Genomic DNA, 72,089 nt, shown 5'->3' with positions numbered 1-72,089 from the left:
ATGCAAAACACCTGTTTATTGTATTAATGTGTTGCCATTTGGTGTTGTATGACCAACCAAGAGTTGGGGCTTTATAGAGGTTTTAGGTTTCATTTCTGCTTTTGATTATGGTTGGTTGAATTTCAGAGGACGCTCTGCTGCTATGTGTTATTGAGTTTTCAATCAAGTCGTCTTCTCCACTCGTGAAGGTAAATTTCTTGTTCATTTTCTGGTTGACTGTTTTGTTTTCTTTCCTTTTGGTCCTTATTTCACCCTCTTTAGACCTTCTTATAAGACCAAGTGTGATATGTTAATAATGTTCCCTTTCGCATCACCTTGGCGGAACGCTAGGGGCCATTGCTGGTCCTAAGAATTCAGGTGTCCTGTTGCCTCTCTGAGACTTTAACGAAATAGATAATGAGCTAAGTTATAAAATTTAAAAGTGGTTTTTGAATGGGCCTAACATATCTTGTTTTATATTGGTTTTTCAATTTTTTTATATTAAATATCGGATTTTTTTTTAAATGTGCACTTCGAAAAACACATGCCTTGGCTGGTGGTCCTTCCCGCTCACCCCTAGACCCCAGGCCTCCCATGACCGTTATGGTTGTTAAAGAGGGGCGCCAAGCCATGGCGGGCGTGAAAGAGAAAAAGTGTTGGGGCCGTTAAACATCAACCAATCACACACCTTTTTTATTTTTGTAATTTTTAGTTAAACTATTAGACTGCGGGGAGTGGAGGGGCTTGGGTTGGGGGCATTGCTCGACACGTGGCGATGGTGGGATCCACAAGTTTATGGTGAACAATGAGTGGTGTGGCGTGGCGTGGCTTAGCTTGGCGTGGCCAGCCATGTGATTTTTTTTTAATTAAAGTAGTCAACCAGCCAATTAAAGCAAGCCAAGTCACCATGCCCCCCGCCAGGCTGAATACCCACGCCAAAGGGGCAACACCACGCCCAAGCCCAAGCCCAACCCGAAGTGAAGCAGCTGGCGTTGAAGGGCTTTCCCCGCCCAACCAACACCCCCACTCCCCGTAGTCTTATAGGCTTGTGAATGAGTGTTTTTGTTAAAGCCCTTTTGTGTACATAACATGACACTGTTTTTTGCAATTTTTAGTTAAACGCTACACTTGGACCACTTGGTCTTCTAAGTAGGATGGTACTGGTTTTCTTTCTTTCTTTTTTCTTTTTTTTTTTTGTTCTAAAGGAGTTTAAAGGGTTATAAACGTTTTAAACATATTGATAGGTTGTTACAAGTGGGTTGAACATGTTGAGAGGCTGTAACAAATTGGTTAGACAGGTTGAAGTGTTGATCTTAAAAAAATGTATTTTTATATATAGAGTATATTTAGACAAACTGAGGTTAAACACATTACACATCAACTGAATTCCATATGTTTATCAAAGTTGTTAAGGCCGGAGGGTGTGGGGACGCCACCCCCGCCAACTCATCATCTATAGCGCCCCGGGGCGCTATACCTTCACACCCTCGGATTTAAAGGGGGGGGGGGGGGCGCTACAGGAGGGGCTCCATCTGTTGTGAATGATAATCAAAGAAGATCAAAAGAACTGAATTTTATTGATTTAATTCTTGCATACAAAACAGGAAAAACGAGTCTTTATTTATAGGCTTTACAAGAACGAAAAAAAAAACGAAAGACTTAAATATGGAGATGATGTTGAGGATCCATTATTTTTCTAAATTATTTTTTCTTCTTCTAACACTCCCCCTCAAGTTGAATTATGGGATTTCCAAAATTCAACTTGGCCATTTGGGTTTTGGCATCCGATTTGATTTGGGTTTTGGGGTTTTGGTTTTTGGGTTTTTGAGTTTTTGGTTTTGGGTTTTTGAAGTTTTGGGTTTTTGAGTTTTTGGGTTTTGGTTTTGGGTTTTTGAAGTTTTGGGTGCTCAGTGCCACGTCCATCCACCCTGACCTTCAGCCTCAGATGTGCCTTCACTTTGAACACTAATTATTTCTTTACAAGCATTACTGCCGCCATCCTTCTCATCGCTGTTGTTGCTAGTAGCACTATAATTGCCTATGGTAGTGGCAACCTTTACCCTCTTGATTAGGGTTCTTGGTTTTGTGATTGTCACTCCACCAGTCAGGAAAACCCACGATTTTAAAGCACTGCTCTTTGGTGTGTCCCCTCATATCACAGTGACTACATTTCAGTTTGGATTTGTCGATTCGGGATGATAATTTTCCAATGAAGTCTGACCGCCGCTGTCCCTTCGAGATTAACCCCTGTCCATCGATTTCAGTGGTTCCGCCAGCGACAAGCCCTGCTGCCACGCCGTACTGTGAAGTTTTAGAGATGGTACCAAGGATTCCTTGATGTGCCATCTCCTTCCTTATAGCCGCGTAGGCTTGTTGAGCCGAGGGAAGTGGATCCCACCGAAGGATTTCTCTTTTGACTGGGTCAACCTTCCTGTCAAGAGCATTTAGGAATTGGAATAATTTTTGTTCAGGCCTGATATTGTTATATGTTGCTATGTCAGCAGAGCAGGTCATTGAGTTCGGATCCCTTCGATCTATTTCTCCCCAAATGCCTTGTAACTTGATCAAGAAATCTTCTAGGGCCGAGCCGTTTTGCTTGAGTTCGTTTGCTTTGATGTGTAAATCGAAGGTTTGCAGTTTATCTTTCCCACTGCTATATGTAACCACCAATGCATCCCACAACGCCTTCGCAGTGGGAAACTCGGTGAGGTTACCGGCTAACCCTGGTTCAATGTTTTGTATGAGCCAGGAGAACACGACTAGATCGTCCTGTTCCCACTGCTCGTATTGTTCATCTGATGGGTTTGGTGGGGCAGGTTTTCCTGTAATATGGCTCAACAGGTTCTTAAATTTCCCCCCAATAGCAACTCGAATCATTCGAGCCCATAGAGCGTAATTTTGACTATTGATACTGATCTTCAAGCTATCGGATAAGGTTTGTTTTGGTGTTTGAGATTGGGTATTAAGGTTGATTCGAAGAAGATTCGCAAGTTGAATTGCGAGATTGTCATTGTTGGTACGGTTGTTTGAGCTATCGTCTCTGGACATGGCAGCTGTGTAAATACTAGACACTTGAAATTGCGTTCAAGATTTAACAATTACGCTAGACTAACGAAACCAGGCCCGTTCTCTTATCGGCGTATTTACTATATACACCTACGTATTTATTAAATACACCGTGCCACTTGAACTCGCGTTCAAGATTTAAGTCGCCCAAAAATAATAAATCCGCTCAGGGACCACCCATAAAAACAAATAAATACGCCAAGTAACTTTCTTCTTTTTTTTGGATCAAACCCTACTGTCGTTTTAGTCCGCCGCTATTAACCTTCTTCTTTGTTTTGCTTTATCTTTGTTCTTCTCACAACAACATCTAATCCACACTCTAATCGATCCTTCAAAACAAATACGCCAGGGGAGTGGTGCAGCGGATTTATTGTGGATCTTAGGGTTTTGGTGAAATTGGATGTGGGGCAGCAGTGGTGCAGCAGCGTTGCAAACGGCTGTTGACCGGAAAAACGATCAGGCTGCGGCAAAAAAATAGGGTTTTGTTTTTGGTGGGCTGCGGCAAAAAACGAATTGAAAGGTTTGTATGATACTTTGAGTGAAACAAGTTACAGAAGACACAGGAGATGATTCCGGCGAAAACGAACTAGCCGAAGTCGATCAGATCTGATTGAATAACCACAAACAGGTTGGTTTTGTTGTTTTGAATGATTCGGAACTGATTTTTTTTGGATCGAGTTTTCCGAAGTTTGATTTCGGAATGATTTGAAATTGAAAAAAAAATGAAGTTTGAATGATCGATTGGATCTGGGTTGAGGGATTGCAACGAAGATGTTGAGCGATTGGATGATTTTTTTGAGTTTGATTTTGTTGTTAGGTTCCTGAGGGTTTGAGATTGGATTTGGCTGGGATGAACAAACACACTAAGGATCAGAAACTCTGCTCTGATATCATGTTGTGAATGATAATCAAAGAAGATCAAAAGAACTGAATTTTATTGATTTAATTCTTGCATACAAAACAGGAAAAATGAGCCTTTATTTATAGGCTTTACAAGAACGAAAAAAAAAATATATGAAAGACTTAAATATGGAGATGATGTTGAAGATCTATTATTTTTCTAAATTATTTTTTCTTCTTCTAACACCATCCTGGTAACAACGAGAGGGAAAAGCTTTATCAGGTGGGGACCACTTGATTTAAACCAATGAATTTTATTTTTTAAATTTGTTTAATAGGGGGCTCCATCCACACCATGCAAATTAAAGGGGGCTCCATGGCTGAGGTGGATCCGAGGTGGCGCTGGTGCAACATCCCTTGGACTCCAGTTTCTAATGTAAGGGATCTGCTCAATTTATACAAAGCCGGCGATGTTTCAGGTCACAAAAGTAGTCTGTTAAAACTGATTTTTATAGCGTCATGTTGGGCGATATGGAAAACACTTAATGAGTTAATATTCTCAGGCAAGCGGGCATCAATCGATCGGATTTTCGGGGAAACACAGGCGATGTCATTTATGTGGATGAAGCACAAGGCGAAAGAACAAGGTTTAAGCTGGGCAAACTGGTGTCTTTTTAACTTTGTAACTTAACTTGCAAAATTTAGATGTTGTATATGATGTAATAGGTGCTCTACAACTTTGTGCTAGCACCTTGGTGCAATTTTGTATGTTCTTTTATGGTGATTGAATAAATTATTCTTGCCGTCCAAAATAAAAAAAAAAAATAAATTATTAACTTTAAAAAAAGAATAAACGAAAACATAGATATTATTATAAGGTAAAAAGATAATAATTTTAGCTCTAATCATATACTCTGACCCTGGGTTGGGGTCCAATCATATAATCTGACCCAATCACTGGGTTGGGGCTGGAGGGTTCGAGGAATCCAAAATCCCATGTTATCTACCATCCAATAACACTCGATGTTGTGTCCTATTTGAGTACAATAAGGTTGACTTTTGGGTGGTGCCACATCTTTGAAAACATTAAACTCCTCCTCCTTTGATTCCCAATTAAAATGACACCAGAAGTGTGAACGTCCAAATAAGTCTAAGCAAAATCTGATTTGGTATTCCTCTCCGGCATTCCGAGTAACATCTCCAAGATCATCATCTTTTGAGTAACAATGAAGTCTGAGATTATTTACGTGAGTTTGGATATGAACAACAACCTGAAATGTAATGCAATTATTGTCGCTATAGTTGCTAACAATATTCGCATAAGGTGTATCAAAAATATTAAGTAATAAGATAAAGAGAAACAATAGTTTCCCCATGAGACAATTCAATTTGCTTGAACTAAGCATTTGAATAAATTTGAGATTTGTTTTGTGTTATATAGGGTTTTTGATTCCTGCGTAATATGATTTGTTAAATATCGTATTACATCATATTAAGTTATATTCATTAATATTATTAAAGTTATTGTCAATGTATTATATCACATTGTGTTATGTTATGTAAAGGTGCGATGTATTATATCACATCGCATTATATTGCATCTTGTTACGTCAAAGATACATTGTATTATATCACATTATATAGATTACACCACATTTCATTATCATATTATGTTACGTACGTTGTGTGTAGGTACACAATGTGACATTATATTACATCACATCATGTATATGATATTATCTTTCGTAAAGATTATTTTAATCCTCAAATGAATAAACCAACTTGATAACTTGAATCCTTCTTGCAAGTACACCATCCTTGAGGTTTGTGTTTGGTTTCGCTTATTCTCTTCTAACTTGGGGAACATTTTAGAGCAAATGAGAAGGATGTTCATGATCCCTTCCCATATCATGGGGGAAGAGGCGTGCCCTAATGGGCATGACGTGGTAGCGTGATAACATCGCCGCGATGACCCCTATCATGGTAGTTATGGCTTGTGGCGTGGTGGGCTTCACATTGGTGATGAGATTATTTAAACGTTGGTAAACGGTCATATGACTGTTAATTGCTTGGAAAAAAATATTTTCCCTCTTTAAATAATCTAAACTTTAACCATTTTTCAAACACAAATCTTCATTACTATACAACACTCTATAACTTAAAAAAATACGTATGGATGGTTCAAGTATTTCGTTTCCACCCGACTCATCAAATTCGTCCAATTCTTCTGGTTCTATTCTTGATTTTTTTACAACGGTTGCCAAATTAGCAGAAGAACTTAAAGATAGAGATGACCAAACAAAAAAATGAGCTACTTATGTAGTTAACCTTTTCTATAACAAATTTTTCCAATCCAAACATATAAGGAAAATGAGCAGAACACAATCAAGATCAAAATGTCATTCACTCATATAAACAAGAATTTCACCATTGAAACAATTAGTCAATCACTCACACTTTAAGGGTGGAAGGTATGGTTGCGATGAGTTAGGGTGTTTGAGTTTTCTCTACCCAATAATCTCATGTCATGTCAACTCCCTCCTTTCACTCCTCATTTTCTACTCAAACACTGATAATGGTTTAAACACCCACTCAATTAAAAAAAAATTATTGGTTCTCTCTCTCCTCCATCGCTTTTTCTTCACCTTCGGTGAATACTCACCGCCCACACCCCTTTTCTCTTACTCCCCACTCACCAATCCACCACCAGCAATCGTTTCCCACTCGGCAACCCCCCTCCCCGATCCAGGGCCGGCTCAAAATTTTCTAAATTTTTCTAGGCCTAAAGCAGATAGCAAACTTGGGGTCCTTTTTGTAAACGAAAAAAATTGCTGTTGATCTTATTATTCATATATCATCTTTGTATACGCATAATTATAGATCATAAACCTCAATGTTAACAATCTCAAAGCCAAAATTACCAACATATAATATATTTTGTTAGAATTTGAGGCTCTAGGAAACTGGAGGCCTAAAGTTCTTGCTTTATTTTATTTCCATTGAGCCGGCCCTGCCCCGATCACACTCACCGCAACTAGGGCTGTAAACGAACCGAACGAACACGAACAAGGCTATGTTCGTGTTCGTTCGTTAAGGAAATTAACATGTTCGCGAACTGTTCACGAACGCATAGCTAACATAAGTATATGTTCGTGTTCGTTCCTTAAGGAAATTCACTTGTTCACGAACAGTTCGTGAACACCGGTCTCGAACACAAACGAACGCAAGCAAATAAAAATGAACGCAAACAAACATTTAACTTGAAAAAAAAAAATGAAAACATTGTTATCCTTAAACATTGGATATAAGTAGTTAAATACAACTATCAAATGATAAATCAAAACGCAAGAAGTCTACCACACCACCAAACGATGAATAAAATTTAACTAACTTAGACATAATTATCCTAAAAAATGTCTTAGAATGTCCAAATTTTAGCTAACTTAGAACAAAAGAGGGTTTCAAGTTTTCAATATGTTTAGATAAAATGTTTATTATTTATTATTTTTTAATATAATCAAATGAACATAATACCGAATGTTCACGAACTCAGTTAAACGAACGAGACCTGTGTTCGTGTTCGTTCGCTAAGCTAACCGAATAAAACTTTTTGTTCGTGTTCGTTCATTAAGCTAATCGAACGAACATAAACGAACTTCCCGCCGAACGGTTCACGAACTTCGCTGAACGTTCGGTTCGTTTACAGCCCTAACCGCAACCATACCCTCCACCCTAGAACACAAAAAATAAAAAGGAAAAATGACCACCCTTGAAACAAAATCCCCCAAGGACAAAACAGTAAAAAACCATTCATCAAACTCAACTAGCTTCAAGCGTTTTTAAATTCCCAATGTCTTCTCAGCTGCCAATACCATCAGATATATTTGACCTTTGTTCTGTCCATCCTCTGTTCTTCATACATTTCTTAATTCTACTTGCCTCATCATCTGTTTGTTTCCGATAATGGGATTAAATATTTCAGCATTTTGGTGCAGATGGAATAACTTTTAATAAGTTCACAATCGAAGGTTCCCTTTTGTGGTTAGGTATGAAATCGGCTCCAAATGGTATTCTTTTGCATCATGAATCTTGTCGGATCAGAGTTTTTAATGGGTTTCCTTTTGTTTTTTTTTTATTTCTGTATAATAATAAAGCAAAACACCTGTTTACAGCTAAACTATTTGTTTATTGTATTAATGTATTAATGTGTTGCCATTTGGTGTTGTATGTATGACCAACCAAGAGTTGGGGCTTTATATGCTTTTGAGGTTTTAGGTTTCATTTCTGCTTTTGATTATGGTTGGTTGAATTTCAGAGGACGCTCTGCTGCTATGTGTTATTGAGTTTCGAATCAAGTCGTCTTCTCCACTCGTGAAGGTAAATTTCTTGTTAATTTTCTGTTTGTAAGATGTTGGATTTCTTTCCTTTCCTTTTGGTCCTTATTTCACCCTCTTTAGACCTTCTTATAAGTGTTCCCTTTCGCATCACCTTGGTGGAAAGCTAGGCACTGTTGCGGGTCCTAAAAATTCAGGTGTCCTGTTTGATGCCTCTTGAGACTTTAACGAAATGGCTAAGTTATAAGATTTAAGAGTGGTTTTTAAATGAGTTTTTTTTAATGGGCCTAACATAACTTGTTTTATATTGGTTTTTCAATTTTTTTAAATTAAATATCGGATTTTTTTTTTTTAAATGTGCACTTCGGAAAACACATGCCTTGGCTAGCGGTCCTTCCCGCCCACCCCTAGACCCCATGCCTCCCATGACCGTTATGGTTGTTAAACAGGGGCGCCAAAGGGTGCCACAACGGCGCCAAGCCATGGCGGGCATGAATGAAAAAAGTAAAAAAGTGTTGGGGCCGTTAAACATCAACGAATCACACATCTTTTTTATTTTTGTAATTTTTAGCTAAACTATTATAGGCTTGTAAATGAGTGTTTTAGTTAAAGCCTTTATCATGACACTGCTTTTTGCATTTTTTAGTTAAACACTACACTTGGTCTTCTAAGTAGGATGTTACTGTTTTTTTTTTTTTTTTTTGTATCTAAAGGAGTTTTAAGGGTTATAAACGTTTTAAACATATTGATAGGTTGTTACAAGTGGGTTGAACATGTTGAGAGGCTGTAACAAATTGGTTAGACAGGTTGAAGTGTATTTAGAGTATATTTAGACAAACTGAGGTTAATTTTTATATTTAGAGTATATTTACACAATAACTACATGTTAAAAACTTTATAATAATAATAATATCTTAATTTTGTTCCATTTTAGCAACGTTCGAAAAGTCAGTACCGTGTTCTTTATCTTTATTCATCCGCATGTAGACAAGTTTTGCTTTTTCTGTAAAATATCAGGGGCTCTGCTGACGATGCACAGCAACCAAAATAATGGACTTCTTTTCACGTAAAATCTGGGTCACAATGGACCCACCTCATGTATCTTTTCTACCCATTTCGGTGTTAAATTATAAATGAATATATCCTCATTTATGTATCCAAAACCGGTGGGTCTCATCAGTTTCTTTACATCTTTTTTTTTTCCTATTAAATTTGGATTTGGTAAATGATATAGAATAAGTTTTTGAAGTTGTTATTAGAGCATTCACATCCATTTTACCATATTTACATCCTAAATTACACTAAAAAACACTACATTTTCTCTCTCATTTTCAATTAAATAATATTTTTATACCTTTATCATTACATTTTCTCTCTCCTTCACTCACAACCATTTTCAAAATATATTAAAAAATTATAGGGGGTGAACAGTGTCTCCCCAAATATACAGATGAACAGTAACATTTTCTCTCTCCTCCACTCACAACCACTTTTTATACTTTTTAGATTATAAAAACTCCACACACATTATTTGATGGAATGGATGTGAATCCTCTTAGGATGGCATTTTTTTTATAATAAACCTAATCCAACTATCTTTTTTAGTGCAACTACTTATAAATGTGTTTTAAAACCGAAATCAGCAAAATGTGAAAACTCTTTAGTTTGGTCATGGACCTATGTATAGACTATTTATGTTATTTATGTGTACTTTATTACTCTTGTGTACGGGTCTGATTTTTTTAACAAGTGGGTGGAGATATTATTAAACTTTATGATATTTTTTTATATTCTTTAGGGTGTGGTACACATTGGCAATTTGTCATCGCACTTCTTGAAAAAGATAATATGATTCAATGAATCATATATCTAAAGACTTTTCCTTGAGTTTTCACTTTTAAGGCATTCATGGAGTTTCTAAGGGAATTAATGATTATGACAATTCGTCAATAAACTAGAATTAAATATTCAAGAATACCAATTGTATTATGTTATGTTATTGGAATAAAGTTTTTTAATTAAACCTTCAAGGGTCTGGCACAGTGGTAAGCGTTTGAGTTCTTAAAATAGGGATTCTAGTCTCTAGGTTCGAATCTAACCATCTTTTTTTTACAAATGAGTGTTTTAGGGGGGACGGAGTCATTTCGGGGAGTGGATGCGGGGACTTGGGTTGCCGCACGGGGAACCATTGCCACCCCTTCGGTGACATCACTTCGGTGAATAGTGAGGGACTTGATCGGTGAGTATTCACCGACTGTTTGAAGAGGAGAGAGGTAGGAGGGTGAGGGAATTAATGGTGGGTCCCAACCCCTTCCAACCAATTGCAAATTTATCTTTAAAAAAAGAAATTGTTTACCACTTTCCATGTGTTTGACCATTGCCAGTGATTGAGTGCAAAATAAGGAGTAAAGTATGGACTTAACATGACTTAATATTATTGACTAGAAAATTGTTTAAACACTCCCCCTTGGTGACCACCTCCTCCACCCTTAGGAAAAAAAAAAAAAAAAAAAAGCGTCCACAAAGGAGTACTTTTAGGTGTATTAAATGGGTATTATGACGAATATGTGTCATCCAGATCTTAGACTCTGTTTTTTTGTTGATCTCCTTTCTCGTCAACTGTTCAACACTATCTTCAATAGATACAAATTTTTTTAAAACCCACTAAGACCCATCCTCGAAAGCACCTAAAAAAAATAACCCAATGTCAAAAACTTTTTTCTAAATACCCATTTTTTACAAAAAAGAAAAATCCAACTTTAATTAGTTTTCGACCATAAGACTATGGGGTATGGTGGGCTTGGGTTGGGGCATGGGTTGGGGCATTTGTTGACACGTGGAATGGGAAAAAAATGGAAAAAAAAACTCACGCCCATGGGGTATGGTGGGGCTTGAGTTGGGAGCTTGGGTTGGGGGTGGGGCTTGAGTTGGGAGCTTGGGTTGGGGGCATGAGTTGACACATAGCCATTGAGAGCCTGCCATGTCACCTTGCTAGCCCGCCCCACGCCCGGCTTCAAACCCACGGAAAAGGGGCCACGCCCAAACCCATGCCCACCCAGGGTGGTGGCTTGGGCGTTTTCAGCCCACCCACGCCCAAACCCCCGCCCCATACCCCGCAGTCTAACCTCTTGAAGACCACCTATCCAACACAAAAGTGTATCCAACCAGAACCCATTGGTTAGTACTTAATGTATTAGTTAGTTAGTAGGCTCTATAATAGTTGTTGAACAACAGCATCTCATTGTGCTGTAAAAAAATGTTTCTTAGAATTAAATCATACTCCGATCTGTTTGCATATTGTTTTCAGATAAGGTGTCTGAATGATGTGGACTTGTTGACCTAAACCAGGCGTTAAAGGAAAGTAACCTTGACCTCCTGTAACAAAAAGGCAAAACAGGAAATTTCATGAAAATACTGTTTATGATATTATATTATTTATCAAAGCATATTGCCTTCATATTTTTTAAAACCATACTCATCCTGCTTTCTTTCTTTCTTTCTTTCTTTCTTTCAGATGGATCCAATCAACCAATCTACCATGACACCAAGAAAGAGCAAATTAGCTCGAACATTCGCCAAAGTTCTACACATTCGAGCCGCAACCAACTTAGACAAACTTCAGAAAGCGAAAACATTCGAAAAACCAAATCAAGACAAACCGAACATCAACGAAAACATTCACTTCCATCAAGACATTGAGAAGCTTCAATACAGAGCAGCCATGGATGCATTGATCGCCAAACTTTTCGCCACAATATCGTCCGTAAAAGCAACTTACGCAGGGTTGCAGTATTCGCAATCTCCTTACGACCCTGAAGGAATCCAGTCAGCTGATCAGATAATTATATCTGAACTAAAACGGTTATCCGAGTTAAAACAATCTTATTTGAAGAAGAATCTTGACTACCCGTTGTCCGAAACCACCTTACTGTTGGCCGAGCTTCAAGAACAAAAGAATCTCGTGAAAACATACGACATTACGAAAAAGAAGCTCGTTGATCAGCGCCGATCAAAGGAGTCCGAGACCGCCTTGTTGAAACAGAAGCTGGAGGAAATGGAGAGGGAAAACAAGTTGATCGAACGAAGATTGAATTCTAGCGGTCCGTTGTCACGCCAGGAGAATCTCCAGTTCTCGAAACTAACACCAACCGATTTCGTAGCGTTCTTGAAGCACGCTACGAAATCGGTCAGAACTTTCGTGAAGTTAATGGTCACGGAAATGGAATTCGCCAATTGGGATATTCCATCCGCAGCCGCATCCATCCATCCGGACGCGGTCTACTGGAACGAAACACATATATGTTTCACTTTTGAGTCCTTCGTGTGTCGAGAGATGTTTAACGGGTTCGCTCACCCGAGTTTTTCAACTTCGGGTGAGCGAAAAACCGTTAAACGACAACAGTTGTTTTTTGATAGGTTCATGGAGCTAAAGTACCTAAGACCAAGAGAATACGTTACATGGAAGCCCACGTCATCATTTGCTAGGTTTTGTTATAACAAGTATTTACAACTTGTTCATCCCAAAATGGAAATGTCTCTTTTCGGGAATTTGAACCAACGGAACCTAGTTTCCGTTGGCAAATTTCCGGAAACGACATTTTTCGAGGCGTTTGCCGAGGTTGCGAAGCGAGTTTGGCTGTTGCATTGCCTCGCTTTCGCAACTGATCAAACCGGAGCATCGGTTTTTCAGGTGAAAAAGGGCGGTCGCTTCTCGGAGGTGTTTATGGAGAGTGTGAATGAAGAGGCGTTTTTGTCGCCGGAAAGTGACCGGACGGTGGAGTTCACGGTGGTACCCGGGTTCAAGTTGGGTAAGAGTGTGGTTCAGTGTCAAGTGTATGTTAGTTGATTGGACGGTGATGGGTTATTGGGCCCACTATGGTAGTGGGCCTGGTGGCGGTGCAGGTGGGCCTGGTGGTGATAAGGAAAGCGCGTAAAACAACTGGCATGTTTGGGATATGAGTCGTAACGTCATTATTTTTGAAGTTTTAAACAGAATCTTCTTCCCCAGTTTTGTTAATATAGGGGTAGGTGGTGGGGGTTGTGGTGTTATGGGGGGGGGGGGGGGGGGGGGGGCAAAATCTGTTTTATAATGGAGTAATGTTTCTAGACCAAGAAAAAGTTATTACATAAGTGGTTGTGACATATAGATATAATATGTAGTTTGCTTTGAGATCTCTATGTACTGAAGTATTATGTGATGACCGTTAAAAATATTATCATTAATATTAGAAAACGTGTTTGGTTAAGTGGTTGTTTGTTTCCCTCTTAACGAGGCTCTTAATGGTTCAAACTTCTTACTGGTTCAGTACATAATAAATTAGACTATTTGTTTCGCGAACAGATGTCTGAATGGTTTAGACATTTGCCTCTGAATGATTAAGCATTATACTGAGTCTGAATATTATACTGAGTCTGAATGGTAAATGGTTAATACCTGTAATCTGAATTGGTCTAACATTTGCCTCTGAACGGTTAATTATTATACTGGTTTTTAATGGTTCAGACCTATTACTGGTTCAGCACTTAATGGTTCAGACCTCTTACTGGTTCAACACTTAACCATTCAGATGCTGCCAAACGACCCCTTAGTTCCTTTGAAAGTCTTAACATGTTTAAAAGAAGGGTTATTGGATTTTATCACCCCCAACTATCGGCATTTCGCCGTTGCCACCCGCAACTAACACTTTAACACCCGGCACCCCCAACTTGACTTTTTGTTTGTGCTGGCACCACTCAGTTAAATCTCCACTAACTGGGTTTGTTTTTTATCCGACGTGGCACAAATTTGATGAGTTGGAGCTGATTACGTGGCGACGATGCGTCTTTAACCTTCATCTCCTTCTTTATAACACCAGACAAGTCCAAACAAACCCTAATTTCCATCCATACAAATGGCGAATTCTAAACAGGGGCGCCCATTGTTACTCCTTCATCTTCCTCTACACATTTCATAAACCCTAACCTCCCTCCATATAATCAAATCAACAGATATGAAACTCAAACCAGACGATCCTTTGCCACCACCACCACCGACGGAGGCTGCAACAACATCTAACCACCAATTGAAATCCGAAACGACGTCCTTCATGAGAATTATCCAAGAAGAAGAATGCAACTCATCCAGCAGTTCATCCATCGGCAACAACAGCGACGACGAAGACAACCACAACGACGACGGAGATGCTCAGAGTACGTACAGATATGATCCAAAAATCAGCACTGGATTTCTTGATCATGTTATTCAAGCCCTAGAAAAAGATCTGCCCATCACGTTACTTTCTCAATACTCCTTTCTTAACAGTTTGTTTCTGCTTGATTTGAATCGATCAATTGGTTGTTGATTTTGAATATGTGAAGGAGCTTTAAATGTTATCAGAAATTTGGGGAAAGTGTTTTAATTGATTATTTTAATGCATCTTAATGTAATTTGGTGAATTATTCTAATTAATTGCACACTAATTACCGATTATGAGGAAATTAGGGTTTGTTTTGGACTTGTCTGGTGTTATAAAGAAGGAGATGAAGGTTAAAGATACATCATCGCCACGTAATCAGCTCCAACTCATCAAATTTATGCCACGTCGGATAAAAAACACACCTAGTTAGTGAAGATTTAACTGGGTGGTGCGAACACAAACAAAAAGTCAAGTTAGGGGTGTCGGGTGTCATAGTATTAGTTGCGGATGACAACGGCCAAATGCCGATAATTGGCGGTGATAAAATCCAATAACCTTTAAGAGAAATATGTTTTCTAAAGCCTAAAAACTACCCAAATCAAACAATCTACACCCATCAGTGAGTGAGATTCCTTTGGCGACACCACGAAGTTTGAGCAAAATTCGAAATCTACCCAAGCAAAACTTGAAATATGAATAGCTCTGATGGTTGGATCGATTAGTGATAGTGGCCAACATTAATCGGAACTTGGAGGTATTAGAATAGTAATTAAGACTAAGAAGGCGCTCGACTGCTTGAAACGAAGGTGCTTTATTTTTTTTTAAGGAATACTTGATTTAAATAACCACAACTTTCACATTTTTTCTGATAACACTCTCAATTTACAAATCGTACGCCACTCCCATCTTATTTTCCTCTGTCACTCCAGAACTAATTGAACGCTAACCCAATTAGTTTTTGCTGATGTAGCATCTGTGTAGTGACGTGAGATTTTTAATGATGAGGCATCTGATGTGACACTTATTTAGTGATGTGGCATTTGACTTAACTTGACGTGGCATCCGATGTGGCACTTATTTAGTGATGTGGTATAATTCGTAAGTTGGGCGTGCTATAGACCAAATAGTGAAAATTGGGGTTGTTTAAATCCAATAACCCTTTTTGAATGAATTGAAACCCCGTGTTGGTTTGAACGTTCTCAGCCGAAAACTAAACAAGAACTTTCAACTTGGTGATTGGTGTGCGATTTATGAAGGGGGTTTGAGAGAGTTAAGATTAGAGTTGGGAAGGAAAGATGGAGAGAAGACAACCGGAAATTTAGACGGAGTTTTAGAGGAAACTTAGGTATTTTATGTTTTTTTATAACCATGAATTGCAAGTTTTGTCTTTTATCTTTATACCAAATTTTAGGCGGTTTCCCTTGTCTTTAAAATCGATAACTTATGTACTTAATGTTTCAAAATGTTGCACGTTATGAACTTTAGTCCTAACCTAGTTTATTTTTAAGTTAAATCAGATCACATAAGGGTAGTTTAGTCTTTTTACCAATTTATTTAAAAATATGTTAACAAATAAAATAAAAATATATTTAAATAATTAATATAATATAGGGTTAGGGTAAAATATAAACTCCTACGAGTTGTGAGAACTTAGAGAACTCGCTTTACAAAAGGTTTCCCCAAAGTTTTCTTTACCAAAAATTCTAAAAAAAAAAAAAATCAACACTTCAAAAAAAAAAAAAGTTTTTGTTGATTTATATCACCGTAAAAAACCCTTACAGAGGGTGTAAGTGTTGATTCATGCTAATGTCAAACGGTTTTTTTTTACAGCATCTTAAAAAGCTGAAAACACCGAATTTTTTTTTACAGCTGTGTTTGTAATATTTTAATCTACGTGTGGGCAAAATGGTGGCTAAACTCGCACGGAAAGTCAGATTTCTCTAAGTTCTCACAAGTCAAGAGGGTTTTCTCTTGATCTTGATCCTATATATATATAGTGTGAGGTTCATTGGGAAACACCAAAAAATGGGGATTTTGGTGCGGTTTTCTTTGTTTTCAGTTTGTTTTTGGTTAACGATTCACTTAATTTGGTTTTTGGTTGATTTTGGTGCGGTTTTCTTTCGCTTTTAGTTAACGATTCAGTTATTGCTCACCCATAGACATTGTTAATTATGTAATATATCATGTTTTAACTAAAACAATTATAGGAATACTATACTCAAATTAAAGGGATAAAAGGCTCGTTTTTATGGTGTATTTTAAAAAAAATATTAGCGTACCTAAAAGTTACGGTAGTTTAAAAAATGTGGGGTAGTTAATTTTTTTTGTAAGGGGGATAAAGTGTGAATACTAATTAATCCACTACTTGTGGCCTAGTAGTAGAGAGATTTGGGTTCTCCAATGAAGATCCAAGTTCAATCCTCACTTGTGTTAGTTTGGTGGATTAGGCAATGATAGACAGAGCTTAGCCTCATTGCAGAGGTGCTAGGGTCTATCCTAAGCCCACCCTGGTTTTCGTTCTACCGTGTGTTACGCTAGAGGGTTCTGCTCTTGTGGTAGCTCAAAGACCGTCAAGTGACAGGCGGCGGTATGGTTTCCCATGGAAACGCCCAAGCCAAACTCTGAAGTCAGTGTAGGCCCGTTTAAAAAAAACATAGACTGGTCGGAGTAGAGTAACATGACTCTCCAATTTGAAAAGTGCGATAGTCCAATACAAGAAAGTCGTTGTTCAAAAAGAATTAATTATGCATTATTCGGTTAAATACGAAAAAAAATGTTAGTTTTGGGTATCTTAAAATGACATTCAATCGATATATTACATGATAATTAAAAAAAAGGAAAAAAAAAAAAGAAAAGGTACGACAAGACGTTGTAACGTATCCATTTGCCATGTGCATTTTGGTTGGAGATTCTTTTATTGTTTTACGCTTTTGATTTTGATCAAGGTAGACACCCCCACATGGATAATCTGAAAACCCTGTATGTGTACCTACGGCCCGTATAAGGTTTATAAGTGTCGTATAGCATTATTTATATTGTCTGGCGATTGCTCTACACGAGTCATATAGATAGATTCAAACAAATAGTAATGATCTTTTTACACAAATCGACACCCCAAAATAGTGTTTTTCTTATAGAAAAATATAAATTTTTATTATTCTTAGTATAATTATCTATCAGCGAATTCATCTTTTTAATAATATTTGATTGTTTTCTAATAATATTTAATCTTTTTTGTTTTTTTAATAATAGTTATATTATATACTAGGTTATAACCCCGTATATTACACGAGTTGAATAAATATAACTTTATAAAAAAATTACATCTTTAAAAACGTGTACTGCATTGGTTAAATAAACACGTGTATTACACGGGTTGATTAAATATAATATAATTTTTTAACACATATGGTCGTCAAGATATGTTTTTGAACAAAAATGAACTTTGATATATTGTGACATTTTATTTTGTTTTTTATTTATTTATTGTTAGGTTAGAAACTTGTGTATTACACAAGTTAGCATTTTTACTTTATTTTTTATTTATTTATTAATAGGTTAGAAACTTAAGTATTACGCATGGTTAGGGGAAGGTTCTATGCAGAACACTAAATATTGCGAGAACACACAGAACAAAATGAATCACTCATTTTTTCAATCCTAAAAATCTAAAAAGTAAATGAAAATGTTAAAAATGTAAGATTTACTGTTTCTCACACTAGCATTTAAAACTGTTTTTGAAAATCTTCAGTTTTTAAATAACCTACACACATGTAGGCTATGTGTAGGCTAAATTACCTACATGTATATAGATAATGTGTAGGAAAAAATATATGATTTTTTTAGTATATATTATACACATATGAATGTAACAAACATAAAATTTATGAAATATGAACCTTAAATCCCATAATTTTGTGATTTAGAGTTGTTCTTTTTGTTCTCGCAATAATTAGTGTTCTGTAATGATCCTTATCCTGCATGGTTAAATCGATTAAATTTTTAATTAAATAGTTATTAATAAGCGGAAAAAGTAAAAGAAAACGTTAAAAGAAAAAAATGTTATTTTTTTAATTTTCATGTATGTATGATGTTATAGTTTTACTTTCATATTTGATTAGGTTACTATAGTAGTAGCAGAGGAATTAATAACAAATATTTTTTTTGCTCCTTTTGAACTACTTGTGATTGATTGGAAGATAACCCTAATATGATGTTATAGTTTTACTTTCATATTTGATTAGGTTAGTATAGTAGTAGCAGAGGAATTAACAACAAATATTTTTCTTGCTCCTTTTGAACTACTTGTGATTGATTAGAATTTGGAAATAATTTTTAACTGAGTCCGGTTCGTCATCAGTTTCATTACCAATCGGTTATTAGATAGTAAATAAAGATAAAGATTATAAACTTTTATATAAACAATTAAAACTATCTTTATCTTTATAAATAATAAAAACGTTAATATGTAGTTTTTAATTTTATTAATTAATATACGGTTATCATTTATCCTTATTATTATCATCAAAATCTTTTAATTTTAATAATTAATATATGGTTATCAGTTATCTTTATCAATCATCTGTGGGTCAGTATACCTTAAATGAAGATTTTCTTCTATTTATGTCACTAAACGACCAATGCAGATGAGATATGCCCTGTTTTGATCAGCCCATTAGAATAATCCTGCATTCCCGCTTCATTCTCTATCAAGAAGATGGACCTAAATTGCAGTCACATATTGAAAATAAGAAGAGGGATTTGACCCGCAATCACATAATGACCATTACAAAAATTACATTATGTCAGTAATACTCTTGAATAAAACCATTTAGACGACCTTATTCCTTATAGATACGCTTTGAGTGACTCTGACCCGTTTGACCCGTTAAATACATGGCTGATGAAAATGTGTGAGAAACCTCAATGTACCACATCTATAAAAATAAAAGTAGATAAATATTATTTTTTGAGCGAAAAAGAAAAACATGAAAAGAATGCATAAATGGGCCAAGTTACGTGAACATCGGTAACATCCCAAATCGCAAAAATATTAGCGAAAACCCTGACCTGTAAATTCTCATCAACCATTAACCGTCCATGATCATTCAAACAATGAACCATCTACTAATATTGTATCAGAATATTGGATTCTTTTCATAATCTGCAACTTCATCCACGAGTTCCACAACAGGGGGCCCTCTTCCAACTATTAATATTGTATCACAAGGATCTTTTCATAATATGCCAAAAAATATATATATATATTTTTAACTCTAAAAAGTTCATTCAGTGTAAATTCTAATGTAGTCAAGCATGGTAAAAATAAATATTCTTTTCAACCACAATAGAATACAACCCTGACTTTAGGTAAGCCTATGACTTGAGCATTATCAATTAAGAAGGTTGAAATCAGTATGTGATAAATATTACGTGTATAAATAAAATAAAATACAACCAAAGTGTTAGTGACAAAGTGGATATACAATTTAAAGATAGTCGAGTCCCTTTGAAGATGCATATCCTTCGAGTTGCCAAAACCTTTCCCTTAGTAAATTGAGTCCCCTCTACAGAAAAAAAACAACCAAATTCTAAGTGTTTAAATATATAATATAAACTTTAGTGTCGATACTATATAATATAAACTTTGGAGTCGATACTAAGCTTGTTGAGATATTCGTTGATTTATATGTATTACAAGTTAACATCATCTGATGCATTGCAACGGGATAGTTAAAAAAGTCTTTTGGATTTTGATGTTGCTTTATCCAATGCATCCACCATCACCACCGTGGTAAAGACAAAATTTACCATTAATTAGTTGCTTTTTTTTTCATTTTAGGGGTATTGGATTTTAATAAATCCCAAGTTTCACTAATTGGCCGGTAATAATCCCAACTTCAAAAATTGCCTACAACAGTCCCAACTTGTAAGATTTTGGCCACCAATGATCCTTGTCTAACTGGGTTACCCAGTTAGGTTTTTGAAGTTTTGAGCGGCGGAGAAGGTCACTAGAGGTTGGAGATGACAAGTGGTGGTCTCCTTTGGTGGTTTCAGGGGTAAAGAAGGTCGTCGGAATAAGCTGCAGGTCACCGGAGTTGCGTAGATGGTGGAAATTTTAAACTTTTGAGAAGCGGAGAAGATTACAGGAGGTCGGAGATGATTGGTGGTGGTGGTCTCGTTTGGTGGTTTCAGGGGTAAAACGGGTCGCCGGAATAAGTTGCAAGTCACCAGCCCAACAAGGTTATAACCCAGTTAGACAAGGATCATTGGTGGCCAAAATCTTACAAGTTGGGACTGTTGTAGGCAATTTTTGAAGTTGGGATTATTACCGGCCAATTAGTGAAACTTGGGATTTATTAAAATCCAATACCCCTTCATTTTATCACATTTAAGAACCCAAATCTTAATTCTTGTGAGCAAGTTTGTCAATGCATCTAGATACCTGATAAAAGATTAAAAAATAAGTAACACAAATGTGTTAAAAGGATGGTATATACACTAAACCCCACCAAACTTCATGTTCCAACCGAACAATTTCATAGCCCTCCTAGTCCCACCAAACTTATAATCTTTTCTAAAGGCTTGCTTATGAGTTTTGTTAGGTTGTCGCATCTTCAGCCTTTTAATCTTTTATCTGGTAATGTGCATGTGTGTGTTGGATAAGGAAAAGGGAGGATTGCCACAAGCGGCAATGGGGGTGAGTTTGGCGACGGGACGGACCGAGAGGGGGTGGTGTGGACGGGCTTCGCTTTTCCAGAGACGTCCCCCATACCGTTCGGTCTAACCATTAATATTACATTACATAAATCATTAAATAAAAAAAAATCAATTGATAAATGTATGGAATTTGGCTATGTTTTTTTTGCTGTGTTCTAAACATATAATAAAGTTTTGATTAAATTAATCTCTAAACCTGAATTGCCAACTCTTTGCTGTGTTCTAAACATATAATAAAGTTTTGATTAAATTAATATCTCAAGTTCTCAACGTGAATTGCCAACTCATATTACAATAGTTATAAACTTTTAAAAATTAAACAAAAAGACCAAATACTTTGCACTGAACATTCTTTCTTGCTACAACTTCTTCAATGTCGTACTGAAGCCACTCGTATTTTTTTCTAACTACAAAAACCACTAAACTTTTTTACAACCACAAAAATGGTTCTGTGTTACCTGCAGGTCAAGAAACTTGATGACCCACTATATGCAATTTATATTGACATAGGGATGGTCCGGAATGAATCAAAAGGGGTGAAAGTGGTCCGAAGCCCATTAATCCATACAAACTACCATATATTTTATTTAAAGGTTTAGATTGCTGGCTTACCTCTATGGCAGAAATCAAGCCTTTGTTTACGATCCAGTTTTACCTTTATAGCAGCAGCCAAACGCAAGATCGTAGTTTCACAGAAACAATGCCCTAGTGCCACGCACCTACCTGGTGACCTTTAAGTTTTGCTGAAATAAAAATAAACTATTGTTTTAGTTTTCTTATGCAAATCTAACAGCAAAAGAATTGTAGATAAATAACAACACATTTTGTGGAATGAGTTGAAAGTACCATAACACGTATTACAAATATGACCCGATGAATTTCTTTTAATTTCAAATACGTTCATTCTGACCCACTAAGAATAAAGCTTAAACCAAATCGACCCATAACTTTGAATATAAAGTCCAAATCATCATAAAAGGATAGATTTGATTGTAATACGCATATACATACCCACACTTTAATACAAACGATTTGGCTGAGCCCATCTAACCTGCACTCTTCTTTAGGCATTTTCTTTTTAACTGTGTACGAAAGAAATATAACTACATTTGACAAGTTTCTAAAGTGAGCAGGTTAATACATGAGATATTGTTTTAGGGGTATTGCATTTCCTCATGCTTTCACGTTTCCCATCTGCAAGGTCGAATGCGTTAAATAATAACGTGTAAATGGGCAAGGTCAGGTTCATTGAGTAATAAAATGTAGACGATCGAGGTTGGGCGTGTTGAGTAATGGGTCAAAGGACAAACGGGTCAAATTCAACTGGGTTATCTTAAACAGATTGTTTTCTATATATAACTTGAAATTGAAATTCGAACAATACAACTATCATAAACCTTAGTCCACCAACATAAAACCCTTCAAAACCATCGCTATTTCTGAAACCGAACAAAAAGATGAGTGTATAAGCTAATTACTAAAAAAATTAATCCGTTGTTAGCTAATACAAGAAGCATGCTCTATTTAGTTATTCACATCGAAAATCTTGGCTGTTTAAAAAGGAAAATAATGGCTAAATTCCTTGAAACGTATCAACAAACACTTGGCATGCATTACTAAAACATGTTTATTTACACACCCAACACGTTCAATCTTCTCTAGAACCTGACGTCTGGCTAATTCATATGTCTATACAACAGATTTATCAATGACAACATAAAGTTTATATGCAAAGGAACACAAAAAGACCACATAAGGCAAAAAATTAAATTAATTTTAATAACAAATGAACTTTTTATCATACCTCCTTTAACACTCAGAAATCATTCACAGTTACTTGGGATTGCTTATTACAACTCCTATTTCAATTTTCGAGATAATCAGCTTGAGATAAGAAACCACAAACTACTTATCATTCTAAGCAGCTCATTTCCGTATTTCACTCCATATATAATCAGATAATCAATATCAACCTGGCACCCTAAAAACATATTGTTATTGTATCGAAACACGATAAGCAGATAATCGGTATCAATCCCCAGCATCCTAAAAACAGCTATCAAAACACGATAAGAAGATGATCAGTATCAAATCCAGGCACCCTAAAAACGGCTTGTTATGTATTATCAAAACACGATAATCAGTCCCTTCTGTAAGATGTAGTAGGTTCCTGACATAACTCGAACTTTAGTTTATGATTCATTATTCTGATTTCTGCTTTTAAGACCACGGTTACGAATAATCCTTCACTCGCATTCCAGATCCCATTTTTTTAACTTTAAACTAACATTCCTACTACCTTCTTCCTCAACATAACAAACGTAGTTATAAGTACATCCAATAGCATCAAAACGCATCACGATATCGAAACTTTGCAGCAGCATCAGCAAAAACACCACCACCACCACCTGAAGGAATAATCCGACAAAATAATTAAGTTTCGGACCGAGACGGGTTCAACGCGTACCATTTCATCCGGTATCGTTTGTCCGTTTCGACCCGAACCGTTTCGACGCGAACAGTAAAATAAGCAGGAATCCATCCATCTCCACCCACCAGATGTATGTTCGACCCGAACCGTTTCTGTAAAATGTTATGTTAACACATGTCAGAATAAGGTGTTACTTTAATTAACGGCGAATCTAAAGTCACATTCTGTCTTGATGAAACAGAGCTCCTTTTCTCAGTTACATACCCTGTGAAAAGCACATCCAAACACGTAAGTAGTTAGTATTCACTGTCCGAAACGTATTTACAAGTAAGATCGATAGATTACATTCACATTGAAACAATTCACAATCTCAGATCTAGATTCTAAAATTCCGCAGAGTAAAAAAAAAACCTGACCACCAACAAATCCCAAATTGCAAAGTACTTCTCCACAATGTCGATCACCACACAGTCAATCTCTGACCACCAACAAATCCTACAAGTTTTTTACACCAATCTACCGCCTAAATAAGATCAAATAACCAAAAGATTAATTAACTAAAAAAAACTACAACCTAATAAATATGTATTGTTAACTCACTTGCAGCTTCAATTCTGATTTCCTTTTGGATTTCTTCTCATTCTTCTCATTCGTAGTTTGCTGAAGCCTGAGATAAAAAAAAAGAACAACGAAAGGGAATTGAGCCAGATCTCTGGTAACATTTAGACATTCCGATTTCCTTTTTGGATTTCTTCTCATTCTTCTCATTCGTAGTTTGCAAATTACCTTAAGAAGTCCTTGGGATATGCTTTTATATATAGTATAGATAGATATCTATTTGATCCTTTGCAGTGACCATAACTGAACGAAATCCTAAAGGCAAGGGAGAAATTGTGCACCAGGAGATTAGTTTCTTTCTAGAACAGAAACCAGGGCCCACAATTCGCTTTAATATCTCTTTAGTTGAAGACCTCATCCATGAATTAACACTTTGTACGTAGGTTTTTGTGACCTCATATTGAAGTGTACGCAAAGCTGAAACTGTTATCAGGAAATTAAACGGTGAGGATAATCCCAGTAACAAAGAAAGATGAATGAACAAAAAGGTCAATTAAGTCAAGATACCTGCAACTGAAGGTGTTGCTTCTTTTGCTTTAAAAACTTCACATGCTTTAGATATATCTGTATTGCATCACTCATGTATGGCCGAAGAATATTCGAATCACCAAGATCAAGAAACGTATTGTGGACCTAAACAATAAGTTTGATGTCACACCCCGATTTCCACGTGTCTCACCGGTGGGCCCGGTGGGGGATTACCGTGACGATGTTGGCAACAATATAGTCAAACCACACAATTATATAATGCACAGCGGAAGCTTAAAGATAAATATATAAACTTCAACCTCTGGTTGTAATATCAAATGTATTACAGAAGTTGAATATATCCACAGCGGATCAAAAAGTAATAAATATTGTTCATTCAGATGCAGCATCGAGTTTGCGAGACTATGTACGATGCTTAGGACGCCTATACCAGCCCATTTCGTATAGTACCTGCACTTAATCTTTTTGGGGAAAATACGTCAGTTTACACTGGTAAATACATTCAACTGACACATTTGAAAATGTTTATTAAAATTGATTTGAATGCACAAGGCACAAACTCTTTTATAACTTGGGAAAATTATTAAAATCTTGTGAACGTTTTACATGTTCTTTTATGCGTTCAGTAGCCCGGGTCATGCCGGGTTAAAGATTTATAGACACACCACATTGCGTAAAACCGTAGTATAAAAACCAACGGCTACGTCTTTTAATTTAATGTCGACAATATATACCGGGTGTACGCCTACACCGGGATGTCGATGGTCGTGGCCATTTCGTAAAATGATGCCAAGGATATCCGGGACAACGGTCATTAAACCCCCCAAAGGCTTTTAAGAAACAAAACTGTTTAAATGAGCCGATCATATTATTTAATTAACCACCTAAGCGATGGAAGAATATAATGCTCAATCAAGCGGTATTAATATACCGTAACCCAAGCCCATATAGGGGAAATAAGTTAAAGTATTTACCTTTGCAAGTATATTTCCTCAATTTGGATTAAATCACCGATAGCTTTTACTGGGGCTCCTAATCTGGAACGAAGGTTTTAATTAACCTCTTAGAATCCTAACGAGTCTTTATAATGGCCGTAGCCTAGACCGGTTGGTTCCGATATGTGAATATGGTTTAATCGCGTGAAAAGGCGAAAACCGAGAATGGAGTGCGATTCTGACCCAACAAGTTCAGAGACTTGTTTTATATGGGTCTATGGTTCACACTCTGGATTTTGGGGTCCAAATAATATAATTTGACCCGTATCGGCTAATTTATGAAAACTAGTTTCATAAGCCGAACCGTGCGCGCAATAGGCGAAACGGTTAACCATGAGAGTCGTACGCTTATTTCCTAAGTCAATATGCCTTAAAGAGGTTGTGGTATCAGTAGGATACCTTCCGTGATGACCGTAACGAGTTTAAGTTAATATTATGCCCCGTAGGGGCTTTTCGGTCATTTTAAAGACTTTTAAAGAGCTTTTCGAGTTCTACTGGAAATCTGAGTTTCCCGAACAGCTTATAAAGCTTAAAATACTTTATTTATTATTTAAAATCAGTAGCAACTGGAATCGGGTCAAAAGACCTTGTAGAACTCATGTTTTGGCCGAAAATGGCATATTCGGTATTTACCGAACCGTGGCCATAACCGCAGGCTATGAGCGAGGTAAAAATTATTAAAAATCTTTAAAATTCCCAAAATATTATTTTAATACAGTGGGTAAAAGTTTTGGTGTCGAAATCTTGGTTTAGATAGGCGTTATGCTAATTGCGCCGTTTATTACTAAAGTTTACTTTAAATGCGCCATTTAGCATAACTCTCATTCTAGACCTCGGATTGACGTGAGACTTTAAGGACATGCTTATAATTTAATAAGCAAGGTTCTGGTCCATTCACGTGTCCGGAATACTCGTTTTATTTTCAAAATGGCGTTACGGTCAACTTTTAGGCGATTAACGGAAATGCGTAAAAGACTCGGATAACTCATGAACCGATCACAGAGGTTTATACCATCATGTAACCTGGTCCTAAGAGAGTCCTAAGGTATGTCTATACCTCACTAAAACGGGTCAGAACTGAAGTCAATGCAAAAGTTAAACTTTTGCGACATTCGGCTCCGAACCGGTTCAATATAGCAAATGATCGATTCAAACGAGCGCAAACAAGTCTATATACTTAATATCATATTTTATGAGTGTCAAAACAGGTTTCTTAGTATGTACATTACAGATTATGCATAAATCGCTAAAATAGCTTTCTGTTGACTTTTTAAGTGCGCGTTTGACTCGATATTTGACATAGTTAGAGTGGTGATCAGGGGGAACCCTTTTAGAGGTTTATTACCCACATAAATACCAACTCAAAACCATTTTTGATTCGTCGTAAGACTGAACCATCACTGATTTATTGTAAAGTCAAACCGTAGTTACGACGGTTTGGTTTTTAGCTATTTACTAAGGAAATGTGAAACCACAAAGGGTTAGATCACTTACAGAAGCTTGAGACTTGTCTGTAGAGCAAAGAAGAAGACTTGGATGCTCTTGAAATGATCAGATAGAAGTGTTTTGAGTTGTGATGAACTTATGGACATAACCTTGCTATTTATAGCCAATGTCATGGTCCAAGATCATCACACAAGGGTCTACAAGTGCCCTTGGATGAATGGCAGGTGTCTTGGAGGATTATGGGTCGAGTAGGGGGCACCCATGCCTCATTTATTGGTTCTTGGTCGTTCATAATGCTCAAAAGGTAAGATGTTACAACTTTCTGCATCTGGGCGTCCCACGCGGCCCGCATGGGAGTTCCATGCCATTTTAATGCGGGTCGCCTGAGTTTCAAATTTCAGGCGCGTATCTTAGGAGGCTCGCGGCCCGCCTCAACTTATGCTTAAACTTCACGCGGGTCGTGAGAGGTTGAAATTTCAGAAATCTTAAATCTTTTGAAATGATTACGAAATCCTGGTAATTAATAACGAAATCTTTCGTAATGATTTACCTGACCTTTCGGGTTTGAAGGGGTAACTTTGCGGTTTGGCCCTCGGTTATTTACCGATAGGGGCCTCGTGTTATTTACCCGCATTATTAAGTCCCCGGTTAGTTTATTAATTATTTGGAAAGCCTTAACTTTCACTGTTGACGCTTTTAACCCTTCTCCTACGAATTCGATCGTATCTTTCTCGTTTCATAACGAAACTCCGCGAAATTTATATATTATATTTTAGTGAGTGTATAATACAGTTACAAAGCCTTGGGAACGTTAAAGGGTCACTCAGAGGTATAATTAAACATGTTGACACAGTTAACCCCTGTAGCTTGTAATCTCTCACTTTCTTTCGTGTTTCGCTTTCGTACGATCTATGATACATTCGTTTGAAGGTTCAAGCATTTATTTAGGGTTACTATACAGTATATTTACCCTTGTTGACATTTATAACCCTCGAATTTACATACTTTCAAGGTTTGTCAAAATTAGTCCTTTATTAAATACAAATGCCACGTGTAATCAAATGACACGTGTTAACACATCATTGGACACAAAAATTCGAGGTGTTACATCCTCACCCCCTTAAAATAAATCTCGACCCGAGATTTACTCAAATAAATAGGGGTACTTTTCTTTCATTGTAGCTTCGACTTCCCACGTATATTCAGGACCTCTACGAGCATCCCATTTGACTTTTACAATCGGTACGTGCTTTCTTCGAAGCTTCTTCACCTGTCGATCTTCAATCGACCAAGGTTTTTCTATAAACTTTAAGCTCTCATCTATATGCACATCTGTGTGTGGAATCACCAATGATTCATCGGCGAAGCACTTTTTGAGATTGCAGATGTGGAACACGTTGTGAATTCCATTGAGCTCTTCAGGCAATTTCAACTTATAGGCGACTGACCCGACCCGTTCAATGACCTCAAAAGGTCCTATGTATCTCGGACTCAGTTTGCCTTTCTTGCCGAAACGCATCACCCCCTTCCAGGGTGATACCTTAAGCAACACTTTTTCACCTACTTCGAAGTGAAGATCCTTACGTTTTGGATCAGCGTAGCTTTTCTGCCTATCGCGGGCAGCCTTGAGACGTTCCCGGATCTGGACAATCTTGTCCGTTGTCTGGAAAACAATCTCTGGTCCTGATAATTGGACCTCTCCTACTTCCGCCCAACAAACAGGCGATCTACATTTCCTACCGTATAATGCCTCGAAAGGCGCAGCCTTTATGCTGGTGTGGTAGCTATTATTGTAGGAGAATTCGATTAGGGGTAGGTTCTTATCCCAGTTACCACCTAAATCGATCGCACATGCACGAAGCATGTCTTCAAGCGTTTGGATAGTACGCTCACTTTGACCGTCCGTCTGTGGGTGGTAAGCCGTACTAAAGTTTAAACGCGTGCCCAAAGATTGCTGGAAACTTTTCCAGAAGTGAGATGTGTATCTAGTATCCCTGTCGGAGATAATAGACACAGGTATGCCGTGTAAGGCTACAATCTTATCAACATAAAGTTGGGCTAACATATCAGAGCTATACGTCTCCTTGATGGGTAGAAAATGAGCTGATTTAGTCAGCCTATCGACTATGACCCATATTGTATCGTTTCCTTTCCTGGTTTTGGGTAACTTGGTTATGAAGTCCATAGTTACGCATTCCCACTTCCACTCGGGAAGTTCAGGCTGTTGTAGCAAGCCAGACGGCTTTTAGTGCTCGGCTTTGACTTGAGCACAAGTCAAGCACTTTGCTACATGGGCGGCCACAGACTTTTCAAGCCTATTCACCAATAGTTTGCCTTTAAATCTTGATACATCTTATCAGCACCAGGATGGACTGAATATTTGGAACTATGGGCTTCCTGGAGGATAACATCTCGTAGTCCTCCATAAATTGGAACCCATATACGTCCGTTCAATCTAAGGATTCCATCCTTGCTAAGAGTCAACTGCTCCTCAGTTACTCCTAACTTTTCATTAGGATAATTAGCTTCCAACACAGCCTCTCGCTGTGCAGCTAAAATCCTTTCAATTAAATTGTTCTTGACCTCAATGCTCTTGGCATTGATTCGAATAGGTTTTACCCTTTCTTTCCTGCTTAAGGCATCAGCGACCACATTCGCTTTGCCGGGATGGTACCTGATCTCGCAATCATAGTCATTCAAGGTTTCCATCCAACGGCGCTGCCTCATGTTCAACTCTTTCTGGTTGAACAGGTGCTGGAGGCTTTTGTGATCAGAATAAATCACAAATTTAATACCATAAAGGTAATGCCTCCACAATTTTAGTGCAAATACAACGGCACCCAACTCCAAATCATGGGTGGTGTAATTCTTTTCGTGCACTTTTAATTGCCTTGAAGCATAGGCAATCACCTTGCCCTTCTGCATAAGCACACATCCCATGCCTGTGTGTGATGCATCGCAGTAAACTACGAATTCATCTGTACCTTCCGGTAATGTCAGCACAGGTGCGTTGCTTAGCTTTTGCTTCAGTATTTCGAAGGACTCTTGCTGCTTTGGGCCCCAAATGAACTTTTCTTTCTTCTTGGTTAGGGAAGTCAAGGGCGCAGCAATCCTCGAAAAATTTTCAATAAACCTCCTGTAGTACCCTGCTAACCCCAGGAAACTACGGATCTCGGTAGGCGTCTTTGGCTCTTGCCAGTTCATGACTGCCTCTACCTTAGCGGGATCTACTTGGATACCACGCTCACTCACAACGTGCCCTAAAAACTGAACCTCTCGTAGCCAGAATTCACATTTCGAGAATTTGGCGTAGAGTTTCTCACGCTGTAGTAATTCGAGAATGCAACGGAGGTGCTTCTCGTGGTCAGCTTAGTTTTTGGAATATATAAGGATATCGTCGATGAAGACTATGACAAATTTGTCCAAATACGGCTTGCAGACGCGATTCATGAGATCCATGAACGTAGCCGGTGCATTTGTGAGCCCAAAAGGCATCACTAGGAACTCGTAATGACCATAGCGAGTCCTAAATGCTGTCTTATGTACATCCTCATCTCTGACCCTTAGTTGATGATAGCCCGACCTCAAGTCGATCTTCGAGAAATAGCTTGCTCCTTGCAGCTGATCGAATAGATCATCGATCCTCGGCAAAGGATATCTATTCTTTATGGTCACTTTATTTAGCTCTCGATAGTCGATGCACAACCGCATCGATCCGTCCTTCTTCTTTACGAATAGGACTGGTGCTCCCCAGGGAGATGAACTAGGTCTGATAAAACCTTTTGCCAGCAGTTCATCCAACCGGGTCCTCAGTTCTTTCATTTCCGTTGGAGCTAGCATGTAAGGTGCTCTAGCTATCGGAGCCGCTCCAGGAATGATGTCTATTCTGAACTCCACTTGCCTATCTGGTGGCAAACCAGGTAGTTCTTCAGGAAAAACTTCGGGGTATTCAGAAATGACAGGAAGATCCTCGATCTTCGGCTTAGGTTCTTCTATTATCACCTGAGCCATGTAAATTACACAGCCTCTGTTCAAACACTTAGAAGCTTTCAGCATAGATACGTCTTCGGGCAATCCGTACTGCGTATCTCCTCGAATGGTAAGCGATTCACCACTCGGAGTCTTTAGCACTATATGCCTCTTGCCGCAAATGATTTGGGCCTGATTACGGGATAACCAGTCCATGCCTAGGACTATGTCGAAACCCGCTAGTTTGAAAGGGAGTAGAGATAGAGGAAAAGAATGGTTCTTAATGGACATTTCACATCCCTCTAGAACAGTAGAGACGGTTTCTATCGTGCCGTCTGCTAACTCTACTTCGTATTTCGCATCAAGGGTTTTGATAGGCATATTTAGTAGTTGGCAAAATTTCTGGTCTACAAAGGATTTATCAGCGCCAGAATCGAATAGTACTCTTGCAAATATATTATTTACGAGAAAAGTACCTGTAAGCACGTTGTCGTTCTGGACCGCTTCCTTTGCATCCATGCGAAAAACTCTCGCATTTGACTTCTTGGTCTCTTCCGCCTTCTTGGCATACTTAGGGCAGTTACTCTTGATATGCCCCTTTTCGTTGCAACCATAGCAGGTTGCATCCTTGATCTTTTTGCATTCCACAGTCTTATGATCCTTGGACTTGCATAGTCCACAGGAAGGAGTCTTTGATTGTGACTGTGAATTTGATGCAAACCTGCACTTCCCAGAGTGGGGTTTCTTGCAGATTTTGCAGTTGGGCCTTTCACCAGCTTGCCCATCTTTCTTCGCCTCCGACCCTCTTTTGCCTTCACCGTTTCCACGGTGCTTCTTCCCTGATCTTCGTGAGGTATCATCCTCACGTTTTCTCTTCTCAGCCTCCTTGTTCCTTAGTGTCCTCAGACGGACAGCGTCTAAGGTGAGAGACAAGGAGAGGTCAGTAACTGACCTGAAGGTCGTTGGCCGAGAGGCCTTTACACTCGCCTTTATCGCGGGCTCCAAGCCCCCAATGAAACGGGCAATTCTTCGAGGTTCCGGGGTCACAAGGTATGGGACCAGACGAGACATTGTATTGAAACTCGTCAAATATGCCTGGCAGTCCAGGTTCGTCATCACCAGTGACACAAAGTCAGCCTCGATCTTCTCAACCTCATGCTGAGGGCAGTAGTTTTCCTTAATGAGAGCAATAAATTCCTCCCATGTCATCTTGTACAAAGCAGACTTACCCGATGCCTGCACCAACGCTCTCCACCACGCCAGGGCCTCGCCTTTAAATGACTGGGACACATACTTCACCACATCCCTCGCTGCACACCCGCTGATGTCCACAATAGTGTCCATCTCATCTAGCCAGGTGATACAATCAACAGCACCTTTCTCCCCTGTAAATTCCCGGGGTTTACAAGATACAAAGTATTTGTAGGTGCAACCCTTAGCATTTAATGCATCAGTATATTCTCTATCGCGATGGACGCTGTTCTCAGTGGACGAGTGTTTGTCGTCATCTTTCTTGGGTTGAGAGGGTGGTTTGGAGTGTGTCTTTGGTTTAGAGGGTGGTTTTGACACGGTTCTGCCTTGGAACTCAGTATATTGACGATCAAGAGCTGCCTGAACAGCATTGTCAATCAGAGCCTTCAGCTGTGCGCCTGTCAGATGCACTGGCGCATTGTCGTATTCATCATCATTAGTATGGCTATTCTCTCCGTTGGGATCCGCCATTGTAATTTGAATCTGTTACAGAAGATAACAAAATTTTAGAAGTTTATTATATAATTGTCTTTTATGACAATTTGTCAACCATGGTACAGAGACCATATTTGGTTAACTTATTATTTCATTACATATTAGGATTTGAATATATCCTATTTCAGCTATATAAATAGTATTGGCGGCATAAAGCCTAATCACGAGGATGTTTTATAATTTTAGCCGAGATTTCAGAGAATCAAAGGCATAGAGATTTGAACCGTAGTTCTTTTATCTCTTTCTGACAGAGAGTCATAGACTACCACTGCCTTTTGTCTTTATAAGACAATTATTATGGCCCATAGGCACTACACCTCTAATGGATGTTTTAATATGGTTGGCCCGTAGGCACTACATCACTAATGGATGTTTTTAATAATACTGGCCCGTAGGCACTACATCACTAATGGATGTTTTAATAATACTGGCCCGTAGGCACTACATCACTAATGGATGTTTTAATAAGATTGATCACCTTCATTGGTGATTTAACCCACGATTTATAAATCATTTAGTTGGGTTTTGAAATCCTTAAAGGATTATTGCATAAGAATGACGTGCGTGATTTTAACGAATCACATCTGCCATGATTGTTAACATGCGTACAGAGGTTAACAGGGAATCAGAATCTTTTCAATTAGGTCGTACCATCTTGACTGGATCTTAAAAGACACCAAGCTAGGTTTCACCTTTTAAGATTCTTTATCTAGGCAGATCAATATAAAAGGAATGGTTTTGATTTATTTTATACATATTAAAACAAAACTCATAACATACATTCCATAATCTCAAATACAATTACATATTGCCCTAAACGGGTCTTTCAAATAGTACATACCTCCATAGAGGTTTAAAATAAGTGACAAGTCCACGCAGGGACTAATACAAGATAGGTGTCCATGCAAGGACTAAAAGATAAGTCCGCGTAGGGACGGAAATACGATAAGTGTCCACGCAGGGACTTATTTCAAGGTAGAAATTACATTAGTACAACTATTAAGGGCTAGTGGTCACGTTTCTTCTTTTTGCCCTTTAGTAGGTTCGCCAAGCCTTTGAGAAATCCTTGGTGGCTTTTCTTCTCTTCCTCGAACTCTCTCTCCACACGATCTAGTCGATGGAGTATTTCTTCCTGTTCAGGAGGAGAGAAACGTGGTCGTGGCGCTTGATGCGGAACTGGAGGTCTGGGAGGTATTGGATACCCATGAGCTGAGTAGTCCGGTGGTCCCATGTTTCCATGTGCTCCGTCAGGGTAGCGCGCATTATATCTTGCCGACACCACATATGGGTCGCGCTCATAGCCGTAGTAGTATTGTGCTTGTGACGGTTCGAACGGGTTGTAAGCCGTTGGACCCGTGTAAGCAGGTATGGGTTGGTCATACCCAAATGGTGGCGAATTTTGTGCAGCTGGTGCGGAGTTCGCCTCCTGTATAGGACTTGAAGGTCCTTCTTCTTGTAGTGGCGGGTAGTGGCTACTACTAGAATGTCGAGGAGTGCTGAAGTGGATACCCCCTCCTCCTCGTGTAGACATACGAGCATTTGTCCTCCTACGCCTTGGCGGATCAGGTATTACTGGTTGCGCCGGTGGCGGAGGTGGTGGCGTAACTGCCACAAAGCGTGAATCCTCAGAGGGATCCTGTGGATGTCGCGGTTGTTGAGATGTCTGTTGGGGTGGCGTGTAGTACCACTCATGTCGGTCGAACAACGCTTGGAAACTGTCTGGTCCCTGATAGGGTGTGCCATGGAAGGATGACCCATCAGAGACTTCTATCGGATGCGTGGGCGTACCACGCGCAGGTTCAGTTGGATCAGTATCTTCATCCATATGGTCCTCGGAGAAATGATCTTGTGGCCCTAATGGAACAAAGCCTGAAGGTTCCTGTATGTAGTCAGCCAGATTAAACTGACCTATGAAGTATGGAGTAGGGTCGTCGTAATTTCGGTGCGATACCGAACGTTGTAGAGGTATGAAGGAAGGTTGTGGGTTGTTGGGATCATTCTCTGAGTTTGGCCCAAAGGAGTGCCGGTAGGATGGCGTCGAGCTGTGTGAGGTGGAATGCCTCGCGGGTTCGTAGAGATCTCTTCGTCGTTGTGGTTCTTCGCTCCTTGTCATTGAAGGATGTCTTGTACCTGATGGTCCAGCTTCGTTATCGTGATGTGTCACGATTTCTCCTCTGCCTCTTCTTCCCCTTCCTCTTCCTCAGAATATAACAGGTGGCATTTTCCTGCTTTATAAAACTTTAAATTCCAATAATAAAAGAAAAGACAAAATTGGAATAACAATTCGAATTTGTCCTAAGTTATTGTCTAGACTCGAGTATGTGCAATTGTGTCATTGAGATTAAACACACTAGGATAGTGTTTAATTCACTCAATGTTGGCTCTGATACCAACCTGTCACACCCCGATTTCCACGTGTCTCACCGGTGGGCCCGGTGGGGGATTACCGTGACGATGTTGGCAACAATATAGTCAAACCACACAATTATATAATGCACAGCGGAAGCTTAAAGATAAATATATAAACTTCAACCTCTGGTTGTAATATCAAATGTATTACAGAAGTTGAATATATCCACAGCGGATCAAAAAGTAATAAATATTGTTCATTCAAATGCAGCATCGAGTTTGCGAGACTATGTACGATGCTTAGGACGCCTATACCAGCCCATTTCGTATAGTACCTGCACTTAATCTTTTTGGGGAAAATACGTCAGTTTACACTGGTAAATACATTCAACTGACACATTTGAAAATGTTTATTAAAATTGATTTGAATGCACAAGGCACAAACTCTTTTATAACTTGGGAAAATTATTAAAATCTTGTGAACGTTTTACATGTTCTTTTATGCGTTCAGTAGCCCGGGTCGTGCCGGGTTAAAGATTTATAGACACACCACATTGCGTAAAACCGTAGTATAAAAACCAACGGCTACATCTTTTAATTTAATGTCGACAATATATACCGGGTGTACGCCTACATCGGGATGTCGATGGTCGTGGCCATTTCGTAAAATGATGCCAAGGATATCCGGGACAACGGTCATTAAACCCCCCAAAGGCTTTTAAGAAACAAAACTGTTTAAATGAGCCGATCATATTATTTAATTAACCACCTAAGCGATGGAAGAATATAATGCTCAATCAAGCGGTATTAATATACCGTAACCCAAGCCCATATAGGGGAAATAAGTTAAAGTATTTACCTTTGCAAGTATATTTCCTTAATTTGGATTAAATCACCGATAGCTTTTACTGGGGCTCCTAATCTGGAACGAAGGTTTTAATTAACCTCTTAGAATCCTAACGAGTCTTTATAATGGCCGTAGCCTAGACCGGTTGGTTCCGATATGTGAATATGGTTTAATCGCGTGAAAAGGCGAAAACCGAGAATGGAGTGCGATTCTGACCCAACAAGTTCAGAGACTTGTTTTATATGGGTCTATGGTTCACACTCTGGATTTTGGGGTCCGAATAATATAATTTGACCCGTATCGGCTAATTTATGAAAACTAGTTTCATAAGCCGAACCGTGCGCGCAATAGGCGAAACGGTTAACCATGAGAGTCGTACGCTTATTTCCTAAGTCAATATTCCTTAAAGAGGTTGTGGTATCAGTAGGATACCTTCCGTGATGCCCGTAACGAGTTTAAGTTAATATTATGCCCCGTAGGGGCTTTTCGGTCATTTTAAAGACTTTTAAAGAGCTTTTCGAGTTCTACTGGAAATCTGAGTTTCCCGAACAGCTTATAAAGCTTAAAATACTTTATTTATTATTTAAAATCAGTAGAAACTGGAATCGGGTCAAAAGACCTTGTAGAACTCATGTTTTGGCCGAAAAGGGCATATTCGGTATTTACCGAACCGTGGCCATAACCGCAGGCTATGAGCGAGGTAAAAATTATTAAAAATCTTTAAAATTCCCAAAATATTATTTTAATACAGTGGGTAAAAGTTTTGGTGTCGAAATCTTGATTTAGATAGGCGTTATGCTAATTGCGCCGTTTATTACTAAAGTTTACTTTAAATGCGCCATTTAGCATAACTCTCATTCTAGACCTCGGATTGACGTGAGACTTTAAGGACATGCTTATAATTTAATAAGCAAGGTTCTGGTCCATTCACGTGTCCGAAATACTCGTTTTATTTTCAAAATGGCGTTACGGTCAACTTTTAGGCGATCAACGGAAATGCGTAAAAGACTCGGATAACTCATGAACCGATCACAGAGGTTTATACCATCATGTAACCTGGTCCTAAGAGAGTCCTAAGGTATGTCTATACCTCACTAAAACGGGTCAGAACTGAAGTCAATGCAAAAGTCAAACTTTTGCGACATTCGGCTCCGAACCGGTTCAATATAGCAAATGATCGATTCAAACGAGCGCAAACAAGTCTATATACTTAATATCATATTTTATGAGTGTCAAAACAGGTTTCTTAGTATGTACATTACAGATTATGCATAAATCGCTAAAATAGCTTTCTGTTGACTTTTTAAGTGCGCGTTTGACTCGATATTTGACATAGTTAGAGTGGTGATCAGGGGGAACCCTTTTAGAGGTTTATTACCCACATAAATACCAACTCAAAACCATTTTTGATTCGTCGTAAGACTGAACCATCACTGATTTATTGTAAAGTCAAACCGTAGTTACGACAGTTTGGTTTTTAGCTATTTACTAAGGAAATGTGAAACCACAAAGGGTTAGATCACTTACAGAAGCTTGAGACTTGTCTGTAGAGCAAAGAAGAAGACTTGGATGCTCTTGAAATGATCAGATAGAAGTGTTTTGAGTTGTGATGAACTTATGGACATAACCTTGCTATTTATAGCCAATGTCATGGTCCAAGATCATCACACAAGGGTCTACAAGTGCCCTTGGATGAATGGCAGGTGTCTTGGAGGATTATGGGTCGAGTAGGGGGCACCCATGCCTCATTTATTGGTTCTTGGTCGTTCATAATGCTCAAAAGGTAAGATGTTACAACTTTCTGCATCTGGGCGTCCCACGCGGCCCGCATGGGAGTTCCATGCCATTTTAATGCGGGTCGCCTGAGTTTCAAATTTCAGGCGCGTATCTTAGGAGGCTCGCGGCCCGCCTCAACTTATGCTTAAACTTCACGCGGGTCGCGAGAGGTTGAAATTTCAGAAATCTTAAATCTTTTGAAATGATTACGAAATCCTGGTAATTAATAACGAAATCTTTCGTAATGATTTACCTGACCTTTCGGGTTTGAAGGGGTAACTTTGCGGTTTGGCCCTCGGTTATTTACCGATAGGGGCCTCGTGTTATTTACCCGCATTATTAAGTCCCCGGTTAGTTTATTAATTATTTGGAAAGCCTTAACTTTCACTGTTGACGCTTTTAACCCTTCTCCTACGAATTCGATCGTATCTTTCTCGTTTCATAACGAAACTCCGCGAAATTTATATATTATATTTTAGTGAGTGTATAATACAGTTACAAAGCCTTGGGAACGTTAAAGGGTCAATCAGAGGTATAATTAAACATGTTGACACAGTTAACCCCTGTAGCTTGTAATCTCTCACTTTCTTTCGTGTTTCGCTTTCGTACGATCTATGATACATTCGTTTGAAGGTTCAAGCATTTATTTAGGGTTACTATACAGTATATTTACCCTTGTTGACATTTATAACCCTCGAATTTACATACTTTCAAGGTTTGTCAAAATTAGTCCTTTATTAAATACAAATGCCACGTGTAATCAAATGACACGTGTTAACACATCATTGGACACAAAAATTCGAGGTGTTACATTTGAATAAGAAGTCTTATAACGTATCATAATACATTGGTACTTTTCCATCTACCAATTAACTTTGATATCAAGCACAATTAACAAAACTACACAATACGAATCAAGATTTGTAAATCAATTTAGTTCAATCACAAATGACATGATTACCTTCTGTATGTCTAGTTATACACCAATCACCTCCCTTTTGCCTTATCCGCTAAACAATTTCTCAGATTATAGAACACGAATCAGTACGAAAACGTTGGAAATTAAGTACATGAACATAAATTTTATAAGCGATTTCGTAAAATTAATTCATCAACCGCAGATTTGGAACAACAGATATTAATAATAAACTAATTAAAATCGACTTTATGAGAAAAAAGATATTAATAACCCTAATCTGAACTGATTATTAAAAAAAAGAAACTGATTAGTAAAAAAATGTAATCTGAACAAATCTGAAGAAAAATAAATGGTAATATGAAGTTATGAACAAATCGATTAAACCCTAATGTTAACATCAAATCAGCGTTACAAAGTTAAAACAAATCAAGGTAATTGTAAAATAAACTCACATTGGAGTGAAGAATTGAAAACCGTCAACACCTTCATCCTTCCATGTATCATCGTACTGTCGATTTTGACTCAGACCATCCAAGTATCAGATACAGAATATTGAACGCAAACCCTAGATCTGTAAATAAGCAAACAAAATATGAACATACCTAATTTCAAAATCAAACAAAATCAAACAAAAGATGAACATTATTAAGAACCCTAATTTCAATTGGACAAAACGGATCAACAACTTATCAGTACCTGCCGAAACCAAAATCGGTCAGATTTATGTGTTGGTGGAACCCTAGCCGCCGCCCTTTCGCCATTTCCTAGAACCACAACCATCACAAGACCACCAATGGAGAAACCCTAAATCAACCCATGTCGTTGTCATCTTCCCTCTTCAGGTGACCACCACCGTCACCATCTTCCTCTTGGGCGATGAAACAGACAAATTTTAGAAAAAAAAATGAGTTGATAAACGAATGTAAAGTATAGAATCAATATCTACAGAATCGAAATACCTGGAAGTGAATCGGTTTGATTTTGGAATCCTTTGTCAGGCGATTAAAGAAGAAAGTTGGAGCTTTTAGGGTTTTTGATGTGTGCGTCGATTTCCATGTGGATGGCAACGATTATGCGGTGAACTGGACAATTATGTGGATCACAGTTGTGGATAACCTCTAGGGTTTGCCTCTAGAGGTTGTGCATCGAAGACAGGGAAGAATCGGCAGGGAAGAATCGGCATAGGGTTTGGTGAATGATTATGGTTTTTTTTTTCATTATATACCCGGGTCAAACTATGCGGGTATGATTAACCCAATTCGGATCCCGTGTGAAAACATAAGGATTCTCATATTTTTCCCGCCAAAAATCCACTCTGGTTGCACAATCACTTCACACGTGTCCCACATCTTGTTTATTTATTATATACTAGGTTATCACCCGGGACTGCTTCCCGGGTACTTTAATTTTATTAGTTAAAATGTTGAACAGTGTATAATTTTGAATCACTTTGGAATAATATCATCAAAACATTAACAACACAATTCTTAAGGCTCAACTACTAAAAACAAAAATACATTCCAAGAAAACAATTTAAATTGTTTCAAATAGTTAAAGATGATCTAAATAAATGATCAAATATTGTTCTACTCATTAAAGGCATACATGACCCAGTTGTTTTATAACAATAAAGGCACATTTTTCATTTTCAATAACAAATGGAAGCACAAGAATAGAAGACATAGTTGACCAAATGTAAAATAAATCAACAGCTCAGAAACATACTATAACATTAGCAGAATGAAACAAAGTTTGAAGTCAATAGAAACAAATAAAAAAATTTACATCATTAATTTCCAAAAATCTCTTTGTAAACGGCGTTAGCAGTTTCATTGGTTGGTTTTCCTTCGTCATCGAATATTAAAATTTTGACACCTTCTCTCGTCTTAACTCTTGATAACGCAACATACAATTGACCTTGAGTAAAAAAGGGTCTGAATCTTTTGCCCCTACAAAAAAAAACAATAATTAACTTATTGAATAAAAAAAAGTTAAAGAGATCAAGACCCATACTTAATACATAATAATAATATAATGACACTATAATAAAAATTGAAAAATGTTACCTCTTCATCCATACATATCATCTCTACACGAAAAGTTTCAGTCGGAAGGCCATGCATCATTTCCACCAAAGGCAAATGATCTTCAACTTGAGCGTATAGTTTTTTGTCAACAGATTGAGATTGTTCAACATGGTTATGTTTTCAAGTTTCATGTTCAAAACTCTGTAGCAAATTAACAGTTAGTTCAAAAATCAAATAAAAAAGGAAGGATTATTATAATTATCAACATACTAATTAAGGACAAAAGTTGAAATAATAAAGAAAATAAATAAAAACTACATAAAACAATGAAGTAAGATACGTAAGAGAAAATAGGTAGATGAAATCGAAAGCGTGAATGAGATGATGTTTACGAAGATGTATATATAATAAAACATAGGGGAGTTAATTTAAGAAAGTATAGCAAATTAAAGTGTAAAAATTGATAAGTAAATTAACATAGAAATGTATTGGAAATTTTTGATTGAAATTTACTTAAGTAATAGAATAAAGTAAGCGTATCACATTAATAGAAAGTTGTAAGTTTTAAAATTTGATTTTTGAATCTATTTTAAAAGATAATTTGATTGACCAAAAATAAATGATAATTATAAGAGAAAGATGATTTTTTAAATTTACCAAAAATAAACATTAGAATACATTAAAGATTTTAATCTAAATTTTAAATGAATATATGTAAATCTTTTTTTGAAATTTGAATTTCAAAATCATGTAAAAAAATCAACGTAATCGGTTACTGGGTTGTTAATTTACCATTATATAGATCCAGACAATTTTTCCAGTATAGTTAAAGTTTAGTTTTCAATTATAATTATGGTACATTTAAAATTAATTGTTTATTGTTTATAACGTAATAAACAAATAAGTTGGAATATAAAAACAGATAACAATAAACATACAAAAGGATTGATATGCACCTTAAATTGACCATGAAGACCAAGGTAAGCACTAATATCGTCCCACCCATCACTGAAGAAATAACAATTAGACTTCACATCCTTGCTGATTGACACTTCAAAAGAGTCCCAAGGATTGACATGCACCTCAAAATGAACAGAAAGAAAAAAATAACCAAAAACGATGTGTTAGTATAATAAGCTTACCAATATATTCGAAGTAAAAGACGTAAGGACTTTATAAAAAGACATATTGAAGACAAAAGGATTGAGATTTAAATCTGCATATATATAAGTAAAAATAATAAATGTCTTAGATGTACTCGTCTCCATAACGAAGAACATGTAAATAAGACTGCAGAGGAGTTACTACATAACGTGTCCTACATGTTCACATGAGGCTTCTGATGGGGTTGAAGAATATATCGCACCCGATGACTATGATGATTTTAAGAAATATGATGTTTATGAGTGCTCTAATTACTAATGTTACGAAACTATTGTTCAACCTGTTCCTAAGTTTAAGATCAAAATTGAAGTCAAGGACAACAGTTCTGTTTCACTAATCTTAAATCATGAGCAGGCTACTCAGCTTTTTAATAAGATTGCAGAGGAGTTACTGAAACAGAACATCGGAAAAAGGAAGACATTAAAAACCAAAAAAAAAAATCAACAATTAGAAACCCTAAATCATAAAGACAATCCAGCGAAAAAAAGAAACCCTATCTTCAACATCGCAAAACCTTAAATCGGAATGAACCTGAATAAATAAAGTCGAATACCTAATAAATCATAAATTATAAAACACATGAAAATATAGTCGAATGAATCTGTATAGCCGAACATCAAACACATGAACCTGAATAAACAAAATCGAATATCCAATACCTAATAAATCATAAATTATAAAATCAAAACCGTAAAACATACCTTATTTTTTTTAAAGAATCGAAGTATTGATCAGTCTGTATAGCCGAATATCAAACATCTATTATAAATATGCAAAAAAGGTTCAATCGGAACATATTTAGATTAGCAATCGAAGATTTAGACTTATACATGTATTGTATCAAATCTTCACTTGTAATATCGTTCTTGATAAATGATTAAAGTCACTGATGGAGGGGGATCTTGAAAAGAAAGAATGAAAGAGGAATGATTATGGAGGCGGCGGTGGATCTCAAGAAGAGGGTAATGAAAGTTTGTTGTGACATAGCAGAAAAAGGAAGGCATTTTTTTACAAGATATTATATATGGATCCGAATTATCAATCCAAATACAAACGGACCCGAACCAATATGTGAAAAAAAGACCCATCCCATTTCCCGCCAAAACCAAAATCAAGAGGCCCTAATCAAGTGACATGTGTCCCATATTTTTTTCATTTATTATATATAATAGATATAGATATAGATATAGATAGTTACTGTAAATAGCTATCTACAGATAAATTTATTTTTGAGTTAAATGTTATTTTAGTCCCTGTGGTTTGGGCCATTTTGACAGTTTAGTCCAAATGTTTCATTTTTAACCTGTGGGTCCAAAAAGGTTTCGCAGTTGCCATTTTAGTCCACTGGGTTAACTTCATCCATTTTTTCTGTTAACGAGAAGGCCAATTCGATCATTTTATATGGCTGAATTGCCTTTTTAGTTAACAAAATTACATACAAAATGACCAAATTGGCCTTCTCGTTAACAAAAAAAATTGATGAAGTTAATCAAGTGGACTAAAATGGCAACTGTGAAACCTTTTTGGACCCACATGTTAAAAATGAAACCTTTGGATTAAACTGGCAAAATGATCCAAACAACAGGGACTAAAATGGCATTTAACTCTTTATTTTTTCTCTGAAACTATGAAATACTACTATTATGTTTGTTATTTCAATAAAAACACCTTTTGGTACTCTTATCCGTTACTTTTGTTAACAACCACCATCTTTACATTTACACACATATATTTGCAAAATGGTGAGTTGAAGTCGACAAGTCACCTAGGGATCTTATAATTTTTTTTTGAATGGCTAACGTTACTCTCCCAAACTTCTATATTTACAAATAACTCACTCACCTTTGCCTCTAAATGGTTAAGCATTATACTGAGTATGAATGGTTAAGACCTCTTATCTGAATTGGTCAGACAATTGCCACTTAACGGTTAAGCATTATATTGGCTTTTAATGGTTCAGATCTCTTACTGGTTTAACACTAAATAATTCAGAAGTTGCCAAACAGCCCTTTAGACTTTTACAAAAAAGAAATGTTTGTTGTGTTGAATGTGGAAAAGAGAGACTTGAGTGGAACAATTACTCAAGAAGGAAGATCAGGGATTCTAAGAGAATCAGAGCTGATCGGAATGTCCAAAATGCACTAAATGAAGTGTCATTTATAGAGGAAGTCATCGCCCAAAGAAGAAACCTTGGACCAGTGAACCATGCTTGCAGTGGGAGACTTACCCATTGGGGGTTGGACGGTTTAGACCTGCAGATAAAAGGTTGTTCTCTTTGCACATGTTCTCTTTTACGGCTGTGAGAGAGCTCAGTGAAGTGATGGTTTACTGTTTGCATCCTTTTTACTGTTCACCTGAATCAAGTACCCAAAAAGAGAGCCAAAGAAGTTCAGAAAGCCAAAACCGATTGCACTGATTACACAACAAAACATGTTAGCACTGCCATGTATTCAGCAGCTATAAATTTACAATATAGACGTAAGAGGTAGAAATATGAACCCATTTATTTATGAATGAGTCGACTCGGGTCATGTTTATCTGTTACGTTATTTATTTATGTTTTTAGTATCTAAACTTTGATTTCTAGTTTGAGGGTATTTTTGTTATTTTCTATTATGCAAGGGGTATGATTGTAACTTGCATATCTATTTATGTTAAACGTATGAAGGAATAATAGTAACAGATTTGGTGAAATTATCTTTCTCTTTAGCTTCTTTTCCTCTAAATCTGTTCTAACCCTATCAAGGGTATCAGAGCCGTTCCGATTCCTCATCGGAACACCTTGCCGCCGCCGCCATGACCCGCAACCAAGAAGTCGACAACACCCTCAAATCCCACGATAAGGCGATCGCTGATATCCAAACTGCCTTAGCCGCTTTGATGAAACAACAGGAGCAATCATCGAAGCAACAGGAAGAAATCTTGAAGGCTGTCCGTGACAAGGGAGTTCAATCGTCAGGCAGTTCCTTCGGGTCCTTCTCCGGCCCAGATGGTGACTCACGAACATCCAAACCATTCCGTATCGGTAAGATCGACTTCCCTAAATTTTCGGGGGACGATGTTGAGGGGTGGGTCTATCGCTGCGAACATTTTTTTTCGATGGATGACACTCCTGATGACTCGAAATTACGTTGTGCTGCGGTTCACTTGGAAGGTGATGCCCTCCAATGGCACCGTGCCTACTTGAAGACCCGTAACGCCACGGTTGCCGAGGTCCCATGGGCGGACTATGTTCGTTCGATCTCTGCCCGTTTTTCTGATGCAATGTTTGAAGACCCTATGGAAGAGATTGCATCTCTCGTTCAACTTACTGATAACGCCAAGGGTCTACAAGAATATAATTCAGGTTTTGATCGCTTGCTTAACAAGGTTACCGTTAGCGAACCTTATGCTGTTAGCCTATATTTGAAGGGTTTGAAGCCGGAAATAAAAGGGCCGGTAAAGATGTTCAAGCCTCAAACACTACGTGAGGCGTATGGGTTAGCAAGAATTCAAACTATGAACAACACATGCTTGATGAAGCGTTTCAACGCTGTGGAGGATGGGCTGCAACCCGAAGATGTCAAAATAACACCTCCCGTTAATGGTTCAAAACTACCCTTGCTGCCAAGTCCAACAACCGAGCCATCAAGTTCTACACCAGGAATCTTTAGATCGAGGCGTTTGACGAGTGATGAACTTGAGCAAAAAAGGGCAAAGGGGGAATGTTTCTGGTGTACCGAAAGGTTCGTTCCGGGGCACAAGTGTAAGAAAAAACAACTCTACATACTTGAAGTGGTAGATGATGAAAAACAAGCAACGGAAGAGGATGAAGACAAGGTTCCTTGAATCACTTTTTGAGGACAAAAAGTGGGTTAAGGAGGGAGTATTGTTACGTTATTTATTTATGTTTTTAGTATCTAAACTTTGATTTCTAGTTTGAGGGTATTTTTGTTATTTTCTATTATGCAAGGGGTATGATTGTAACTTGCATATCTATTTATGTTAAACGTATGAAGGAATAATAGTAACAGATTTGGTGAAATTATCTTTCTCTTTAGCTTCTTTTCCTCTAAATCTGTTCTAACCCTATCATTATCTCTAACGGGTCAACCAAAAGAGGCTGAAATAGTCGAACAGGTCAAAAGTTTCCCAGAAATAGATTAGTCTTGTGAAAATATATTTTTGAGTAAAATGCCCTTATCGTCCCTGAGGTAAGACCCATAACTTTTTTACTTTCATGGGTTGAATAAGTCTTATGTAAAGGCATATTCATTTATTTTTTTCTTGTTCATCAATGTAGGATTATATAGATTATATATAGATTATTTAGCTGAGTTTGATTACCGTGGCAATTTTGGCCCAACACCTTAGTTTTAGTTTTAGATCAGAATTTTGAAGTACTGCAAGATAAGAAATGGCCACATATTTCATAGTAGTGGAGCAACAAATTAGGGCAAAAAATCAACAACAATGGCACTGACACAAGACAAATGGGTGAAGGTCATCTTCTTCAACATTACCCATATCGAACAAAAACGTATTTTATTGAAGCCTACCTGTTGGAGCCCTAATCGTCCGACGAAAGTTGTCGGTTGACGGAGTAGATAAAGCGCCGACCTTTCGATTTGGGGTAGAGCGGTGTTGATCGATGCTAGCAGGTGACGTTGATTCGGAGCAGAGCGGTGGTGAGCGATGGTAGTAACTGGATGTGGATGTCGCCGGAACTGGATTTGGGGCTGGGTGGTGGTTGGCTGGTTGCTGGTGGTATAATTTGGTGGATGATATGTCTATGCGCTGGTTTGTGTAGAGGTGGGAATGACCGGCAGATGAAGGTCGGGAAAACCTGGAAACGGGAACTGTTCCCAAGCCCCTACCCAAAATGTTATTATGTATAATAATAATATATAAATTAGATCGGATTTGCATTATATAACAGTTGTGGTTCCTACCAAATCTGATTTCTTAAATGTTATATTACATCATACTACATTATAGTTAATTAATGTTATTATAATAGTTATTGTCATTGTAATCAATGTTTTAAAAATCCGTTTTTTATTCATATCGGGTTAGGCTCTGAAATGGTTTAATCGGTTGAACCGGGTAGTACCGGGCGGTTTAACCGGGTCACTAGTTAACACTACAATTCCATAAAATACAAATTAATCTAAAAAACAATCCAATCTCAATTAAGATTTACATAACTGATTATGATTTTATCTAAAAACAATTGTTTTCTTGTAAAATGTTATGCATTTTTTAAGAGCATTTGTATTACTTATAAACAATATTACATTGGATGGATGATGTGAGTAACAGTTTCAATAGCGATAAAATATTGTAATGGAAAGCGCTAGGTTAATTACCAACAATGAAACATCGGTATTACATTAATATCGTATCTTTTATAATTAAAAAAATCAAATTTTAAGATAATGCAAATCGGTTCAATGGTTTGAACCGGTAGAACCGGATTTACCGGCGGTACATAAGACATACCGTATTTGGGTTTTACCGGCCTTTATCGTACCGGGCACATATCCGGTATCCAGTTTAACCAGTATAACCGACCGGTTCATACCGATATTTAAAACATTGATTGTAATATTTTACATCATGTACTTTATTTGAAGCACATTTTATTATACCACATTATAAATATTACGGCATCATATTTATATTTATTTATCTATGCTACAAATACAATATGGAGAATAGTGTTAGGCAGCTGTTTGACACTCCCCCATTAGTAAAAAAGAAAAATACGATTTTGTCCTTAATTAAAAACTACGATTTTACACCTGCTCAAAATTGTGATTCTATCACTGCTCAAAATTATAGTTTTGTCATCGTTTTAGCTTTTGACAAATTACGATTTTGCCCTCATTTCAAAATTACGGTTTTGCCGCCGCCTGGCTCTCCGCAATTGGTTCAGAAAAAAATACGATTTCACCACAGTTAAAAACTATGATTTTGCCCATGTTCAAAATTACGATTTTGCCCCTGTTGCCTAGCACTAACAAAATTCGTCAAACCAAATTACGATTTTGCCTCGTTAAAATTTTCAGCTTTGCCACTGGTTTTGTTTTTTTTCCTCCCAGCCAAATTACTATTTTGCTCTCAGTTCAAATTTACAGTTTTGTCATCTTTTTTTCCTACAATGAGGGGAAATAGTGCTAGGCAGCTGCTTGATACTTCCCCATTCGTCCAACCAAATTACAATTTTGCCCCGTTAAAATTTACAGTTTTATCATTGGTTTTGTTTTATTCCTCCCAACCAAATTATAATTTTGCCCTCAGTTCATATTTACAGTTTTGCCATTGTTTTTTCTGTCAAATTACGTTTTTTCCCTCGGTGTAAAATTATAGTCATCCCATGGTTTTAATTTTTTTACAAAACTATGGTAGTGTTTTATGTTAATTGGTTGACTCGATGTAATTTTTTTTAGATCATGTTATGAGTACAAGTAAACGAAACACAAACATACATATCACGGGAAAGAAAATAATTGACTTAGTACCCCGCAATGCGGGCGGGGCAAAACCAACTATCATACAATTCCCATGGAGGGGAATATGCCAGGCAGGCCCACCCAAATTACGATTTTACAATGTTTAAATTTACGGTTTTGCCATTGGTTTTGTTTTTTCTCTTCCCATCCAAAGTACGATTTTGCCCTCAATTCAAATTTATAGTTTTCCCATCATTTTTGTTTTTTTCCTGTCAAATTACGAATTTGCCCTCAATGTAAAATTACAGTCAAGTCATCGTTTTAGTTTTTAACTTCCCCGTTTGTCCACCCAAATTACGATTTAGCCCCGTTTAAATTTACCGTTTTGCAATTCGTTTTGTGTTTTTTTCATCCCAGCCAAATTACGATTTTGCTCTCAGTTCAAATTTACAGTTTTTTCACCGTTTTGTTCTTTTCCGTCAAATTACGAATTTGCCCCCAGTGTAAAAGTACAACAATGCCATCATTTTAGCTTTTTTGGAATAGTATCAGGCAGCCATTGGTCCAACAAAATTACGATTTTGCCCCGTTTACATTTACAGTTTTGCTATTGGTTTTTTTTCCTTCCAGCCAAATTACGATTTTGCCCTCAGTTCAAATTGACAGTTTTGCCATCGTTTATTTTTTTTCCTGTCAAATTACGAATTTGACCCAGTGTAAAATTACAATAATGCCATCGTTTTAGTTTTTATTTTGACCAAACTATGGTAGTGTTTTGTTTTAATTGGTAGACTTGGTGTAACTTTTATTCGTGCTAGGCGGTTGCCTGGCACACGCTCATTTGTCCTGATCAATTACAATTTTGCCCCAGTTTAGAAATATAGTTTTTCCATCGTTTTAGTTTCTTTTGCAAAAATATGGCAGTGTTTTGTTTTATTTGATTGACTCGATGTAATTTTTCTTTGAGAACATGTTATGAGTAGTAGGTATAAGTTACAGAAACACAGATATACATGTTATGAGATAGAAGTATTGATCGGCTTAATGCCCCTTAATGCGGGCAGGGCAATAACTAGTTGTTTTTTAGGACAAATGAGCGTGTGCCAAGCAGCCGCTTGGAACGAATAAAAATTACACCGAGTCAACTAATTAAAACAAAACACTACCATAGTTTTGTAAAAAAAACTAAAACGATAACATGACTATAATCTTACACTGGGGCAAAATCGTAATTTGACAGGGGAAAGAACAAAAATGTTGACAAAGCTATAGGTTTGAACTAAGGGCAAAAGCATAATTTGGCTGAGAGGGAAAAAACAAAACCAATGACAACATTGTAAATTTAAACTTGCCAAAACCGTAATTTGGTCGGATCAATGGGGAAGTGTCAGGCAGCTAAAAAAATCTAAAACGATGGCATGACTATAATTTTACACTAGGGCAAAATCGTAATTAAAAATAAAAATGATGGCAAAACTGTAAATTTGAACTAAGGGCAAAACCGTAACTTGGCTGAGAGGGGAAAAAACAAAATTGCAAAGCTATAAATTTAAACGGGGCAAAATCGTAATTTGGCCGGACCAATGCAGAAGTGGCAGGCAGCTGCCTAGCACTATTCCTCTCCATTACATTATGTAAATGTATACATAACTACGTTTTACCTCGGCCGCGTTGTGGGGCATTAAGCCGAATATTTCTCTCTCATAACATATACGTTTGTGTTTCGGTTACTTGTACACATTACTTAAACACTACGATGCATTTGTTATAAAAAACTAAAACGATAGAAAAACTATTATTTTAAACTGAGGGCAAAATTGTTATTTTTTAGGACAAATAAGCATGGGCTAGGCAACCGCTTGGGATGAATAAAAATTACACCGAGTCAACTAATTAAAACAAAACACTACCATAGTTTTATAAAAAAATGACACAAAACACTATCATAGTTTTGTAAAAAATAAAAATAAATAAAACGATTACATGACTATAATTTTGGGGCAAAATCGTAATTTGACAGGGAAAAAAAAAAACAAAAATGATGGCAAAGTTGTAAATTTGAACTAAGGGCCAAAACTTAATTTGGATGAGAGGGAAAAAAACAAAACCAATGGTAAAACTGTAAATTTAAACGGACCAAAATCGTAATTTGATCGGACCAATGGAGAAGTATGAGGTAGCTAAAAAAACTAAAACGATGGCATGACTATAATTTTACTCTGATCGTTATTTGACAGGGAAAAAAAATAAAAACGATGTCAAATCTGTAAATTTGAACTAAGGCAAAACCGTGGCTGAGAGGGGAAAAACAAAACCAATGAGAAAACTGTAAATTAAACGGGGTAAAATCGTAATTTGGCCAGATCAATGGAGAAGTGTTAGACAGCTGCCTGACACTATTTCCGTCCATGAATTATGTAGTATATATAAATGTACATTACGTGACATTCACATTACATTACGTTACGTTACGTTATGGGTACCTTGTATTACACCACATTACCTTGTGTCAAGTTACGTTATGCTACGTAAAGGTACATTACATGACATTATATTACATCAATTACGTTATATAATATTACGTTTCATAGAGATGAATTGCGTGATGTTACGGTACATTATATATTATTATGTTATCATTAAAGTCAATGGAATCAACAAGTAATCTTGGCCATTGAATCAAGCTGAGATTAAATCTCAACCATTTAACATGAAGAATTCTTTCTAGAAGCAGCAATTACCTATGTTTGGGATGTTGACTTTCTAGATTCCATTAGGGTTGTTCACGAGCCGAACCGAACCGAACCGAGCGGACCTTTGTTCGTGCTTGGCTCGTTTACAAACCGAACAAAGCGAAGTGGCTCATTCTACTGTGTTGAGTCATTAGTTGGAATCACAATTTTTCTACTTTCATAGTTATTTGCCTTAGTAGGTTTAGAAGTAAATCCCAAAATCTCAATTAAACTAGGCTAGGAGTCGGTAGAGGTTCGTTATTGAGAGTTTGCTCATAGTGTCCACGATCTGATCTTGCCTTCTATACTACACTGTTTTAATCTAGTGATTCCCATTTAGAACTTGTTTTCGAACTAATATATACACTTTTCACGATACAATCAAGGCAGAGGCGGGCAAAGTAGCTAAGCACGAAAAAGCTTGCATCGAGAATAAGCACGTGTTCGTCCCGTTCGCTTTCGATACCCTTGGCGCTCTCGCCCCTGACGCGGTGCGGTTCCTCAAGCGGGTTCAGCAGGTGGTAAGCAGTAACACCGCGTATGTTAAGGGGTAAAATTTTGTGTTTAGCAGGGTAGGGTTTGCTATTCAGAAGGAGATAGCAGTGCAACTTGTTGCTCGTCTACCTGTCATTAGTTTGTAATCGTCTTTGGTTTAAATGATAACTGATTGTTTAATTAAAAAAATACTAAAGGTACTCCATTCGAAATATTAAATGTCTAAATTCTGGATTTTATTGCATTTGAGGTGTAATCAGAGAACAAGACATATATCCGAATAATTAAAAAAAGGTGATTAGTAGGGCTGTCTTTTTTAACCGAAACCCGAAACCCAAACCAAAACCGAAGTCACCCGAACCCGAAGTAGACAAAACCCAAAGAACTAGTAACCGAATAACTGTAAACCCGAACCCGAATATAGTTCTATGGATTGGTTAACGGGTTGAATAAAGGGTAAACGGTTTAACCCGAAAAACCCGAAATAACTTTAAAACAATTAGCATATTTTCTACATATAGTCATATCTTTTAAAAGGAACTAATAATCCTTTCCTATTCCATGATGCGACCAACCGTGAAGAGTGAAGAAGAATATCAAACTTATTCTAATGGCTTTTCTTATTGATACGTTTTGGTTTTAACAATTGGTTGATACAATTTGGGATTGTGGTTTTGTTTTATTTCATAATTAACTTTTAAACTATTCTTGATAGCTTTTTAGTTCCAATCATTTAAGAAAAACTTGTTTAATAACTATACAGTAATATTCGATTGAAAAAGTAAATATAATATATAATGTATGGAATTAAACATGTTACAATTAGTAATTTGTTTCTAATTAAAAGACAAGACTCATTTTACAATTTATAATCTGTATTAAATTACTATAGAAGAGTTGTTTATAAAATTGTTTCTGTAGTGTTCGCTAATAAGTAATATTGATATTTTAAATTTTAGAAGGTTGTATTTATTTGTTAACCTAGTTCATTTTCTAACCCAAAACCGGATCTAACCCAACCCGTTCTAACCCAAACCATTTAACCCGAACATCGAAGAAACCGAACCAAGAAAGGTTTGGTTATCGGGTTAAATATTTAGTTTTGAAAACCCGAAAAACCCGAACCGAAAAACCCGAAACCTGATTAAAAAACCCGAAGAACACCCCTAGTGATTAGTGAGGATTATGCCTATAAAATAGCGCATAGCCTTACCCAACAACATATTAAAATCAACAAAAACTTGAAACAAATATCCTCACCAATAAACATTCTCATCTCGATCAGTCGTAGGTTAAATCAAGAAAATCTTGATATTAAGTCTGGCGAGTTCCAATATCGAAAAGGGTTAAGACAAGGGGATCCATTTTCCCCCTTTTATTTATAATAATAATGGAGGCATTGCATATATTGATGACCAAAGCAATCGCTGAAGGCTTATTCAAAGAATCAAAGGTGTCCAGTTACCAAAAGACGTACGCGGATGACGCGATTTTTATGGGGGATAGTGTCGAATATCCAAATCCCTGATGACGTTCAAAGGGTCTTCTGACGTCAGAATATCCCAGCCTTCGTTTGCTACAAAAAAGGAAACCGTTAGCCTCGTCACGGAGGGCCCCGGAGGGGGGATCTGTGACCAAGCTCCGGCGTGAGAATAAGTAAACTTGCCGGAGAGTAAGAGAGTGACTTATTCCGATGAATGTGATCACCGGAACAATCTCTATGGTGTGAATCTGATATAAATGTGTGTGTGTATTTTATGTAACGGAATTGTGGTCGGAATAAATGAGAGCATTAAGTGAGATACCTTGGACTTGCCTTTTAGATTTTTCTTTACCTTCCTTATATAGCCGGAAGCCCTTATCTTTCCAGTGGGATCATACCTTGATGATCTAACAGATTCTATCGGTCTTTGGGGGACTCAGACACGTGTCTGAGCCCCAACGGTAGGATTGTATCCTCATTTAATGGTGCTGGCTTGGTGGTACAGTGCCAGCCAGAGATCCTATTCTTATCAGGCATTTAATTCTTTCTTTTCTTTGTAAAGTATCTCTTTTCCCGCCTGTTTCAAGGGAAAGTCCCTTAATGGGCAAGTATCAGCATTTGGGCTCTTATCTGTTGGGCCTACATGAGATCAGCCCAAGACGGGTAAATGGGGCAACCTATGGGCCCGTCGTCAAGTCATCTTTAGTCCCTGGTTCTGAGATTCAAATCTCATGATCCAGGGCTGAATCAGTGAGGGATCCAGGATTTTTTTCCATTGGGGTCCATTTTTTTGTATAAAATTTTTTCACAAACAAACATTAAAATTTTCAGGTCGTCATCGTAGTCGTGTCAGGTTGGGGCTAGGAAATAATGTATAAGTCTTTAGTGGACATGCAACCACTACATTATTAAGAATCATTTTTAAGCATAACTTCAAAATTTTGTTTAAGTTTTTTTTTTTTTTATGAATGCCACTATATGTTGGAAGTCTTATTTAGTAATCAAATGTGAAATAAAATCATTTGGAGATATTAAATTTATCATATTAAAGAAGCAAATTAGAGGGTCAATGGATGGTTGTGTTATTTTAAAGCACGAGTTTAATTTTGATGAAAAAAATACACTAAAAAGATGAGATGAAAGACTTGAACTTGAGATCTATTTGTTGGAACATAAGAGGATTTACCACCACACCATCTTTGTTTTCAATACTATGGGGTCCAACTAATTTATTTTATGCGGTCCTTAAAAAATTAACATGCCGGTTCTACTATTTTTTTTAAAAAACATTGGGGTCCGTGGACCCCGACCCGTACCATGTGGGTCCGCCCCTGGGCTGAATCATAACTGTCCATGGGGGTAGCTCTCTTGGGTTGAGAATGTGGGCCCACCCTTAGCTAATCATCACGCGCCCCTTCTTTTATCGAGGCTCATTAATCGCCGAATATCAATGGCGGGGGTTTAATCCCCTTAATACACGTGCACGGTGGTTTAATTTGAAAGGATGGTGATGTGACAGTTTTCCCCCCTCGTCAGTTACCTTCTTTAAAACCCTCATAGCCTTTTGAATTTCCTTTCATTCCCACTACTTTTCTTCCACATTTTTCTTTCACTATAACTTTCCGATCACCGTTTCCCTTTTGCCATGAGTCGTACCGGCCGTTCCATGATCCGATCTGTCCTGACGGTGAAGGATTTGGAATCCTTCGTTGAAACCTACAAGATACCCGAGCGCTTTTCCCCTACATTACCCGGTCCTGATGACTCGGCCGAGTGCACTCCTGATCGGATCGTTCTTTACACTCTGTCGTTTTTTTTCTTGTGGTGTCCAGTATCCACTTTCGTCTTTCAAGATAGACTTGTTACGCCATTTCAAAGTTCATTTCTCCCAGTTGCACCCTCTAGGATTTATGAGGGTTGTGCATTTTGAGTTATCCTGCGTGGCGGTTTCCGGTGAGCCGTCGATCCCCCTATTTTGCATGTTTTACAAGTTAAATTCAGATGGGGACTGGTTCACCTTCGCCAAACGGAAGGATAGTGTATCTCAGCCTTGTTACTCCTTCATGCCGACCTCTACCTATCCTAAAGAATGGAAAAGCAGGTTTATTTTTGTTTCTGCTGCCATGATACCAGAGTCCCCACCGTTGAGGGATGCCAAGGCTGCCATTGAAGACAGTATTCCTGTCTTGTCTGCTGATGAAATTGTCTAGTGGAAGCGTATGTACGAGAATCCAACGAGAGCTTTTACTTTCTCTGAAGGGATCCTGGCTATGGGAGGACTAAGCCCCTTCTAGTCGGTTCTGCCAAAGGCTTTCTTTGGCAAGAAAGATATTCTCTTGTTCTTGACTTGTTGTGCCTACCTTTTTTCTGAAAGTTTCTTAGGGATTTGTGTAGTGATCTTTAGTATTTCTTTTGTGTAGGGATAACCCTGTGGGGCTTGCTTCAGGGGGATTCCAGGGATGTTAAGTTTGTGGTTGATGATAGAGTTGAACCGGGTTTGAACCGGGGTACAGAGACGAGAGTTACTAAGGGATCAGTTCAGGCAAGAGATTCTGCTGCCGGGGAAAAAGATGAGGGGGCTTCTTTTGGTGAGAAGGAGGACTCCCCTAGTTCCCTACAAGCGAAGAGTTCCAGTGATGGTGACAAGGAAGACCTGGAGAGTCGTTTGGCTCGCAAGCGGAAAGCTGTCAGTCCCAAGCAAGTTCCTGCCCCACACGGTATCCGGCTGAGACTCCGGAGTGCCAGTGGTCAAAAAGCCTTCCCTGCCACAAAAGCTGCTTCCGAACTTCCCCCTACTGGGGTTAAGGCTCCTTATCCAAGCATTTTCGATCCTCCAGTCTTGTGAGTGAGCCCTTGTTGGTAAGTCTTCCATTTAACTTCTGTTTTGGTGTAACGGGTTCTTAGTTCCTTGTTTCTTTTTTTGGATTAAACTTGTTCTGGTGTGTTTCTAATGTTCCCTCCCTTTTTTTCTTTTTTTGTGTTTGGAGCAGGGAAGCTCTCATGCTCCTAATGAGATCCCTACTGCCCCTTCCTGTTCTCGTGTTAGGGACAAGACTCCTAAAGTAAGTGTTGCTCGCATTACCCCAGCTTTTGAGATTTCTCCTCACCATGCCACTGGGACCAACAAACCTTCTCATTTTGTGGGTTTTGCTTCTCGATCCCCTTTGGCTCCTTTGTTTGCCGATGCCCTTCCAGCTCCGTATGTCCCAAAGTGGGAAATCACTCAGTCTTCAGTGGTGGGGACCCCTGAAACTGCCCGGGACTTCTTGACTCATGCTGTTCCTCCCTCCCATAGATTTATGAATTCTGCCTTGAGGGATGATCTCTTCGATGATCAATATTGCATGTCGCTTTGCGAAGGGCTTTTCAGGGGTGTTGGCATGTTTCAACGAGTTGATGATCTGAGGAGGGAGAATGAGGGGCTCAGGAGTGATCTCAAGACTTCTCAAACCGTCGCTGCTGAGCTTCGGTGTCAGGTGGTTGATGTTGAGCGCAAATTGCAGGAGGAGAGGTGCCTAATTCTCCTCCCCCCCTCCTTCTTTTTTTTTATTTTTTATTTTTTTAACTCCCTCGGGGTTTATGTAATCATTTTTTCTCAGGGAGCTGGTGCTATGCTGGAGAAAAAGGAACGTGCCTGGGCGAGGGAGATGGAAGCTTTGGTTGAAGAGAAGGAGGAGCTGGCCGCTGAGCTAAAGCATCAGAGGGAGCTTAACTCTGTTTCTCAAAAAGATCTGGATATGATGTATGCTGTGTATGGAATGACGTCAGATGATAACCAGAGGTTAGCCAAGGAGAAGCACTGGTTGATCACTGAGGGCTTCGGGGCATTCCTTACTGCCGTCTTCCAGTCGGAGGAGTTTAAAAACAGTCTTGAACAGGTCTACAGGGTTTACCGGGACGTGGGATATCAAGCAGGCTTGAAGGATGGGTATGCTTACTCAGCTCAAGGCTTGGGCAGGAAGGAGACCCCACTTTATAATCCCAAGGCCAAGTAGTGGCTGTCTAAACTGGATAAAGATTTTGGGGGTAAGACCCCTGCCCTTCTTGAAAAGATCCTTGAGCGCCCCATGATGTCCATTGATGAGCTGAAAGCACTGCTGACTCCCGCTGGTCCCTCTTCTCCGAAGTCTCTGTCTGGGGGTTATTCCCAGTAGTTTCAAAACATTCACTATTTCGATATGGTTGTAACTAAACAATTATGCACCTTACAACACTGTTAACTTTTTGATGTATAGGGGAGGGCCTTCGTTTCGGGGCTCTCCCGGTATCTAATGTATGGCCTGCTAGCCGTCTTTTGACTGTATATTGTCGACTTGCTTTTGTTGTTTTTGGTGCGGTGTTCTTTTTTGCTGGTGTTCTTGCCGGGAGCCAGCCCATCGTCTTCCTGGAGACTTTTGGTTATTTGCAGCATGTTTGCAAAAATTCCGTTAATCTGTTTGCTAGGTTTTCTAGTTTGTTTGTTTGTGTACTAGCCTTTTCTTTCAGGGTTAGTAAGATTCCTTGTTTATGTATGTTTACTTTGTAGTTTATACACAGAAAGTTTCTTTTTTCCGGTGTGTATGTGTTAGTTCTTTTTTGTAGTTTGCTTACAAAAGTGTGTTGTTTTCTTTTTGTGGTTTTCTTTATAAACCAAGATTGTCTGTTCGAGGACAATCTTTGGACAAGTCTATAATGTCAGATTATGTTTTCTAGCTTGTTTGTCGGTTCTCTTTGGGCTAGCTAGGCCCTGATTAGCCCCACAGCCGGGCGTTTGGCATGTTGAGTATACCTTTCACACGTGTGTTTGTTATTAGGTTTGTAGTTTTCTTGGCCCCTCTGCCCTGATACAAGACTTGCACTTTTATCAAAAGGAACAAGTGGACTGTTCATTACCATACATTTCTTGGGGACTATGTCCTCCAGTACAAGATTTTACAAAAGGTTTTCCTTGGGGTAATCCCTTAATTAGCGGTTAATTCTTTACAAAAGTGGCTCCCTGGCCGTTTTCCCTTGAAGGCATCTTTATTTTTCATATGTGGTATTTCCTGAGTTGCATAAGGTTCCATGTCCTTGGAACTTCCTTGCCTTGAAGTGTTTCCAGTTTGCAACTTCCCTTGTCGTTTGCCCAAGTAACCCGGTAGGGCCCCTCCCAGTTAGGCCCTAGTTTCCCGGTGCTCTCTTGCAAGCTAGCTTCATTTGCTCTCAAGACCAAGTCTCAAGGGACGAGATTTAGCCTTTTCATCTTGGCGTTATAGTAGCTTTCAAGATGCTTCTTATACTTGGCCTCCCCGATCGCTGCTATTTCCCTTCTCTCTTCAAGCAAGTTTAGGTTCATTCGGAGATCTTGTTCATTCTCGGCTTCTCTGAGCTTCATTCTGGCAGTTGGGGATCCTATCTCAGCTGGGATGACAGCCTCCGTCCCATAGGTTAAGCTGAAGAGTGTTTCTCCGTTGCAGTCCTTGGGAGTGGTCCTATATGCCCATAGAACAAATGGCAGTTCCTCCAACCACCCGTTTTGCTTCCTCCCGAGTCTCCCATTCATTCCCTTAATAACACTTTGATTTGCTCTTTCTACCAACCCATTGCTCTGGGCGTGGGCAACGGAAGTGAATACCTGGTGTATGTGCATCTGCTCACACCATGGCCTGAAGGGTTTTCCAGCAAATTGGACACCATTGTCACTCACCAGCTCCTTTGGGACCATGTATCTGCAGATGATGTTGTCCAGTACGAACCGTCTCATTTGTTCCCCGGTTATCTTTGCCAGGGGCCTTGCCTCTACCCACTTGGTAAAATAATCGATGGCGACCACCACATATTTAACCCCTCCTGGGCCTTCTGGAAATGGCCCGATAATGTTAATGGCCCACTTCTGGAAGGGCCAAGATGTCGACACAGGTATCATTGGGTGTTTATGACAGTGTGTCATTGGCGCATGGACCTGGCAGTTATCACATTTCTTGATCTTCTCTGATGCTGTCTCATACATTCTGGGCCAATAAAATCCCGCATTCATCGCCTTTGCCACTACTGTCCTTGGCCCAGAATGCATACCGCAAATACCCTCATGTATTTCTCTAATCACATACTTAGCTTCTTCACTATCGACGCACTTCAAGGATTGGCCCAGGTATGACCTTCGGTAAAGTTCTTCGTCAAGCAACTCGTATTGCAAAGCTTTGACTCTTACCTTCCGGGCTGCCCAATCACCCTCAGGTAGTATTCAATCTTTGAGGAATCTTTCAATCGGTGTCATCCACGTATCCTGTGCATTTTCAATCGCAACTACCTCTTATGTGCCAAAGGAGAGGGAGGTTAAGACCTCCACCTTGACTTCTCTTGATAGGTGGTCAAATGCCACGGAAGCCAGCTTGCTAAGTGCATCAGATTTCCTGTTTCTCCCTCGGGGGATGTATTCTAGCTTAAAGGTCTTGAAAGTCTTGGCTGTTTCTTTCACTTTGGCCACGTACTGGGCCATTATACTGTCCTTTGCCTCGTACTCCCCGTGGTACTGCTTGACCACTAGCTGTGAGTCAGTACTGGCTTCCACATACCTTGCTTTCATTCTTTTGGCTAGTCTCAACACTGCCAAAAGGGCTTCGTATTCTGCAGTGTTGTTGGTATTCTCGAAGTCTAGTCTGATGGCATAGGTTAGCTCAACTCCTCCAGGACTGATCAACGTAATGCCCGCTCCACTACCTTCTTCGCTTGAGGCCCCATCTGTGAGTAGTTTCCATATTGCCTCATCCTCCTTCTATTTTTCTTCCTTCTGCAGGGCTTCCCACTTTAAGAGCTCTTTCTCTTCATCCTCCGGGACCTCCGCCAAGAAGTCAGCCAGTATTTGTCCCCTCATGGCAGTTCTGGCTTTGTATTCTAATGAGTGCTCTCCCAACTCAACTGCCCATTTGGCCAATCGGCCTGATAGTTCTGGTCTCTTGAGTACTTTTTGGAGGGGCTGATCCGTCATTAGGGTGACCTTGTGTGCTTGGAAGTATCTTCTAAGTCTTCGGGATGCAAAGACAAGAGCCAGAGCTAACTTCCCCCAGAGGCATATTGTAACACCTCGAAAAAATTCGTCCAATAATGTCTTGACACGTGTCATAAGGTTCCGGTATGTGAAAACATACCTTAGAGGGACTAAAAGTGACAAACAGTGAAAACTATGGAACGTAAGGGTCCAAAGTGTCAACAATGGATAAATAGGCTCTATGATAACCCTACATAATGTTTATAACCTTAAACAGATGGTTCATGGATCATACGACGCGGAAATTGCACAATAGTGAAATATTGCAAACTATAGGGGCCAAAAGTGTCAACATGTTTAATTTATACCTCTGAGTGAACTTTTGGCAGACCCGAAGCTTTGAGAAGCTAAAATATACTCACTAGAATATGTGGTTAAAATTTCGTGAAGTTTCGTCAACGTATGAGAAAGTTATGGCCAAAACCGTACTTGAAGGACTAAAAGCGTCAACGTCGAATTTCAGGGCTTTTCGGTTGAGCGCAAAATTATCCGAGGACATTTTCATGTTGGTAAAAGTCCTAAGGTTCTTAGAAACCAAGTTTGGGGGTTTACGGGTCAAGTTATGAAGCCGAAACATTAATCGCGAAGACAGGGACCAAAACTGCCAAAATGTGGCAAAGTTTGACAGCAACAGAGGCCAGGCGGCCCGCCTGGACAGGCTTACGCGGGCCGCGACCCAGGCCCAGGTGCAGAACTCGTAATTTCAGCTATTTGGGTCCGAATCTTGTGTGCAATCCAGCTGTTACCACCTCCAAATGCTCCAATTAAACCCCATGCATGGCTATTACTACAGTAGGCTACTCCCAAGGCTCTGAATCCATCTTTAAATCAGATTATTCACTCATTCTTGGCACTTGAAATTGTAAACAAGAAGCTCTCATTTGCAAGAACCTTCAAGGCAGATTTCTGGAGCATATCTGAACGTCAAGGCAGCATCCTAGTGTTCACTAAGCACCTATAGGACCTTTGTAAGCTTCCAATTCGTTCTCTAATCCGTTCTTGTTTTGATTATTGTTAAAAGTCAAACTGTTAGATCATAAGTTTTGACTTTCTGATTAAACGAATTTCAACCAGTCATTTCTCGAATTGAAACCTGATATATGTTGGTATTTATGTGGGAAACAAACCCTCTAAAGGGTATTATCTGAATCCCACTATATGCATGCTAATTGTCGAGTCAAACATGTTTCTAAAAAGTCAACAGAAGTGATTTTTGCAAAAATAAGCTTGAATGTTAATATATTAGACATGCAATCTGATTGATCATCATAAATAACTTGTAATACATATAAGAATGTGTTTTATCATCATCAACTCGACAATCTATAGTATAGACACGAATCGGAACCGAAAGTCTTGTAAAACGATTATTTCGTAGACTATCGATTCGGATTCGTACATGCATGTTCGAGATCTGTATTGGAAAGTATTTTTGACCATTTTTATTTTGGTAACACTTTCTGGAATTTTTGTTGATTAAGTCTATGCTTAGCCGATTAAATTGCATGTTTCCGATTATGCTTAAAAGTTGACTATTTTGCCCTTTTGATATAAAACGTGATTTTTGGAAAAGTGAAAGGATAGAAATCTTTATTTCTAATATATAAACTTGCACCGAAAATTTCGGATCAGTTGGTGGTCCAGATTGTGAGTTATGGCCATTAGCGTAAAACTATGTTCTTAATTTACATAAACGGCCCTTTTCGCATATGACCTATTTTTGGCCACGTTTTGGTATAAAACTTTTTACCAACTGATGTATTATAATATTCTGGGAATTTTGATGATTTTTAATTAATTTTTGGCTGAACGGATCCTAGATCGCCTAGTTATTTCGGGTTATGTCGGTTGTGACCGTTTAAGCCATAAAATGAGTTCTACACATCCTTTTGACCCGAAACCTTTTTCTACTGATTTTAAATGTTAAATAAATTATTTTGAGCCTTCTGGAAATATAAAAATTCAGCTTTCATATATAAACCCGGAAACGGCTCTAAATCGCATATTTAGCGTTTTAAGCGCATAGTAAGCGTTATACTCGTTTTAAACATATAAGACTTATACCTACTGATGTAATTTGCATATTTTCATATAATAACAGTAAGTATAAGTATATGAACTCAGATTTCCAGTTTTGGCATTTTTAGCCCTTGTGAAATTACTAAAATACCCCTACGGTGCATAGTTTGGCTCTAAATGATAAATTTGATATATGGGTCATACCCTACTGATATAATATGTTATATTAAGTATATTTACTGTATGAACCAGACCCGAAACTCAGATTTCTAATTTTACTCTTTTATTATCTTTTAAATGATCAAAATGCCCTTCTAAGGCATAAATTGAGTTTAAAATTATTCCGGGCAATATAGAACATAACTTACTGATATAATATCATATTTTAAGCATATTATCTCAGGGAACTTGCATTTGACTCTTTTGGCTACCCGTAACGCCCTTATTGCATTCGGTTCGGTTTACGTAACTAGTTTGCGTAAATTGACCGAAACGGGTCAAACGTCATCATTTTTATCTCAAAATCCAGAATGTATTTAGTATACCCATATTATACAAGTATTCAAACTTGTCGGGTCTAAATCACATTCTATCCGGTCTTTCGCTTAATCGTGCGTGAACCGTATCATCCTTAAAACTAACCGGTCAAAGCTTAAGCTTAAATAAAAGACCCGTTAGAAATCTAATAGGTTATTATAAACCTTTGTTCCAGATTAGGAGGCCCAGTAAAAGCTACCACACTTACCGTTTGTGTTACATACTTGCTCAGGTAAATACATTTTGACTTATTTTCCCTATACGGGCTTGGGGTACGGTATTTAAAATACCGCTTGATCGGGCGCACAAGTCCTGCTCCTTATGGGTGTACAGTCTTGAATAGCTTGTGCGACTTCGTTTAAACAGTCTTGTCTTACTTTAGGCTTTGGGGGGTTATTGACCGTGTCCCGGATATCCTTGGCATTATCTTACGAGATGGCCACGACCAGAGCACGGGGTGTAGGCGTACACTCGGCGTGCATAACTCTTTAATGTGGTGTGTCATTAAATTCTTAGCCCGGACAGCAGATCCCGGGCCACCAAAGATACGAGTGCATGTAAATCGTTCACAAGTTTATATTATATAATTATCCCAAGTTAATAAAAATATTTATGCCTTGTGCATTTAAATCAATTTTCAATCATTTTCAAAATGAGTCAGTCGATTTGTATTTACCAGTGTAAACTGACGTATTTTTCCCAAAAGGTTAAGTGCAGGTACTATACGAAAATAGGCTGGCTGTTTCCTAAGAGCGTCCACTATAGTCTCGCAAGCTCGGACGACAAATATCTGTTGAAAAATTTTTATCTTATTTTATTGATCCGCCTGTGGATCCGTTTCAACTACTGTGATATTATTATTGCACTTTATTTAAAAGTTGAAATGTATCTATTCTGCTTCCGCTATGCATTATTATATTGTGTTGATTGTCTATGACGATGCCAACTACGTCACTGTACCCCACACCGGGCCCACCGGTGACACGTGGAAATCGAGGTGTGACAGGTTGGTATCAGAGCCAACGCTGAGTGAATTAAACACTAGTCTTTTGTGTTTAATCTCAGTTACACAATTGCACATTCCTCGATTTTCGAGTCTAGACAAAGAACTTAGGAAATGTTCAACATTTCGTTTATTTTATTTTAATCTCATTATTTGCTTTGTCTTATATATTTGTTGTGCAACTTGTTTGACTTTTGACAGGATCACTATGCCGCCCCGTATGAGAGGTCGAGGAGGATTTGCTACATCTCACGACCATGAGGCAGGGCCCTCACATAGGCGAGCTCCATCCGCCACGCACAACACAGCCGCCAACGACCTTTGGAGGTCTTTCGCCGAGCCTGCTAGACACTCGGTATCCGCGAGCACTTCACCGTCATTACCCCACTCGTTTGGGCCCCACTCGGAGAATGGGCCCCATGGTTCGCATGGATCTTACATACCTTTGCATCAGTCACCGCACCAGTATCCAGCACCAGTCTACCAGGGTTTATATAACCCTGATGCTTTTGTGGATGAGCCAGTGGGTCATAACCCACTCGGACCGGAGGACCACTTTTCTGGTGGTCACGAGATGGACGTCGACGAGGATACGGACCCCTCGCTACCACCGTCAGGTACGCCCAACCATCCCATCGAGATATCGGATGGGTCGCCATTTAGGGGATCACCCTACAATGGTGGAGACAGCTTTCAGGAGAGATTTAAGCAGTATGATTGGTATTACACCCCCAGCCACAACTCTCCGATGCTCCAGTCTCACCAGGTTTCGCCGGTGCACTCGCAGCACCAATCGCAGCAGCAGCAGCTTCAGCAGCAGCCGCCTCTACCGCAGGACCTATCTGAGGCCCTATGGCGTGACGTGATCACTCCGTCACCACCGCCGCCACCAGTTTTACCTCCTCCGCCTCAGAGGCCAAGGAGGAATGCGCGCATGTCTACGCGCGGAGGGATTCGCATAGGCACCCCTCCACATGTTGGTAGCAGCCGCTACACACCTCTTCCCGAGGAGTCCGAGACGGGGGAGTCTCAGCATCCCGTATCGGAGGTCACTTCAGTACCGATCCCGCCTCTGCCGCCGCAGAACTATGGAGAGCCGATTCCGGCTTATGCCAGCGCAGCTCAGTTTAACCCGTTCGAGCAGGTTTTCCCTCAGGGTTATGATTACACAGGAGACCCTTATTGGCAAGCTGTGAACTACAACTCACTTCCACCTAGTGGACCATTTGGAGACACTTGGACTGCTGGGCAGTCTACCTTTGGCTACCCTGCGGGTTACCAGCAGCCACAGCCACCGCAGCCGCAGCAGTACCAGCCACCGCCACCGGCGCCTATGATGTCGCCGCCGCAGGTTCAAGAAATCCTGCATGGGATTAACAGTATGCGACGTGAGTTGCAGCACGAGATGCGAGCTGATCGCCGACGCAACAGTGGCATGTTCAAGAAGGTGTTTGACTTACTCAAGGGTAAGAGTAAGAAGGATCATTGAATCCTTTGATTGTTATCTCATTACTCATGTCCCTGCGTGGACATCTATTCCTGTACTCTACCCCTGCGTGGGTATATTTTCCTTATTCTACCCCTGCGAGGGTATGTCGTTCTGTTAACCCCTGCGTGGGTTGTTTTATTTTATTTGTTGTTGTTGTTAGTTGTTTAGCCCCTGCGCGGGCATGTTATTCGTGTTATTTGAATTAAAGTCCCGTTTAGGGCAAATATGTACTAGTACTTTATTTGAAATTTGAAATGGTTAATTTGAATTTCTCATTTTGTTTATATGCATGAATATAATATTAAAATAATGGAAATATCAATTTTTATTTGATTTGCCATTTATAAGAATCTTAGTAAGGTATAACCTAGCTTGAATGCCTTATTAATAGGCCTGGCCATGACGGTAAAACCTGGTTGAAAGGATTCAACTCCCTGTTAACATCTGAAAACATGTTAACATTCCTGGCTAAGCGTGACCGGTAGAATCACACAAGCCACCCTTTTTAATAAATTATCTACAGATTTTATCTGTATACAAGTCTATTAATGACTTGATACCTACGGGTTATGACTATGTCATATAGTGACAGTTGTGGTTTATGACTCTCTGTCTAAAAAAAAAAAGGATTATTTGTTTAATTATACAATTTATAATCCTGTAAAAATCTAATTTATAAATTTAGTAATTGTCCATGTGACTAGGCCTATGGTGCCAATATATATATTTTCATTCCTTGATTGCTAATAAGAGCCTGAATGAAATTTATTAAATTAACTGCTAAGGTTCTTGATACCATGGTTAATAAATCGTCTAGAACGATAATACTGTTAGGTTCTAAAATAGACCTTGTCCTTTATTGTAGCTTAAAGCTACAATGGCCAAATCGGAGGAGACCAACAGTCATTCTGGGGAACACTCAAATAATGCAAAGATTCACGTTACCGGTGCAGAGTTACAAGCACTGATAGATAACGCTGTTGCCAAAGCTATGGATAGGCAATTCAGGGAATCTAGTGGTACTCGGAGTAGGACCCGAACAGAACCGCACGCAAAGCCCAAGACTCATTCTGAGGCTCATAGTAAGCCACCCTCTAAAAAGAGTGAGCCGAAGAAAGCTGAGGATGATAATCACTCCTCCAACCACAGCAGCGTCCCAAAGCAGGAGATTAAGCTGAAACATGACACGTACAGCAGGTCCTGTACGTACAAGTATTTTGTATCTTGCAAGCCCAGAGATTTCACTGGGGAAAAGGGAGCCGTCGATTGTATGACGTGGATTGATGAGATGGATACTGTGGTTGATATCAGCGGGTGTGCTGATAGGGATGTTGTGAAGTACGCATCCCAGTCGTTCAAGGGAGACGCGTTAGCATGGTGGAAGTCGCTTCTACAAGCTACTGGAAAGACCGCCCTATATAGCATGAACTGGGATCAGTTTGTAGCACTGATCAAAGAGAACTTCTGTCCGCAGCACGAGGTCGAGCGAATTGAATCGGATTTTGTATCCTTAATTATGAAGAACCTCGATTGTCAAGCGTATCTTACTACGTTCAACACTTTATCCCGGTTAGTGCCTTATTTGGTGACCCCGGAGCCGTGTAGGATCGCTCGATTTATTGGGGGTCTGGCACCGGAGATAAAGGCAAGTGTCAAGGCTTCAAGGCCTACTACATTTAGATCAGTAGCTGATCTATCCCTCTCCCTCACTCAAGATGTCATCAGACTAAGAGCTATGAAGAGCTCGGAGGAAAACCAAAGGAAACGTGAGGATAACACCTCACGAAGATCTGAGAAACGACACAAGGGAAACAACGACCATAGGAAAGGGTCGGGGTTCAAGAAAGGGGATCAGTCGGGTGAGAAACCCAAATGCAAGGTTTGTAAGAGGCATCATTTTGGGAGATGCAGGCAGGAGTCTAAGTCCCAGTCTTTCGAGAAACGTTGTGGGATCTGCAAGTCCACAGATCATAAAGCTGTGGATTGCAAGAAAATGAAGGATGCAACTTGTTTCGGTTGCAACGAGAAAGGGCATATTCGGCCCAACTGCCCAAAGAATGCGAAGAAAGCAGATGATGGGAAGAAGACTAATGCGAGAGTCTTCAGAATGGACGCTAAGGAAACAGTCCTTGACGACAACGTCATTACCGGTACGTTTCTTGTAAATGATGTTTTTGCTAGAGTCTTGTTTGATTCAGGAGCCGATAAGTCGTTTGTAGATGATAAGTTTTGTAAATTGTTGAACCTTCCTGTTAAAACCTTAAGTGTGAAATATGAGGTGGAATTAGCCAATGGAACCTTAGAAACCGCCTCGACTGTTCTAGATGGATGTGTTATATCCATTAGGAATCATTCTTTCCCGTTATCCTTGCTTCCCTTTAAGCTAGCTGGATTCGACATAGTGATAGGCATGGATTGGTTGTCGAGTAACCAAGCCCAGATTCTGTGCAATAGAAAGCAGGTGATAGTGAAGACTCCGTCTGGTGAGTCACTTACTATTCAAGGAGATACCCAGCATGGATTGCCTGAGCAAGTGTCCATGCTCAAGGCATCCAAGTGCATGCAGAAAGGATGTGTCATTTATATGGCACAAGTTACCATTGATGAGCCGAAGCCGAAGATTGAAGATATTCCTGTTATTTCAGAATATCCTGAGGTTTTCCCTGAAGAGCTACCTGGTTTGCCACCAGATAGGCAAGTAGAGTTTCGGATAGATATCATACCAGGCGCTGCACCTGTAGCAAGAGCACCATACAGATTGGCACCAACGGAGATGAAGGAGTTGAGGACGCAGTTGGATGATCTATTAGCTAAAGGTTTTATTAGACCTAGCTCATCTCCTTGGGGAGCGCCAATCTTGTTCGTTAAAAAGAAGGATGGGTCGATGCGTCTGTGCATCGATTATCGTGAGCTTAACAAGGTCACTATCAAGAATAGATATCCGTTACCCAGGATCGACGATCTGTTCGATCAGTTGCAAGGAGCAAGCTATTTCTCCAAGATTGACCTAAGGTCAGGATATCATCAGTTGAAGGTCAAGGAGGAAGACGTACACAAGACAGCGTTTAGGACTCGTTATGGACATTACGAGTTCCTAGTGATGCCGTTTGGGCTCACTAACGCACCAGCCGCGTTCATGGATCTCATGAATCGCGTCTGCAAACCTTATTTAGATAAGTTCGTCATCGTCTTCATTGATGACATTCTTATCTACTCGAAGAGCCAAGCTGATCATGAGAAACACCTTCGTTGTATTCTCAAACTTCTGCATCAGGAGAAGCTTTATGCCAAATTTTCGAAGTGTGAATTTTGGCTTCGAGAAGTCCAGTTCCTTGGACATGTTGTAAGCGAGCGTGGTATCCAAGTAGATCCCGCTAAAGTAGAAGCAGTCATGAATTGGCAGGAGCCGAAGACGCCTACGGAAATTCGCAGTTTCCTTGGATTGGCAGGATATTATAGGCAATTTATTGAGAACTTTTCAAGAATTGCTGCGCCCCTAACTTCGTTGACCCGTAAGAAGATTAAGTTTGATTGGGGCCCTAAGCAGCAGGAATCCTTCGATATTTTGAAGAAGAAGTTGAGCAATGCGCCAGTGTTGACATTGCCTGATGGAATAGAGGAATTTGTGGTGTATTGTGACGCATCACATACGGGCATGGGTTGCGTACTCATGCAGAAAGGCAAAGTCATTGCCTACGCTTCTCGCCAGCTAAAGGTGCACGAGAAGAACTACACCACCCACGATTTGGAATTGGGTGCGGTTGTATTTGCTTTAAAGCTATGGAGACACTACTTGTATGGCACCAAGTGCATAATTTATTCGGATCACAAGAGTCTTCAGCATCTGTTCAATCAGAAGGAATTGAACATGCGTCAAAGGCGATGGATGGAAACTCTAAATGATTATGACTGTGAGATAAGGTACCATCCAGGCAAGGCCAATGTAGTTGCCGACGCCTTAAGCAGAAAGGAAAGGGTGAAGCCAATCAGAATCAATGCCAAGCGCATTGAGATAAGAAATAATTTGAATGAAAGGGTGTTAGCTGCACAGAAGGAAGCTGTGCTGGAAGCTAACTATCCTGCAGAAAAGTTGGGAGTAACTGAGGAGCAGTTATCCCACGACAAAGATGGAATGCTACGACTAAACGGACGAATATGGGTTCCAGTTTATGGAGGACTTCGGGATGTTATCCTCCAGGAAGCCCACAGCTCTAAATATTCCGTTCATCCTGGAGCTGATAAGATGTACCAGGATTTGAAAGCAAACTACTGGTGGATTGGTTTGAAAAAGTCAGTAGCTGAGCATGTAGCTAAATGCTTGACTTGTGCGCAAGTCAAGGCCGAGCATCAGAAGCCGTCAGGTTTGCTTCAACAACCTGAAATTCCCAAATGGAAGTGGGAAATGGTGACAATGGATTTTATCACCAAGTTGCCAAAGACGAAAAAGGGAAATGATATCATATGGGTCATAGTAGACAGACTGACTAAGTCAGCTCATTTTCTACCCATCAAAGAGACGTATAGCTCAGATATGTTAGCTCAATTATACGTCGATAAGATAGTAGCGTTACATGGTATACCTATATCTATTATCTCCGATAGAGATACTAGATATACGTCGCATTTTTGGAAAAGTTTCCAACAGTCGTTGGGCACTCGTTTGAATTTTAGTACGGCTTATCATCCTCAGACTGATGGTCAGAGTGAGCGTACTATTCAAACCTTGGAAGACATGCTTCGTGCATGTGCGATCGACTTGGGTGGTAGTTGGGATAAGAACTTACCACTGATTGAATTCTCCTACAACAATAGCTACCATTCCAGCATAAAGGCTGCGCCTTTTGAGGCCCTATACGGTAGAAAGTGTAGATCGCCCATTTGTTGGGCAGAAGTTGGAGAAGTCCAACTGTCAGGACCAGATATCGTCTTTGAGACGACAGACAAGATCGTTCAGATTCGCGATCGTCTGAAAGCTGCCAGGGATAGGCAGAAAAGTTATGCGGATCCTAAGCGCAAAGATTTTCACTTTGATGTGGGTGAAAAAGTATTGCTTAAAGTATCGCCCTGGAAGGGTGTGATGAGATTTGGAAAGAAAGGCAAGCTGAGCCCGAGATACATAGGACCTTTCGAGATTATCGAACGTGTCGGGTCAGTCGCTTACAAGTTAAACTTGCCTGAAGAGCTTAGTGCCATTCATAATGTGTTCCATATCTGTAATTTGAAGAAGTGTTTCGCTGACGATTTACTGGTTATACCGCATACAGATATACACATAGACGAAAGTCTAAAATTTGTGGAAAAACCTTTGTCGATTGAGGATCGACAGGTAAAGAAGCTTCGAAGGAAGCACGTGCCTATTGTTAAGGTCAAGTGGGATGCCCGTAGAGGTCCCGAATACACGTGGGAAGTGGAATCCACGATGAAAGAAAAATATCCCCATTTGTTTGAATAAATCTCGGGGTCGAGATTTCTTTTAAGGGGGTGAGGATGTAACACCTCGAAAAAATTCGTCCAATAATGTCTTGACACGTGTCATAAGGTTCCGGTATGTGAAAACATACCTTAGAGGGACTAAAAGTGACAAACAGTGAAAACTATGGAACGTAAGGGTCCAAAGTGTCAACAATGGATAAATAGGCTCTATGATAACCCTACATAATGTTTATAACCTTAAACAGATGGTTCATGGATCATACGACGCGGAAATTGCACAATAGTGAAGTATTGCAAACTATAGGGGCCAAAAGTGTCAACATGTTTAATTTATACCTCTGAGTGAACTTTTGGCAGACCCGAAGCTTTGAGAAGCTAAAATATACTCACTAGAATATGTGGTTAAAATTTCGTGAAGTTTCGTCAACGTATGAGAAAGTTATGGCCAAAACCGTACTTGAAGGACTAAAAGCGTCAACGTCGAATATCAGGGCTTTTCGGTTGAGCGCAAAATTATCCGAGGACATTTTCATGTTGGTAAAAGTCCTAAGGTTCTTAGAAACCAAGTTTGGGGGTTTACGGGTCAAGTTATGAAGCCGAAACATTAATCACGAAGACAGGGACCAAAACTGCCAAAATGTGGCAAAGTTTGACAGCAACAGAGGCCAGGCGGCCCGCCTGGACAGGCTTACGCGGGCCGCGACCCAGGCCCAGGTGCAGAACTCGTAATTTCAGCTATTTGGGTCCAAATCTTGTGTGCAATCCAGCTGTTACCACCTCCAAATGCTCCAATTAAACCCCATGCATGGCTATTACTACAGTAGGCTACTCCCAAGGCTCTGAATCCATCTTTAAATCAGATTATTCACTCATTCTTGGCACTTGAAATTGTAAACAAGAAGCTCTCATTTGCAAGAACCTTCAAGGCAGATTTCTGGAGCATATCTGAACGTCAAGGCAGCATCCTAGTGTTCACTAAGCACCTATAGGACCTTTGTAAGCTTCCAATTCGTTCTCTAATCCGTTCTTGTTTTGATTATTGTTAAAAGTCAAACTGTTAGATCATAAGTTTTGACTTTCTGATTAAACGAATTTCAACCAGTCATTTCTCGAATTGAAACCTGATATATGTTGGTATTTATGTGGGAAACAAACCCTCTAAAGGGTATTATCTGAATCCCACTATATGCATGCTAATTGTCGAGTCAAACATGTTTCTAAAAAGTCAACAGAAGTGATTTTTGCAAAAATAAGCTTGAATGTTAATATATTAGACATGCAATCTGATTGATCATCATAAATAACTTGTAATACATATAAGAATGCGTTTTATCATCATCAACTCGACAATCTATAGTATAGACACGAATCGGAACCGAAAGTCTTGTAAAACGATTATTTCGTAGACTATCGATTCGGATTCGTACATGCATGTTCGAGATCTGTATTGGAAAGTATTTTTGACCATTTTTATTTTGGTAACACTTTCTGGAATTTTTGTTGATTAAGTCTATGCTTAGCCGATTAAATTGCATGTTTCCGATTATGCTTAAAAGTTGACTATTTT

At 38.8% G+C, this 72,089-nt stretch overlaps 1 protein-coding gene and 4 long non-coding RNA genes across 12 annotated transcripts; 1 reads left to right on the top strand and 4 right to left on the bottom strand.

The window, feature by feature from the left end:
- The first annotated feature begins 7,660 nt into the window (after positions 1–7,660).
- Positions 7,661–13,269, top strand: LOC110885938 (protein GRAVITROPIC IN THE LIGHT 1). Of its 4 annotated transcripts, XM_035978665.1 has the most exons (5): positions 7,661–7,931; positions 8,201–8,262; positions 10,348–10,515; positions 11,734–12,352; positions 12,398–13,269. In XM_035978665.1, the coding sequence occupies exons 3-5, from the start codon at positions 10,513–10,515 to the stop codon at positions 13,063–13,065; spliced, it is 1,290 nt and encodes a 429-aa protein (XP_035834558.1). In that variant the 5' UTR covers positions 7,661–7,931; positions 8,201–8,262; positions 10,348–10,512; the 3' UTR covers positions 13,066–13,269. The 4 variants fall into 4 exon arrangements, with proteins under 4 accessions (XP_035834558.1, XP_021989369.1, XP_021989367.1 ...); XM_022133677.2 differs by having other exon boundaries at positions 7,663–7,931; positions 10,348–10,458; positions 11,734–13,268; XM_022133675.2 differs by having other exon boundaries at positions 7,663–7,931; positions 11,734–13,268.
- A 6,501-nt stretch (positions 13,270–19,770) lies between these two features.
- Positions 19,771–39,276, bottom strand: LOC110885936. Of its 5 annotated transcripts, none has more exons than XR_002562497.2 (6): positions 39,153–39,268; positions 38,743–38,791; positions 24,672–24,797; positions 24,147–24,587; positions 21,728–24,069; positions 19,771–19,962 (listed from the first exon to the last, which is right to left on the bottom strand). It is a non-coding gene; the product is annotated as an uncharacterized LOC110885936 (long non-coding RNA). The 5 variants fall into 5 exon arrangements; XR_004869604.1 differs by lacking the exon at positions 19,771–19,962 and having other exon boundaries at positions 20,391–21,858; positions 22,920–24,069; positions 39,153–39,262; XR_004869605.1 differs by lacking the exon at positions 19,771–19,962 and having other exon boundaries at positions 20,395–23,811; positions 23,958–24,069; positions 39,153–39,276.
- Positions 39,277–39,338: 62 nt separating this feature from the next.
- On the bottom strand, positions 39,339–39,880 carry LOC110882801. Its single transcript, XR_002560221.2, has 2 exons — positions 39,660–39,880; positions 39,339–39,568 (listed from the first exon to the last, which is right to left on the bottom strand). It is a non-coding gene; the product is annotated as an uncharacterized LOC110882801 (long non-coding RNA).
- Positions 39,881–40,396: 516 nt separating this feature from the next.
- On the bottom strand, positions 40,397–43,218 carry LOC110885885. The gene is made up of 3 exons (XR_002562476.2): positions 41,684–43,218; positions 40,767–40,928; positions 40,397–40,649 (listed from the first exon to the last, which is right to left on the bottom strand). It is a non-coding gene; the product is annotated as an uncharacterized LOC110885885 (long non-coding RNA).
- Positions 43,219–43,519: 301 nt separating this feature from the next.
- On the bottom strand, positions 43,520–46,760 carry LOC118483114. The gene is made up of 2 exons (XR_004869602.1): positions 46,430–46,760; positions 43,520–44,245 (listed from the first exon to the last, which is right to left on the bottom strand). It is a non-coding gene; the product is annotated as an uncharacterized LOC118483114 (long non-coding RNA).
- Between the last annotated feature and the right edge of the window lie 25,329 nt (positions 46,761–72,089).

Source organism: Helianthus annuus, chromosome 10 (assembly GCF_002127325.2).
Source record: "Helianthus annuus cultivar XRQ/B chromosome 10, HanXRQr2.0-SUNRISE, whole genome shotgun sequence".
Lineage (NCBI taxonomy): Eukaryota > Viridiplantae > Streptophyta > Magnoliopsida > Asterales > Asteraceae > Helianthus > Helianthus annuus.
The sequence above is the reverse complement of the archived record's forward strand: the minus strand, read 5'-3'. Positions and strand labels throughout refer to the sequence as shown.